Source organism: Pezoporus flaviventris, unplaced genomic scaffold, assembly GCF_033815535.1.
Source record: "Pezoporus flaviventris isolate CSIRO_AGI_PZ_B2104156 unplaced genomic scaffold, CSIRO_AGI_Pfla_v1 ptg000029l, whole genome shotgun sequence".
Lineage (NCBI taxonomy): Eukaryota > Metazoa > Chordata > Aves > Psittaciformes > Psittacidae > Pezoporus > Pezoporus flaviventris.
The window spans coordinates 19282601-19336021 of record NW_026892577.1 but is presented as its reverse complement, the minus strand read 5'-3'; the positions used below and the strand labels follow the sequence as shown (position 1 = coordinate 19336021).

The 53421-nt window shown below is 62.5% G+C and overlaps 3 protein-coding genes across 8 annotated transcripts; 2 read left to right on the top strand and 1 right to left on the bottom strand.

Moving 5' to 3' along the window:
• Positions 1–535: 535 nt before the first annotated feature.
• SPEG (striated muscle enriched protein kinase) lies at positions 536–39319 on the top strand. Of its 5 annotated transcripts, XM_061459469.1 has the most exons (43): positions 8858–9094; positions 12152–12191; positions 13440–13469; positions 13899–13988; positions 14253–14634; positions 15742–17258; positions 18293–18436; positions 19086–19268; positions 20779–20990; positions 21266–21354; positions 21551–21732; positions 23766–24026; positions 25269–25427; positions 25564–25753; positions 25900–26129; positions 26308–26427; positions 26739–26843; positions 26944–27150; positions 27280–27403; positions 27813–27985; positions 28711–28823; positions 29025–29193; positions 29275–29368; positions 29673–29873; positions 30033–30093; positions 30277–30354; positions 30514–30686; positions 30788–30814; positions 31053–31205; positions 31392–31434; positions 31521–31589; positions 31716–33879; positions 33982–34131; positions 34202–34318; positions 34401–34568; positions 34833–34955; positions 35151–35315; positions 35507–36197; positions 36289–36528; positions 36602–36825; positions 37291–37366; positions 37624–37773; positions 38067–39319. In XM_061459469.1, exons 1-43 carry the CDS (start codon positions 9062–9064, stop codon positions 38272–38274), a joined length of 10128 nt encoding a protein of 3375 aa, XP_061315453.1. In that variant the 5' UTR covers positions 8858–9061; the 3' UTR covers positions 38275–39319. The 5 variants fall into 5 exon arrangements, with proteins under 5 accessions (XP_061315451.1, XP_061315450.1, XP_061315453.1 ...); XM_061459468.1 differs by lacking the exon at positions 8858–9094 and having other exon boundaries at positions 11960–12191; XM_061459470.1 differs by lacking the exon at positions 8858–9094 and having other exon boundaries at positions 12086–12191; positions 13435–13469.
• Positions 39320–39908: 589 nt separating this feature from the next.
• GMPPA (GDP-mannose pyrophosphorylase A) lies at positions 39909–44592 on the top strand. 2 transcript variants are annotated; one of them, XM_061459465.1, is made up of 12 exons: positions 39909–39964; positions 40033–40130; positions 40207–40310; positions 40695–40887; positions 41042–41101; positions 41228–41358; positions 42123–42257; positions 42435–42532; positions 42657–42703; positions 42801–42893; positions 42986–43154; positions 43227–44592. In XM_061459465.1, exons 1-12 carry the CDS (start codon positions 39922–39924, stop codon positions 43325–43327), a joined length of 1272 nt encoding a protein of 423 aa, XP_061315449.1. In that variant the 5' UTR covers positions 39909–39921; the 3' UTR covers positions 43328–44592. The 2 variants fall into 2 exon arrangements, with proteins under 2 accessions (XP_061315449.1, XP_061315448.1); XM_061459464.1 differs by having other exon boundaries at positions 42108–42257.
• Positions 44593–45417: 825 nt separating this feature from the next.
• Positions 45418–49956, bottom strand: LOC133272406 (rac GTPase-activating protein 1-like). Its single transcript, XM_061459569.1, has 16 exons — positions 49828–49956; positions 49502–49704; positions 49281–49417; positions 48992–49070; positions 48724–48780; positions 48042–48119; positions 47654–47765; positions 47224–47384; positions 46878–47039; positions 46650–46745; positions 46376–46577; positions 46198–46303; positions 45946–46078; positions 45768–45870; positions 45548–45665; positions 45418–45466 (listed from the first exon to the last, which is right to left on the bottom strand). Exons 1-16 carry the CDS (start codon positions 49922–49924, stop codon positions 45418–45420), a joined length of 1893 nt encoding a protein of 630 aa, XP_061315553.1. The 5' UTR covers positions 49925–49956.
• Positions 49957–53421: the final 3465 nt, after the last annotated feature.

Here is a 53421-nt window from a genome sequence, read left to right as displayed (position 1 = left end):
CTGGTCACTCACTGCCTGGAACATAGCATTGTGGGAGCTCTCATGGGGCACCCCAAACCCAAACAGCAGTGCTCGTGCTCTAAGCAGAGCTTGCATGAGGAGGCAGGGCAGGACAGGACTCACACTGCCCAGGGCAGTGAGGCAGGGTCTCAGTGAGAGAAATGGGGTTTTGCTGTGTTTGCATCCTTCCAGCAGGGTGGTTTTGGGGTGAGGATGGATGCAAGGATCCACTCCTCCGCTGCCTGCTGGGGATGGGGCAAAGGGGCCCCTCTGGGCTGGCTCTTGCCCAGGGTCTCGTTGCAGGAAGCATGATGGTGTCCTTTCCCTCCACATGCCACCAGGGTCTCTCTGTCCTGATCCGATGACACGGCTGGAGAAGAAGAAGGGGGGGAGGAAGGCTGGGTCCCCCTCAGCCTCACTGCTAATATGGAAAGGCGCTGGCCCCTTTCTATCTTTGCAAGAGGAGCTAGGCTGCAAGGCCGGGACGGCGGGTGCGGAGAGGGGGAGCCCGGCCAAGGAATGTGACATATCAGAGGCAGCTGCCACTTCGAAGAGGGGGCAGAGGGAGAGCAGCTCGCCGAGGGCCGTGCAGGACGGGACAGGACGGGTGAGGAGGGGGGACGCCAGGGCCCCAGTGCTGGGACGGCTCATCGAGCAGCCGACACCCGTGGGACTCGCACTCAGGCCGGTAGAGAAGCAGGTGCCGAGGGGCCGGGCAAGCTGGGGGTCGCAGCGGAGCATGGGGTGTGGGTGCCACACAGCACCGGGCACTTGGTGAGCTGCGGCTCAGCCACCAGCAACCCGAGCCCCCACCTAAAAATAGCCCCTCGCTTGCCCACGGAGTTGCGACCTTCGGGGCTGCAACTGGTGGGGTGGAGGCAGTGAACCGGACAGCACCTGCACTGGGGGGCTGCTTGTGCCCAGGCACCCCTGGCACGCACCCAGCACCCCTGGGCTGCAGGCAGGGCAAGAAAAGGGGCACGGTGCTGCCGGCTCAGGGCAGCAGGGGTGGCAGGTGAGGGCAGGGGAGCTGCAGATCATGCACCGAGCACAGGGACGTGGTGGCACCAGTAGGGCCAGTGGGGATCCCCGGGCGGCCCCGCCGAGCCCCGGCATCCCCCCGAAGCGCGCCAAGGTCACGACAGAGGTGGGGGCAGCTGAGGAGGGCCCGACTCGCTTGGCGGCACCATATTTTGTGCGGAAGCTGAAGAATGCTGCGATTGGCACTGGCTGCGACATCCGGCTGCGGGTGGTGGTGGTGGGCAACCCCCGGCCCAGCCTCCGCTGGTACCGGAACGAGGAGATTTTGGCCCCAAGCGAGGAGGAGTATGGAACCCTTTGGATCCGGGACAGCAAGAAGGAGGATGCCGGAGTGTACACCTGCATTGCCAAGAATGAGCGGGGAGAGGCCATGACCAGTGCTGTGCTTGCCATCATTGACATGGAAGGTAAGGGCAGCATGGATGCTGGCATAGTTGTGCTGGCACAGCCACGGGCTCGGATTTGCTGAAGGTGGCAGCGGTGCTTTGCAAGCTCCCACTGTAGTGCATGGCCATGGACAGCCAGAGCTGGGTTTTGCTGTGCCAACCCTGCTGCAGGCTGGCGTGCCCAGTGCTGGCAGCACTGTAGTGTCTCTCTGGCCTGCAGCGAGCATGTGGCTGCAGTACCTGCTGCCAGGCCAGGCGGGGTGCCAAGGCTGAGCACGGAGGTGTTGGGAGCATGTGATGCCAAGCCTGCTCAGGGCAGGAGGAGAGAGAGAGAGATGAGGGTGCATGGCACTGGAGCTGCAACCCTCTGCAGCCACCAACATGGTCCCTTGGACACCACGGTGCCCCTGCACAAGCTACCCCATGCACCAGCCGCGGGCAGAGCTGCCCATGGCATTCCACCGCAGTGTACCGGGCCCTGGGGCTGTACTGGGAGAACTGGGAGGCTGCAGCATGGGGCCGGGGGAGGAGCCTGACACTGCAGGAGGCGGGGCCTGGTGGTTAATGAGCTGGGGTGGAAGCCGAAGGCAGCCACTCTGCTCTCCCCCCTGGGTGCAGCAGCGTCCTCGTGCTCCTCTGGCACACAGGGTGGGCGTGGAACTGCTGTGGGCCCTTGCATGGGTGGGTCTCATCCTACATGGGGGCCAGGCAAACTTGGGGCTCAGCCCCCTCTGCTCCAGGGTGGATGCCACCTCCCTTGGGCTTTACAGACCTGGGTGTCAGGAAGCATATGGTACTGGGTGGTGGCACCCCTTTGACATACTGGGCTGACTGCATGGGAATAGCGAGGGCAGGGAGCAAGGTAGGCGGTGCTGAGGCCTGAGGCTCTGGGGAAGCAGCTGCACCCAGGCCTTGGCAGCACAGAAGGAGTGCTGGAGATGCTGGGCCTTGTGGAGGGGACTCGGTGTCTGTGGGGGAGGAGAAGGAGCCTTTGCAGTGCTGAAAGGGAGCAATGGAGGAAGAGGAGGAGTTGCTGTGTGTGAGCAGGGAGGCTGGAGGAGCCATCCTTTGGAGGATGGAGGAAGGTGTATGTGCTGCTCATGGGCCTGCTGGGGGGATGGGAAGCAGAGATGTGCATGACGGATCCTGCCCTGCAGTGGATCTGTGCAGGGTCACTGCGCGTCACGCCTTTGAGGGCAGTGGCACTGCACCTGGACACGTGGCGCTGTGTGTGCAAAGTGGGAGACCGGCACTGTCCCATGGGGCGGCAGCAGGCTGTTCTGGGAGCAGTATAAGGAGCAATCAGGCTATTCCCACACTCCAGTGTGCAGCTGCACCTCTCCATGGCACCACCTGATTTCCCCAGCTGCCCATTCCTGTTGTGCTGATGCACTTGTCCCTGCTCCCTATTCCCAGACGTCAGCCCTCACTGCCACCTTTCTGGAGCAGCTGAGGGAGGGATGGAGCAGCCAGGATTGCCTAATCATGGGGTGAATGTCACCCTACCCTGGGCACTCCACCTGGCAACGGGCACTTGGCTGTGGGTGCACCGCCGTCAAGCAAACAGCCACCCAAAACAACAGCTCCAGGGCAGAGGTGCCTCTGGAGCCATGCTGGTTCCAGGACACTGGGCTGGCAAGGACCGCGGCAGCCCATGGTGTGGCTTTGCCCTTGCCCTCAGGCAAAACAGTCTCTGTGATGTGCCACAGCAGTGCCCAGGGAGCGCCATGTCCTGCTAGGTTCTGGAGTAGGATGCTGCTGTGGAGGCAATGGGATGTGGTGGGGGTCCAGCTTTATCACCAGATCCCTCTGCAGGGTGCTGGCACTCAGCGTGTTGATCTCCAGAGGCCCTTTTCTCCATGCTGGCAGCCAAGCAGTGAGACAGGTCATTGTGTGAAATGGAGGAGCTGTGCCACCGCTCTGCACCCGCCTGCCTTGACACCGCACCAGGATGTGTGCCATGGCTCACTGGCCTCCAGCATGCAGGCCCCAGCTGCTTGGAGGCTTCTCACACTCCCTGCCAAGATCTAGCTCTCTGGGGACTGTGGACGTCCCACTGGTGGATGTGCCATCCCTGTGCTGGACAAGGATGCCCCATCCTTGTTCACTGGGAGCCCTGTGAGCCAGGTCATCAGCCAGTTATAGAGCAAGGGGGAGGTGTTCAAGGTCCCCAAGTGTTTACCTAGGGCTCGGGGTCCATATCTAAAGGTATTGAGATGCCCTTGCTCAGTTCGCCTCTACCGTGTTGCAGCTCCTGGTGGGCACAGGTGGGCTTCTCTCCCAGCGTGCAAGCCAGGCTGCAGCTCATCGCAGGGCCAGCATCAGCTCTCCCCAAGGTGGCTCAGGTCACTGGTAGTGGGCTGGGAGCCTCTCTGCTGCCCAGCTCTGTGCTCAGCCCCAGCAGATCCTGCTGTACCAGCTCAGCATTCCCCCTTGCTTGCACAAGCCCAATTTAGCTCCTCTAATCCCTTGCCCTGAATCTGTCGCTCCACCCCACTAATGATTTTCTCCTGCTCTTCTCCCAGGTGCCCTGAGTGCGTCAGTGCCTGTGTGGGGATCAGGGAGCGCATGTGTGGGGCTGCTGGGTGCAGGGGCTGCCGGGGGCACACTGTCTGTGCCGTGTCCCACCACACTGTCTGTGCCTGCTGTAGGTTCTCCCTCACACCCCAGCTCCATGGGTGCAGGTGGGATGCATTTGCCCTTCTCACACCAGCACCAGGCTGGTCTGGGGGCTTCCCAGGTCCATCCAGGGACCCTCTGGACCCTTCCAGCCAGCTCTGGTCTCCATTGCAAATACACTGCCCCCAGGCTCGCTAAAGCCTTTATCACCTCTCAGGTGCATCTCCTGATTTTTTTTTTTTCCTGGAAACTGGATTAAATCACCTCTTAAGAACCTGAGCTAATCTGATTTTAGGGCACAGCTCTCCCTCGCTGTGCCAGCGCTGCCTGATCCTCCTCCCTGCAGGGGCTGCCTCTTGTTTCAAGGTTGGATGTGTCTGTCTTGGGCTCCCAGTATAGGGTCTTGCTCTGCTTGCCTCCACCTGCACTCAGCAATCAAACCGCCTTGGAACCTTTCCTCTGCCCAGGGAACAGCCTGCACCTGCCTGGATTTGGGGGCAGGGAAGGGGCAGGAGCTGCCTGTGTGCAGAGGCCTTGCATGGACCCTTCCCATCCAGCCCAGGGTTACACTGGGGGCATGATTTTGCAGTGGGTGGTGCACAGCAATGGCAATAGCAGCCTGACGGAGATGGCTGCGCTGACAGTGTCCCTGGTGGCTAAGCACCTCTCGCCATTTATCTCAGTACCTAATTTTAGTTCCTTACTTTGCAGCAACGTGCCCATGTTTATTGCCAACTGCCCCTTCCCTCTGGAGCCCCTGCCAGCCCTCCTCAGGGACTGAACAGGACCTAACACGTCCTGTTGCCATCTCCTCCCTCCTGTGGGACTCTTGGGGCTGCCTCAGTTTCCCCTTGCTGTCCCTGAAGCTCTAGGGCACATCAGCATCTCGGAGGAGCCCAGGATGCAGCAAGGCTGCAGCCCAGGATGCTATGCCCCTCTGTGGAGTGTGCACCATGACATTGTGGGGGCTGCCTCTGGGGAGCTGCTTGGCCAGTGCCACCCCAGGTGCTGGTCTTGGCTGGCACAGGGACAGGTCTCTGTGGGCAGGGTGCTGGTGCGGTGGCCACGTGTGCTGGGTCCCCATCACGGGGTGCTGAGGACCAGGAGGCTGCTCCCTGCAAGCGGAGCAGCGGGTGCAGCTGTCCAGTCAGTCACCTCCACCCCTGCCCTCCTGCCTGCTGCCGGTGGGTTATTTTTGCTAAGGAATGTGCCGTCCCCTCAGATTCTGGCGGGCTGCGGGGCTTGTGTTACAGGCAAGAGGCCGAGACCTGGGCCTGTGGTCGGGTAAATATAGCACCACCGCTCAGGGCTGCGTGTTGGGTGACAGCCTCTTCCTCCTCCCAGCGCTTGCTGTGGCCCTCTGACCAGGTTGCTGGCACAATAGCACTGGGAAGGGGCTAGCGGGTTCTAAACTGCCCTGCCCTCTGCATGCAGCCCTTCAGCCTGAGACAGCAGGGATGCTGGGAGTGGGTCTGGCAGAGCAGGGACAGAATGGCTCCTGCCATCCCGCTTTGTGCCCTAGCACTCGGGGCCAAGGTCACATTGCTGTCCTGTGTCATCTGCCTGCAGCAGGCACCGTGAGCTGGGGCATCTTTCTAGTGGCAGCAAGGGGAGGTGGTGCTGGGGAGGGCACCTGGGGTGTCCCCAGCCCTCAGGAGAGGGGTCAGAGCAGACCATCGCTCTTCCCCAGGGCCAGAAGGCTGATGTGGTGCTGCTCTGTCCTATGAGGAGGGCCATCCACTGCAGTTATTTCTCCCTGGGGACAGGCCTGGGGATTGTCCTCATCTCCCCAGGCTCCAATCACATCACTACCTCCAGCAGTTCCAGGAGGCATAGACAAATGAAAGATTCATGCCCAGACCTCCTCCTACCCGAGATGACTGCATGCACCCACCGCCATCAATTATTCGAGCACTGAGACAAGGGGGCTGATGCAGTGGTGCAGGGGTAGGATACAGGCAGAGCTGCTGGGGGGCCCAGCAAGGCATGGGGAGCCATGGCTCTCTGAGCAGTGTAATTAATGCTGTGTTTTCAGCAAGAGTGCGCTATATGCTCTGCTTGGGGCCTGTGTGAGTCAGGCAGGAGAGACTGGATCTGGGTGACAATGGGGCTGCTTGCTCCAGCTCTGCCCAGGGTCCATGCCTCCATTGTGCTGACCCCTGTCACCTGCCCTGTGTCCCCATCCTGCAGAGGAGCAGGGCAGTGCCAGAGCTGCCCCCCAGACTCGGGCAGGGCAGAGGGACTGCCCTGGTGACCAGGCTGCTGTCACCTCCCACCAGCAACTCCTTCTGGGACTCCAGCTTTGCCCTTGCAGGGAATCAGCAGGTACTGCTGCCTCTGGAAAGGACTTTTGAATCCTGCAGCAAGCACAGTTCCTTGGAGGTGACCCAGATTCTCCCAGGGTGCAGCACCTCTGGGACAGCCCAGAGCCACCCCTGGACTTTTGCTGAGGCTGGCTGAGTAGCAGAGGCTCAGTCGCAGGGAAGGACTGTGTGCCCAGCTAGCGGGAGCTGTGGCTGTTGTGGCAGCAGATGTGACAGCAGGAGTATACCCAGATGTCTGTGTTTTGGCCAGATCACAGAATCACAGAATCACAGAATCCTAAGGGTTGGAAGGGACCTCAAAAGATCATCTAGTCCAACCCTCCTGCAAGAGCAGGGTAACCTAGAGTACATCACACTGGAACTTGTCCAGGCGGGCCTTGAATATCTCCAACGTAGGAGACTCCACAACCCCCCTGGGCAGCCTGTTCCAGTGATCTGTCACTCTCACAGTAAAGAAATTTTTCCTGATGTTCACATGGAACCTCCTATGCTCCAGTTTACACCCATTGCCCCAGGGCTGTCCCTGCAGGTGCTGTGGTGGCAGCATCCTTACCCCTGCAGCACTGTGTGGATCTCAAGCATTGGGCTCCTTCCTGGCATCCCTGACCAGGCTTTTATTCCATTTGAGTGGTGCCCAGGTCTGTGGCAAGATAACAGGCATGCACAGCCTGGATGACAGCACCTGACAGGGAGACGATGGGTGCAGGGATCCTGGCAAACATGAACCCCACAGCCCACCTCTGGGTACCCTCAGGGGTACCCATCTCTGTCCTCACTCAGGGATGGGAAGCCTCTGACTCTGACAGGAGATTCCTTTAGTGCCAGCTCTGGCATTTGTGTGACTCGCCTGACGTACGGGGTCTCCACGGAAACCCCGCAGCATCACTCGGATTGTAGGACTGTCAGAGATGTTGTATAAACAGCTCCTTTTGTACTGGGTAATTTGCAAGTTATTATGGAGCCACAAAAAGCCTCACGTTGGGAGTCATGGCTGGGAGGAGAAGTGGAGAAAAGCTGCTGGAGCTGCCAAGCATCATGGGGAGCATGATGTGTGCAGCCCTGCATGGGGTGGCTGGCTCCCCAGGGGATAGGTGAACAGCATGAGGACAAGCACTGGGTGGGCAGGCCTCGAGCTGCATCCCTACAGATGCTTTGCAGTGGGAAGTGGCAGTGGGACCAGGTGGGGCTGGGACCTTGGCTCTCCAGGAGCCTGGGAAGGGACCTAATGTGTGCTGTGGGGCTCTATGGCTTGGTGAGTTTGTGATGCAAGGCATTGAGAGCTGTGGGGCACCAAGAGCTATGGGGGGGCATGGCAGGCAGGAAAGGCCTTGATGAGGCTGTGGGGCTGGGTCTGCCCCTCCAGCTTTTTTACAGCATCACCCAGAGAACAGGTACAGGCTCGTGGAGCTGGGGATGTTTGGCTGGGAAAGGCATGCTTGGGTTCTGCCAGTGCCCCAGGAACACTGAGAGGTCTTAATGGTCCTGACCAGCACCACCGGGAACCCACACCCTGGGAGGCCCATTGCAGTTCAGTCCTGGGCACTCAGTCCTGCCCTGAGCTGTGCTATGGGTCATCACCGCAGCACGGGGGGAGGTCTCATGTGTGTCATGCAAGATAGGCAGGGACAATGGCCAACCTTTCTCAGGTCATGCTTGCATCCCCACCAGCCAAAAGCAGTGATGAGCAGTCCAACCCTGCCATCCCATGTGGGCTGGGTGCAAGGTCTGGCCTAGGGCACTGGGTGCCTGTGGCTGGAGGCTGTGTGGTTTGCAAAGGGTCATGCCATGGCATGGGCAGTGCTGGGCCAGGGGCATTGTGTGAAGAACTGTTCCGATATTAGCTCCCATTCATGTGCCCATGGGCCAGTAGTACTGGGGCCCACACCCATGTCTTGGCAAAGGGACCTTTCTGCGTCACCAGTGGCTGAAGGATGTGAGGTGCTGAGCAGAGGCTGGAAGAGTGCTGGTGAGCCTGGATCATGGCTGGGCAGTGCCATGGCACACTGTGGCTATGTGCAGGGTTGTGGCAGCAGTGCCAGTAGAGCTGCCTGGCTTAGGGGGACTTTGGGGACAGTGTGTGGAGGACAGTTGTGTGTAGTGCTGGCGTGGTGTGTTGTGTTAGCCTTGTCTCCATTGTATGCGTGTGGGACCCCCGGAGGTGGCTGTGCCCTGCGGTGCTGAGTACGGCAGAGAAGAGCATCCCCCACTCCGGGTGGTGTGGCAGGACCGACCGATGCCAGGATACAGTGGTACAGCTGCATTGCTGGGCAGGGGGCTCGGACCCCTGGGTGCCGTGCAGCCAAAGCCAGCTGGGGGCAGGACGTGTGCCCACCCCAGCCGTGTCCCCCCACAGCGGCTGCCCTCGCCCCCCGGCACCGGTGCCCTGCCCGTCCCCCGCCGCTGTCACTGCCTGCCAGGGCTGGCGGGGAGGCGGAGGCGGAGGCAGGCGGGGGAAGGATGGAGGGAGGAGCACTCCAGTGATGCTTCATGCTCACAGCTCCAGCCCTCCCAAGAGCCCAACCTGGCGAGCCCCTTTCTCTCCCTCCGCCGTCCCCGGCTGCTAGCGGTGGAGGATGCTCGGAGCATCGCTTGCCCCCGCGGCGTGCTGACAGCGGGGACCCTGCCGGGAGAGGGCTGGCTTCCTGCCGGGCCTGAGCCGGTGTGACCGGGCCACCGGGACTCTGCAGAAGCATGAAGAAAATCTGGGTGAAGAAGCGTTTCCAGGTAAGAGCTCTGGGCTGCCGGGAGGAAGGGGGAGTGCTGGGAGCGGGAGCGCATCGGGATGGGGATGGGGATGGGGGTGTCTCTCCAGCCCTGCCGCTGCCGCCCGAGGCTCCCCAGGGCTTTGCCCATCAAAGGCATCATCCCCGCTTGCAGAGCTGCCTGCCTGTCCTCGCCAGTTCAGTCAAGAGGGGCAGAGAGCAGGTGCTCAGCACCGCCTGAACCAGCACCGGGCTGGGACCCCCTTCGGGGGCTCCCCCGCATGCCACCCTCTCCCCTCTCTGCTCCCTGGAGCCAGGGCAGCAAATGGAGGCCTCTTCATGGCTCCCTCCAGCCATGGATCCCGGCTGCCGGTGGTCACGGATCTGGAGACGAGGCTTTGCATGCGTCATCCCCTCCGCGTCAGGAGTATGCCTGGCACAGGCGAGGCTCCTCCGCGGCCCCGCTGCATGCTCCCTGCCGAGCAAGGCACAAGGACGTCACTTGGGCTCGGGGGGGGGGGGGGGGGGGAGGATGGGAGGCATCCTTCCAGGAAACACCCCCGGGGCCCACAAGCTCGTCCCACTGCTCCCCACAGCATGGGCACATAGCATCCCCACTGTCACCCTGACTGGTGGCCCAGCAGGGACCTGGGAGGGGCTGTCACCTGCAGCCCCTTCCCATGGTTTGGGATGTGCCAGGGGGCACAGGTCCACAGGGATGCTGGGGGTTCCCTATGGAGCAGGGTGCATTGCACTGCCTGGCTGCCCCATCAGGCCTTGGAGGCAGCAAACCTGCATGGTGGGGAGGGTCCTGCATTGCTGGCTCTGCACAGGGGGTATCAGGGCACCCACAGTGACTGTTCCTCCATACCAGGCGACCCACCAGTTGCCCCCCCCCCCCCCCATCACTCTGTCTCTGCTTCCTGTCTCACTTGCCTTACACGAATGGCACCAGTGCTGGGCTCCACACGGTAGGCAGCGGCAGGCTGCCCCATGATCCCAGGAGCCCCTTTTCCCCTGACTCCCCTTGGCTCCATGGCCATGGTGAAGAATGCCCTATGCCAGGGTCAGGTCAGGACCCCCAGCCCAGGCAGGATGAATCTGTGTGTGGCGCAGAGGAAGGAGGCAGAAGCTGGTCTCACCTGCCTGCGCTGTGGGCAGAGGTGAAGCTGGGTGCTGATGTCCCCATCCCATATTTTCTCCCCACCCCAGGCTGGGTGGGCACAGAGTGGGGTCCTGGGGCTCCCTCATCCCATTTCCCAGAGTGCAAATGAAATCCCAGACAGGGATTCACACCTCCCATTCTTTTGCTGACCCCTTTGCCCAGACCCCAGCCCTGAGCTGCTCCTGCCCCATTTTGACCTCCTGGCTCACGGGTGACCCTGCATCACACAGCACTTGCTCCCTGACAAGCTGTGGGTGGGTGCTGTGACCGAAGCGGGTGCAGGCTGTGGGGTGCCCTGATCCCACAGGAAAGTGTTACAGAGTGTGGGGATTGGGGCTCAGCCACCCCACAGCTCTGGACAGTGGAGCCCAGCCAAGGCCCAGTGGGTGCACTCACCATATTGGATGGAGAGCTGATGGCGCCAGTCCCTGGGGAAGCCACGAGAGCACCCGATAATGGCATTCAATTGCATTTTCATTTTTTAATGGGGGAATTATCCGCCGATGGTGCAGTTAATCACTCATCTAGCTTTCCCTGGCCTGGAAGATGGGCTGCGAGCCAGAAGCAGCACAGTCAGCAGAGGAGGGGAGGTGAAGCCTCGTTCAGCCTGCTGAATACAAATGTGTCTCGTGCAGCCACTGCCCTCTGGCCAGCACTGCATGCAGGTGGGGGGCTGGTGGGAGCTCCCAAATGCTGCCCATGATCAGGGGCTGCCACTGCAGTGGCAAGAGCTTTTGGACATGCAAAATGAGCCTGCTGCCCTTCCAAGGGCAACTGACGGCTGGCTATGCTTGGCAGGCCGTTCCTTGGTGCTGTCTGTCTGTGACCCTACTTGGTTGCTGGGGGGAGGCAGGAGGGGTGGAAGAGCAAAGGGATTCAAGAAAGTTGGATGTCCAGGCCTGGGCTGCATGCTGGGGAGACAGGGCATGGGGTGTCAGTGTCCTGGGGAGACCCTGTCACCCAGACTGTCTGGGAAGGATGCTCAGTCCTGGCAGCACAACCCTGCCTGTCTGCACACTGCATCCCCACTGCTGCCTGCCTTGGAGATCACACCATCCCTCTGCTTTCGTCGGTGCACACCGGGCCTGGCAGCCAGGTTGCCTTCAGCGGGTCCCTCCCTTGGCAAGTGGGTGCTGGGCCCTGGACTGCATCTCAGAGGGCAGCCAAGCTGGCAGGGAGCTCCGTGTGCCTCTGCCCCGGGCTCTGCTCAGGTCCTGTCTGCCCAGACGTCGCGGGCAAGAGTGGCCCCACGCTGCCAGCCCCGCACAGGTGGGCCAGTCCCATGCACTTGTGCCAGGCATCCTCTCTTGCAGCTGGCACGGCCTCTGCCGGGGATGGGGATGCTGTCCCCATGCTGGGCAGATGCCCAAGGCAGTGTCTGGGCCAGTGCCTGGAAGACACTTTGCTGGCCCTGTCCCCACACTGGCGCGGGAGGTGACTTCGAAGGGGCTGCAGAGCATTTGGGCACCCACCCAAGCAAAGACCTTGCTGCAGGCGGTGCGGGGGTAGCTGAGCTGCCCAGGGCTGCTGCTTCCTGGGCACTGGCTGCCAGCACAGGGCTGGAGTGCACACTGTCACTCTCCAGCATGGACAGTGGTGCAGGGCCAGGGTGCACAGCACCGTTACCGAGGGGAGTGTGTGTGTGTGCATAGGTGTGTGTGTGCATGGCTGCACGTGTCCACCTACACCCATCCATGTCTCCATGCATGGGGGTGTGCGCCTGTAGGTACCTGTGGGTGTGCAGCCGGGGGATGTGTGTGTGCGTGTGAGCGGTACCACGTGTGCTCTGCTTGTGTGTGAGCGACAGTGGGTGTAAGCGGTGCTGCATGTGCAGTGATGGGGTGTGTGTGTGCGTGTGTGAGCAGTGCCTGGTGCTGTGCCCTGGGTAACCCTCTCTTCTCTTTTTGTTTGCAGAAGACCGGCCACACGCGGCGCTTTGGGCGCTTCACGCATGGTGCGTTGAGTTACCCCCTGCCACCCGGGAAGGGGTCCAGCCCCACTGCTGTGATGCGGGGGGACAGCAAGCAGAGGCTGGGCAGGGCTGGGCTGCATTTTGCCAGCCCCAAAATGGGGTCTTGGTCAGCTAGGGGCTCTGGGTGTGCCTCACGAGGCTGGGCTGTTCCTGGTTCTGCAGCTCTGGTTGCTCAGGGGCTGCCAGGCTGTCATAGCTGGGCTGGGGATGATGCTGTCTGTGGCAGCGCACAGTACAGCCTGCAGTGTGCTGGGATGCAGAGGGGTGCCTTGGGGTGGGGGTCACCAGTGTGCCCCCTCATCCGCAATAGCAGTGCAGGGAGGAGGAGTGTTGATGGAGCAGGGAACACATCCCTCACTACAGGGTCTATCGCAGCACCTTGCGAGGGCTCCAGCAGTGGCAGGGGGGGAAGTCTGGCCCTCCCTGCCTGCACAGCGTTGACTTTCCTGGGACAGGACATTAGGGTGGCTGCATCCTGCCTGTGGGAAAGATCTCACGGATGCCTTGCCCTGAGCATCCCTGCTTTATTAGCCAGGGCCATGCTGTGAGACAGGGCCATATCACGCAACATTTGCCACCGATGGGGTAGAGGATGCATGTTTAAGTGCCAGAGGGCACATGTCTGTGCACCCCAGCATCCCCAGGAGCACCCAGCTGGGGCATAGGCTGGGTGGTCCAGCCCCAGGCTGCGGTGCTCTGTGGAGCATGTGGATGTGTGGGTGCTACAGTGGCTACAGTCCAGCCCATAGAGCAGCTTCGGGGACAGGAGGTGGCTGCCCTGCCTGGCAGGATGTGGCCATGGCACCTGGAGGGGATGGCGCCAGACACTGCACAGGTGGGATGGTGTGTGTCAAGGGGGGTCAGTGTGCAGCACTGGAGCTGTGTGCAGTGAACATGGGTGCAGAATGGAGGCGTGGTGGGGAAGTTGGGGGTGCCAGACCTGTTTCCGCACCCTCTGGGCACCAGGCCCCTGCCACGGGGCCAGCCAGGGCGTAGGGTGCTAATGGCCAGTCCTGGCCCCATCCTGGACCAGAAGCCCAGCACAGGGTGCCATGCTTTCTGAGCTGGCATCATCCACCCAGGAGCTGCCCTGGCAGGTCCCTGCCCCACGGAAGCATGGGGAGATACTGGGGACAGGGTCCCTCCCTGCTGCCCTCGCGTCTCCGCAGGCCGGGCCGATAACCTGGTGTTGATGTCTCTCTCTCTCTTGCTGCCCCTATGGAAGCGAAGTTTTCCGCTCCTGCAGGAAACAAAGCTACGGTAGGAAGACCCCTGCCCAATGCCAGCCTCATCTGCAGAGCAGGCCCCATGTCCCAGCCTGCCTCCCTGCCCCATCACTGCCATCATCCCCTTGCCCTGCCTCCGCGTTCCCACACTGCTTCCACCAACAGCATTCCCATGGCCAGCATCATCTCCCTTCCTCCCATCACCTAACGCTGCTCCTGCCTGCTTTGCGTGCCCTTGCCCTTCTGGACTTTCCCACCCTGGGTCCTGCCTTTCCCTGCTGGCAGCTCATCCCTGCAGGTCACAGTTGTGCCGGATGCCCCAGCACTACCTCCTCCGGGAGTTGCCTGGGCAGTGCTCTGCTGCCGCTGGAGCCGGTGGGTCTGCAAGGGTCAGCACCAGCCTGGCCTTCTGTCCCTGTGTCCCCTCACCCCCTAATGCCCCTTCCTCCCCCGTTTCCCCCAGACTCGGAGACAGGCGAGGATGAGCCCAGTGACCCCCAGGTGACGCAGCGCAGTGAGCTCCAGGATGAGACGGCCTTCAGCACCCCCACGGGTGAGCAGGGGGCACTCTTCTGGTACTGAGCCCTGGCACCAGCTGTGGTGCATAGCCCCCGACCAGGACTCTGCTGTCTCAGCTCTGTGGGTCTCCAGGGACGGGGGGAGCTGTGACCAACCCATGCAAAGGGGAGAAAGCCTGGGGCAGCAGGGTGCTGCTTGGGACACCCTAGGATGCTCTGTGGTGGCTCAGTCCTCCCTGAGCAGGGTGCTGGGCTCATCCCCATGGGCACTCAGTGTTAGCCCAGCTCTCTCCTTCCAGGTGGGTCTGACACCCTTGTGGACGCCTCCATGAACACAACTCCGACCTCTGTGCTGGCCCTGTCACAGGCAGAGGAGCGCTCAAGCTGGTCGGGCAGCCAGCAGACGGTGCTAGAGAAGGAGACGGAAGCCAGCCTCTCTGCACGGGGACCCTATCTCCGCCCCGCTGCCTGGCCACAGCCGCAGGGAACCCCAAGGCAAGCAAACGCGCCGGCCCCATGCAGCGCCGAGGTCCGGCACCTGGGCGTGGAGCCGCTGGTGCGGGCATCACGGGCTAATCTTTTGGGCACGAGCTGGGGGTCGGAGGATAGCCTTTCGGTGGCCAGCGACCCCTACGGCAGCGCCTTCAGCCTGTACCGAGGACGGGCGCTCTCGCTCCACGTGTAAGTAGCGCGGGGAAGCGTGTGAGGGAACATCACGCTGGGGCCATCTCCGTCCAGCCTCCTCAGCCATCTCCTCCCCTCTGCCTGGGCTTTCTTTGCCTTCACCATGCCTGAATGAGGAATGGGGGCTCTGAGCAGTAGGCAGCCTGCGCCTGGTGAGGACGTGGGACCAACCAGGGAGGGAGGGTAACAGCATGGGGTTTGCATGGGGGGCAGATGATGTGGAGTGGCATCTCTTTCTGCTGTGGCCAGGTTGGAGCTGGGGATAACCCCTGGGCTGCTGTGTGAGCTGCAGCATCCCACACACAGGCTCTGGAGTTGGTGTCCCCCTATCCTGCCCAGCCCTGGGCCCTCTGTGCAGTGAAGGGCGAGGGGACCTAGGGACGCATGGCAGCCTGGGACACCCACTGATGCCTGACACCCAGAGTCCCTACTGCCCAGGGGTGGCAGCAGGGGCCAGTGACTTGCTGCTTCCCCATGACCTGCTGATGTGCTCAGAGCCCTTGTCCCTCCTCCCACCTTCAGTCCCCATTCCTGCAGGCCCTCCTTCGACCTCCATCCTGTCCCTTTTTTTTTGTTTGAGGCTGCTTGTTCCACCAGAACGTCATCTCCACCTTATGATTTCTGCACTGTGATTGCCAAGCCTACCTGGGGGCAGCGGGTGGGGGGATGCAACTGCAGCAGCATGTGCACAGAGAGGGTTTCTAGCCTTGGGGACCCTCTCCATGTTGCAGAAGAGCTGGCCTGTGCCACACTGTCTCAGCACTCCAGGACACCCCAGCAAACTAGGGCACCCCGTACCCCTGGGTCCTGTCAGCGTGACAGCCCTGGGGAGAGGACTTGCTGGGTATCCCAGCATCACCTGCCTGTCCTGCATGGGTACCCCTGGGTAAGGGGGTGTCACAGCAGCCCAAGACCATCACCCAACCCAGCCAACTGGTGGTCTTGGAGTGGTCAGGTGTCCTCGCTGGGGCTACTCAAGGCTTCCTGGTCCTGGGGCTGCCTTGCCATGCCCCACTGGGCACCATGCTGCAGGCTGGGAGCTGGGCTGCAGCCAAGTGGTGAGGGTGGGCTCTGAACCGCACTCCTCTGTGTCTCCCTTTGCAGCAGCATCCCCCAGGGAGGCTATCGAAGAGATGATCCCCACAGCGGCTCTGTCTCTCCAAAGCCCGGTGCCGAGGCCCCAAGGTCCCCCGCTGCCCTGCCGCTGATTGCCAAGCCACCCATCATCCGCTCGCCATCTCCCCACGGTGGTCTGTGCCTGCCATCACCCACTGGTGCCACGTCCCAGCCTGCTGCTCGTGGCCCTGGCGTCCCTTCCTCCACACCCGTCACCCCCCGCAAGAAGTCCTTGGTGCCGGCTGACTACCAGGACACTGTCCCTGAGGAGTATGAAGAGAAGATCAAGAAGCCCAAGTCCTCGGGGTACTCACAGGGCAGCACGCAAGAGTCCCGTCCCCAGACACCCATGAGCGACACCTCTGGACGCATCTCCATCCGGGCATCCCCCAAGCTGGTGCGTGCCGGCTCCAAGATTTTCGAGAGGCTGCAGTACTTTGAGGAGCGGCAGAGGAGCCTGGAGCGGTCGGACAGCCCCTGCCCCATGCCCTTGCGCAAGACACGTTCCTTCGACCAGCCAGGCACCAGCTTGCGCCGTCCCAGCACGCTCGGTGGCTCGCGGGAGGATGTGCAGGAAGGCAGCCACTGGGAGCCAGGCAGCACGGCAGCATGTCGGCGTTTGGCCTTCCGGCAGAAAGCCGCATCCTTTGACGAGCGCGGCAAGTTTGCCAGCCGTGTCTACGCCATTGAGCACAAGTTTGCGGAGGAGTTGACCCGCATCAAGCGGACGGTCTCCAAGCAGCAGCTGCGGCGCTCCCAGGAACTGTGCAAAGCCGGGCTGCCCCCAGCACCCTCACCCCCAGCGGCCAGCGAGCCTGCTGCCCCCCGCGTGCCCCGCACCCCCTCCTCACAGGGCGGCGGTGGGCGCAAGGCACTGCCAACAAAGACCTCGCCATCGGAGAGCACACATGTCATCCAACACCTGGCACTTTCCAGTGTGGCACTGGTGGGACCTGATGGGGAGCCAGACCCGGGAGGGCAGCGTGGGAGGAAAGCCCCAGCACGGGGTGGTCCAGTGACCGGTCAGCCTGCTGAGGTGGAGGATGCAGGCACCAGAAAGGGTCTGCAGCAAGAAGGCACTGGGGAAGTGAAGAAGAAGGAGCAGTGGCTGTTAGCACAAGCCACCCCACGGGTACGGGCGCCCCTGTCACAGGCGGGTCCCGCTGAAGGCAGCCCGTGTCTGGACGGGAGCCCTGCCAGTGGAGCCCGTGCCCATGGGGCAGTGAGTGAAGCCCTGGCTGCCCGGCTGGCTGTGCCCCACGGACTGTACCGGCGGCCAGAGGCACCCATGGAGGTGCGGTTCCTGCCCTGGGCGAAGCCGGGAATGGAACAGGAGGCTCACCTGGAGAGGAGCTGGACAGGGCAGCACAGCACGGGCAGGGAGGTGGAGAGAAGGCAGATGAAAGTGTCAGAGAAGAAAGAGAGTGGCCGGATGGCTCAAGAAGGCAGGAGCACACGGAGCAAGGGGAAGGGGCGCCGAGCCAGGCCCACCTCTCCAGAGCTAGGTAGGGGCATGCCTTTAAGCCCTCCTTTGGGCACAGAGCTGGCCTGACCAGCCCCAGAGCAGGGTGGAGGGCCCTCAGACTACCCTGGGGAGGTGTGGGGAGCACAGGCTGTGCCAGAGAGCACAGCAGTGGGGCAGGAGGGCATGGCTCTGGAGGTTGGGGATGTTGGCATCAAACAGCACCATAAAACAGACCACCTTGGGTACCTTTTTTGGTACCCAGTTTGCTGGGCCTTGAGGTCATGATGCTTGCTGAAGTCTCTGTCCCTCCTGTCATGGCATAGGAAGCATGCAGGGTGCTGACCTCTGGCACCCAGCCCTGGGCTCGTCTGGCCATCCCAGGGCACAGGGCACCCATTGTAGCTTGTCCTGGCTGGACTGTGCTTGGTACTTCAGGCAGGCGTGCAGCCTAAGTGTCCCCAGGGGATGCTGCGGTGGTGTGGCTGAGGGAGAGGAGCTCTGCCCATCCCAGCACGCAGGGGTGAGACCAGACTGCATGCGGGCTGGGAGCTCATTCCAGACTCTGCTCTGGCTGGAGCAGTGCCAGGCCCACGTGCATGAGGCTCCTGGCACAGTCCCAGGACCTTTGCCCATGTGCTGGGGCCATGGAAAGGGAGGGAGCTGGGAGGCTGGTGCTGATATGGTGGAGCAGCACAGCCAGCACCCTGAGGAGGGTTAGGGGGAGCTTGGAGTGGGGGCTGTGGTGGGCTGTACAACCCTCCTCCTTCCACACCCTATTGTCCCCTCATCCCTTATGCTACGTGGGCATGTAAAGCAGGCTGTACGCTCCCTGCCCTGTGGTTCCCTGCTGTGTCCTGCTGCAGGTATTGTACCATGATGGCCTCTGATGTGGCACTTTCCTCCATTGCATGGCCAGGGACTTGCTAATGCCCCAGTGAAGGTGTGAGGCACATGGTGGCAGCAATGGGCAGAGGGGCTGTGAGGACCCTGCTCTGCCTGCATGCCGCTCATGGCAACACAGGACCACTCACTCCATCCTGCTGACAGCCGTGGGGCCTGTTTCTCCCTGTGCAGAGTCCTCTGATGACTCCTATGTTTCTGCGGGTGAAGACCCCCTGGAAGCCCCCATCTTTGAGATCCCCATCCAGGACATGGCGGTGACTGTGGGGGCAGAGGTGCTACTCAAGTGCATTGTTACTGCCAATCCCCAGCCAGAAGGTGAGTGACTGCAGCGCTGGGGATGTTGGAGGTGTGAGTGTGGTGGAGGGGCTCTCTGCATGTCCACATCCCACTCTCTGATCCATCCCCTGGGGCCACATGAGCTGCACGAGGTACGACATGCAGTCCTGAGCTGGATGTTACAGGGCTGTGATGCGCTCGGCCCGGGAGCACCATTTTTGCCCTGTCTACCCCTAAGCAGGAGTGAAGTGCTTGGGCACTGCCTGCCAGGGCAGGGTGCAGGCCGGGTGCCTGTGGTTCTCCTGTGCTGTGCTGGGTCATTGGGAGAGCAGGAGTAGGGCTGCTGAGGATCGCATGAGCAGGATGGGCGATGCTCTGAGCTACTGTTGTGCCAGCTCAGGTGGTTTCCCTGAGGTAGTGCCCAAATGCCCTGCTCAGGGCTAATGGGCTTCGGGCATGGCGTAGCCTGGATGTAGGCTGAGCAGACAGAACCGGTACCATCCGACAGAGCTGGGCAGAAGCGAAGCGGCTTTGCTTCCCTCCTCCAGCCTCCACTGGAGGGCAGGAGGACGCCAGGAATCAGACGGGCCAGCCCCGCTTTCCGTCAGGGGCAGTGGGAACCCGGGGCTGCTTCCCAAGGCAAAGGGGTGCCCCGGTGCCCGCGAGTGACCCTCTCCTCTGCCGGCAGTGTCCTGGAGGAAGGACGGGGTCCCGCTGCGGAGCACCACGACGCGACCCATCAAGGCAGAGGGCGAGCGCCATACCCTGCTCGTCCGAAGCGCCCGGGTAGCCGACGCTGGCCTCTACACCGTCAGCGCGTCCAACGAGGTGGGAGCGACCTGCTGCAGTGCCATTCTCAGCGTGCGGCCAGGTGAGTGCCGGTACCAGGAGGGCGGCCGGTGGCGGGAGGGACGGTGGCAGGAGGGCCGGCAGCGCTGCAGGCTGCCTGCCAGCACGGCCGCTGCTGTCACTGGGAAGAAACCGGCTTCCTTACCCTACAAGGCTCTGTCTGAACCAAAGCAGCTGACGTGCTCCGGGCAAGCACAGAGAGGTCCTGCCGGGGCGGAGGGAGAGTGGGTCAGGCTATAAGCATCCCCCTGAGTAGTCCGGGCTCCCACACATCTGTGCCATGCCCCACTAGCCATGGGGGTACCTCAGCCTGCTCTCCAGTCTGTGCACTGGGAATACCCCTGCCTCCAACCTGCTACCTTGGGGATACCACTGTCTCACAAGCTGTGAGCTGTGGGAATACCCTGCCTGCCCACCAAGCCGCTAGCCGGGGGGGTAGCCTGTCTGCCCTCTGCCGTGGGGGTACTCAGCCCGCCTCAGCCCCAAGGCGCTCCCATCCCCACAGTGTTCCTAGGGAGCGTGCAGAAGCTTAGAGCTGCCCTGGAAGGTGGAAGCACCCAAAATCCCACACACTCTGTGGTGCAGCGCGGCTGTACACCCAGGGGCAACAGCTGCCGTGCCCGGCACAGCGCGGGGGGCCGGGCAGGGGCCCCCAGCCCCGCGGTGGGCCCTCCCCCGGGCCTCTGGCCCAGCCCCGAGGGCCGGGCGGCGCTGGGGCGGGCTCAGTGGGCCGGGAGGGCTGGAGGCGCGCCTGGCCCCGCAGCACCGGCCTCGGCCTCGGCGGCGGCGGCGGCAGCGGCGGCCCGGCTGTGCGGCCCGGCCCGGCTCGGGGCGGGGCCCTGCGGTGAGTGGGGTGGGTACGGGCTGGCGGGCGGGGGGAGCCGGGATGGTATCCACAGCTCTCTGGGCTGGGGCTGTCCTTGGGGGGCCCGGCGAGCCACAGCCCTCGCCCTGCACCGGGTAACTCGCCCGCCTGCCCCCGGGCAGGGCGGGGGGGTGAGTGCTCTCGGTAGCCGGGCAGGCGCGGGGCCGGCACCCCTAGCAAGGCAGCCGCGCTCTGCCAGCGCCCCACGCCGCTCTCTGCTCCCCTCTTCGCACCCCCATCGAGGCCCCGGGTGGGCTCCCCACGCCGGCGGGCCTGGAGCTTGCGCCGCAGCATGCGGCCGGCGGGCTGCTGGGGCAGCGCAGCTGCCAATGTCACCTTCAGCCCTCGCCGGTCGGAGCCGGGGCAGCCATCCCGGGAATCCGGGCGGCTTAAGGATGGGAGCGCGGGCTGCTGCGTAAGAGCCACTTGAGCCCTGCTGTCGCCTTGCGGGATATCGCGTCCCCTTATCGTCCCGTGGAGTGCTGCTCATGCTCACACCCTCCCCCTGCGCGGCGCCTTCACCCCTTCGCTGCTGGCTGCTGCCGATGTGCCGTGGGATGGGGCTCCTCGGGCAGCCCTGGAGTGCAGGGTGGTGGGGAGGGGTGCCTTGACCTGCCTGCCCGGCTCTGGCTGCTGACAGCTCCTTATCCAGGCTCTCCTGTTCTAGCCCCCGCCGTGGAGCGGCATGGGAACTTGCCTTCGCCCCTCGGCCAGGCCAGCCCCATCACCTCTGATGAGGAGTACCTGAGCCCCCTGGAAGAGTTCCCTGAGTCCGGCACCCCTCAGCACCGACCAGCCATGAAGCTGCAGCCTAGAGCAGAGCATGGGGCTGCCCATGGCTCCCCACAGAGCACTTTCAAGGCTGCACCCACCTTTGAGGTGAGCTGACAACTGCCTGGGATATGGCAAGAGGGGAAGCAGTGCCCTGTGACCACAGCCTGTGGTCCACAGTGCCAGGGGCTGCTGGGTGAGGCCTTCCTACCCCCTGATGTGGAAGGCTCCTGGCACTTGGGCAGCCTCCAATCCTACTAGCTCCCCTAGTACTCCAGGGCTGCTGTTGTGACACGGGACCCATAGCTCTGGGTGCAGTAGTGGGGATGCATGGCCCTAGGTGTAGGTGGGTGCTCGCTGCTTTCTGACACCTGCTTCCCCAGGTGTCCCTGTCGGACCAGTCAGTGCTGGAGGGGCAGGATGTCAGCATGAGCGTCCGCGTCCGTGGGGAGCCCAAGCCCATCATTTACTGGTGAGTCCCGCTGCTCACTGGGTCACGGGCAGGGAAGGAGGGGATGGGCACGGTGATCTTCCCATTTGGGGATGACCAGCTCAGACCACTGATCCTGAGCAGCATATGGGGTGGGGGAGAGGGGTCTTCTGGGGACAGCCAGCCTGGGTGTGCAAGGCCAGATGTGACCGTGCCACTCTACCCGTGTCCCGAGCAGGCTGAGGAACCGGCAGCCAGTGAAGTACGGCCGTCGACACCATGCGGAGGAAGCGGAGGGGGTGCGGGGCCTCTTCACACTGCACATCCTGGCGGCAGAGCACAGTGACACCGGTTTCTACACCTGCAAGGCCGTCAATGAGTATGGCACCAAGCAGTGTGAGGCTAAGCTGGAAGTCAGAGGTAAAGCTCCCCAGGAGTGTCCCTCCAGCCCTGAGGGGCCAGCTGGATCCATTGCCCTGCATGAGCTGTGTGGGGAAGGGGCCACTGCAGACCCCTCCTTGGCAGTACTGGAAGAAGGGGATGAGCCAGCCTGCCCTTCCCTGCTTCAGCGCAGGCAGGTGCAAGAGGGGAGCAGTGAAGTGGAGCTGTGTGCCTGGGGGCTGCCTGCAGGGGCTGGCCCTGCAGCAGAAGGCAGATGTGCAACCCCATGGCCCTGGGTCCCACCACCCAGCTGTGCCAGAGCCTCTGCCAGCCTGACCCAGAGCCCACTGCTCCCTGCAGTCCGGCTTCATCCCACGGCCCCACATGTACCCACCATGCTGGGGCTGGGTGCTGCTCCTGGCTGCACAGGGAGGGCTTTTGCCCTTGGTAGCCCTGCAGGGGACATGTCCCCCCACCCTGCTGTGCTGACAGCTCCCTCCCTGCCCCAGGCAGCTGCAAGCTGTGTGCCAGGCACAGGGCAGCTTGGAGACATCCCCCCTTGCCTGTTTCCAGCAATAGCCCCATATATGTGGGACTGTGCTGTCCAGCCCCTTTCCCTTGCCGTGTCCTCCCCAGCCTTGCTGTGGTCCTCTTAGGACCCCAATATATACGTGCAAATGGGGCGGGGGAGATGGATTTGAGTCTGATAGCCAGGCTCTACCTGACATCTGCAGTCAGGGAAGGAGTCTGCGGGGATGAGTGATGCTACTACCTCCCTCCTCTTGCCTTTTGCTGTGTGTACCCTGCGCCCCTAGCCTTCCCTGCTGATGGCTGCTTGAGCCCATTCTGCCCTGGCCTTGGCTGCACTGCTTGTACCCTGCCAGGACGCCGCTGCCAGCCCTCGGCAAAGTGCGGCGGCACAGGGGTGGGAGCGGGAGCCAGCCCCCTGCCCCACGGCCGGCAGGAGAGGGGCCGCAGGGGCCATGACCCAAGCCCTGGCCTCTCTGCGGATGGCTCCCTGCCTTGATGTGCACTCGCACCCCTCGTGCCGGCGCTGGCATGTGCGTGCGTGCCGGCCCCGTCGCTGCTGCACTAACCCTAATGCTTGCTGACTGCGGTTTTTGTCTGTACGCAGGGGGAGTACGATAAGGGGGTGCATCTCTCAGAGCCGCGGCCGCGGGGCTCTTAGTTGGACACCTCTTAGGCAGTGGACCTCACCTTGTGTTATTACCTTCTGCTCCATCCGCCGCCTCGTCCTGGACGCACCGCGGGGACTCGCGGGCCCTCGACTGCGGGCAGGGGCTCACCGGATGGCCCGGGCAGGCGTAACCGAGGCGGGGTGGGGGGAGCGGCGGGGGAGCGCCAGGCACGCCCCCAGCCGGGCCAGGGCGGCCGTACGATGCTGTCTTGTCTCTTGCTCCATCCGTTTGTCCCTGTCTGCGTGTCCTGCTGCTCCTTGGTGCCCAGGGAAGGGGAGCAGGGAGCTGAACCCTCGCGGCTGTAGGGGAGGGGTTGCGGCAGCTCAGTGGCAGCTCTGCAGTGGTCACCTTGGAGTATGGGGACAGGAGAGCCCAGGGACCCCCGCGGGGGAGCACCCTGCGCCGACCGCAGTGGGGGGGGAGAGCATTGGCCCCTTCGGCTTTGTGGCGGCCACCCAGGCACCGCCCCGGCCACCGTGAGACATCCCTCGCAGCCGCAGGGCTCGGGGTGCATGCGGAGCAGCCCGGGCTCCGGGGCCTGGCGGGGGGCGGGCTGCGAGGCCGTGACCCTTTTTTTTTTTTTTTTTGTAGCTCTAATAAACTCTGTTTGGTAAAGCGCTGTGTGGTGTGTTCCTGGCACGGACACCTCCCTCGCCCCGGCCCCCTCCCCAGCTCAGCTCTGCTTTACACATCTCCCCCCCTCTCCCAACCTTCCCTGCTGCACTCCCTGCCCACTGCACCGGGCCCCCTCCCCGCATGTCCCCCCCCTACCCCGCACGTTGTCCCCCTCCATCCCCGCCACCTCTCATGGTTGCTCTTCAGTTGCTGAGACGCGTCTCTCTTTCTTTCTCTCTCTCCCCCCTCCCTGGGCAGCTCGCCCCGAGTGCCAGTCCCTGGCCATCGTGGTTCCCCTGCAGGACTTGGTGGTCGGGGCGGGGGAGCTGGCACTCTTTGAGTGCATGGTGGCTGGCCCGCCAGACATGGACGTGGACTGGCTGTCGCGGGGCCGGCTGCTCCAGCCCGCCCTGCTCAAATGCAAGATGCATTTTGACGGGCGCAAGTGCAAGCTGCTGCTCACCTCCGTGCACGAGGACGACAGCGGGATCTACACCTGCAAGCTCAGCACTGCCAAAGGTAAGCGGAGGTCACGCAGCTCCCGAGGGGTTGTTGCTCGGGGCTTGGCCTTAAGGGGGTGCTGGAGGTGGGCAGTCCACTCCGCTCCTGGGTTCGGGGCTCTGGTCCCCCTGGGATGTAGCTGTGATTGCTGGTCGTGGGGGCCAAGGGGTGCAGGAATTGCTGCCCTAGGAGCTGGGGAGCTCTCAGCTCTGGGAAACCTGGTCTGTATCAGTCCTTCTGCAGCATCCTGAGTCCTGCCCCATCTGGCTCCTCTGCCACCATGCATGCAACTTCCAGAAACATGGGGAGATGAGTTTGCACTAAGGCTGCAGTGGCTGGATGGAGCCCTGGAGCCCAGCTGTCTCTGTCCCCTGTCTCCAGAGCCCCCGGGCACACAGCTCCAGTACCAGCCTGTCTCTGCTGGCCTGGGAAGTGGCAGGGGCAATGGGTTCAGGGCTGCCCACCCTTTCCCAGCAAGCCATCACTGGTGGCCGCTGAGGAAGAGCAGCAGGACCTGGCCTCTGGCTCCAAGACCCCCTGTGCCTATGCATGCTGCCGACAGCATCTGTCCCCTGCAGCAGGGCAGGGACAAGGGCCCCTTTCCTATTCCTCAGCTGGCCTGGGCAGCCTCTCGGCAGTGACCCAGGCTGCAGTGGGTGCATTCTCAGCACCCTGCAGCTGGCGCCAGCGCATTCCTCCATGGAGAAGGCAGTATGCCTGCAGGGATTTGAGGGCAGCAGCAGTTTTGGGTGCAGGGAGGTGAGGCTGTGCTTGAACATGGTATCACCCCTGCCCAAGCTGGGCAACAACACCATCATTTCAAAGCAGTCCGTGCTGCAAACCCCCTCACCTGGAACATCCAGTCTGTGCCCATCCCTGCATTGCCCCTGGGTGCTGCATGTGCTGGCACTGCCTGCTTCAGCATCACCCCGCTGTCCCCACTGGGCTAGGCCAGCTGTGACCTCCTGCCTTATGGGGAGCAGAGGGCATCCTCCCACCCCACCTTGCTGCTGGCATCTGCACTCCTGTGTGGGTGGGAAAGAGGCATCCTGCTGCCAGCAGAGCCCCAGCCCTGCACACGGGGACTTTGCAAACACTTGTACCGCCTCTGCCCCGTGTGGGGACAGAGCCTGCTACCCAGCACACCTGTGATCAGCCCCCACGCTGGCTGCTGGGGCTGCAGCAGGGGGGTCTCAGCTGCCTCCTGCCCTGCACACAAGCATGCTGTGTGGGGCTCACCCCTGCCCACTCTCCTTGTAGATGAGCTGACCTGCAGCGCCCGGCTGACGGTACAGCCCTCTGTGCAGCCACTCTTCACCCGCAAGCTGGAGGATGTAGACGTGGTAGAAGGGCGGACAGCACGGTTTGACTGCATGATCAGTGGGACTCCCACCCCGACAGTCACCTGGACTCATTTTGGTAACTGCCAAGTCCAGAGAGCTTGGCTAGTGCCCTGCAGCGAGACCTCTCTGCTCTCCTTGGGGACTGCACCCAAGGGCTGGGGCTGGGAGAGCTGCTGGTGCTGATGCTGATGCTGGTGTGTGTCTCCATGCAGGCCAGCCAGTGCAGGAAGGGGAGAATGTGCGGATTCAGCGGGATGGAGGGCTGCATTCGCTGGTCATCGTGCATGTGGGCAGTGAGGATGAAGGGCAGTATGTGGTAACTGCCACGAATGCCCATGGCCATGTGGAGTGTTCTGCTGAGCTCTACGTGGAGGAGCCACGGCCATCTGCTGCCTCCCAGATGTAAGAGTTAGAGGTGTCTGGAATCTGGATCCCCTCTGCTTGCTCACCCCTGGGATTTGGGAAACAACTGGCATGTGCAAAGCCTGGGGTCAGGGCTGGGCTGAGGACACTGTGCTCCTGCCACTAGCGTTTGTCGGCTCTTGCAGCTCCAAGTTGGAGAAGATGCCATCAATCCCAGAGGAGCCAGAGCAGGTGGAGATGGAGACGGAGTGCTTCACCATGCCTGATTTTCTGAAGCCGCTGCACAACTTAGATGTGGTGGAGTCCAAAGAGGCTGTACTGGAGTGCCAGGTGGCTGGGCTGCCTTACCCCTCCATCACCTGGTTCCACAATGGCTCCCGCATCGACAGCACTGATGACCGCAAGATGATGCAGTGTAAGGCTCCTTACTGCGCTTCCCACCTCCTTGGGATACCTCCAACCAGAGTGGAAGAAGGGGAACACCCTGAGAGAAGGCATCACTCCCCCCAGACCTTCATGCCACGTGAGGCAGGGAGGGGAGCTCCACACTGCTTGGCTGTCAGAGTCTTACCAGCATCTCCTGTCCCCCCCAGATAAGGATATCCATCGCCTGGTGTTCACATCCGTCAGCCACGCGCATGCAGGTGTCTATAAAAGCGTCATTGCCAACAAAGTGGGGAAGGCCACATGCTACGCGCACCTCTATGTCACCGGTGAGCAGCAGCGGCACCACCAGAGATGTGCGGCCACCCACTGCCACCCTGCCAGGCTGTGCCCCAGGGCTGGGGTCAGTGGCCCTGTAGCGAGGTCTTAGGGTGGTAGGATCACAGGACCTTGCAGGGTCAGGATCCATCCCTGGTCCCATGTGGGACTTGCTGGCATCACTGGCCCCACAGGGGCTGCAAGGCTGAGCCCCTCCTGGGGAACCAGTGCAGATTGCTGGCCCCATCCGTCCCCTCCAGCCCTCTCCCTGAGGAGCTGTGGCAGTGGCCATACTCATATCCCTGCCTGTCCCCCGCCACAGATGTGGTGCCAACCCCTCCGGATGGTCCCCCCAATGTGGCCTTGGTGACCGGCAGAGCCATCACGCTGACCTGGAACAAGCCCAAGTGGCTGGACACTGCCATAGGTAAGGGGGCTGGGAACAGGCAAGGGGTGGGCAGTGCCATGGTGGGCTGCATGGGCCAGCCCAATGCTGGGGCCTCTGCAATGACCCTCTTCCCCTGCAGACCCCAAGTCAGTGACCTACACAGTGCAAATGCAAGTGCTGGGCACGACACAGTGGCTGGTGCTGGTGGCCAGTGTGCAAGGCACCACCTACACGGTGCATGGGCTGACCAAGGGTGCCCAGTACCTCTTCCGTGTCATCACTGCCACCCCCAAGACCAACAGCAAGCCGTCCCCACCTGTAGGGCCTGTGCAGCTCCTGGACCGGGGTGAGAGGGGCAGGGGGGGAGGGAATGGGTGGCTGGGGTGGAGGGTTCTCTGTCCACAGTGGGGTGGTGAGCTTGCCCTGGGCTGGGTGATGTGGGGTCCAGAGGAGGTGGTGATGATGTGTGTGGCAGGTCCCTACCTGGAGGAAGCCCCCGTCATCCTGGACAAGCCAGATGTGGTGTACGTGGTGGAGGGCCAGACAGCCTCCATCACCATCACCATCAACCACGTGGAGGCCACTGTCACCTGGAAGAGGTAGGACATGGCACTGCACATGTTGTCTGCCCCATGCCCAGCATCACCCCATGGAATGCACAGAGGGGTTCCTGCATCAGCTTCCTGTGCAGCCTGTGATGGGTGGGGGTCATTCCCTGGGGCTGGGCTGGACCTGCACCCAAGGGTGATGTCCAGAGCTAAGCAGAACTGCATGGGGGGGAGGATGGGGTGTCGGGGGGGTGCTGTCTGTGTGGTGCTAAGGGTCAAGAGCCATTCAAGGGGCAGAGTCAGCAATGGGAGCTAAGCTGTTCATGGGGCTGCAGGGTGGGAGCAGGGGCTGTCTGTGGATCAGAAGGTGGCCATGGGGCTGTGGGGTGTGATCTATGGATGGGGCAGGGGGTCTGGGACTGCCTGTGGGGCTGTAATGGGGCAGCTGCTGTGCCCGCAGGGGTGGGCAGGTGCTGGGGGAGCTGGAGGGCATGTGCGAGGTGACGATGCCAGACGACGACCAGCACTGCCTGCGGCTGCTGTGTGTGGGCCAAGGGGCTGCAGGGCCACTGACCTGCGAGGTGAGCAACCGCCATGGCACTGCCCGCTGCACCCTACGCCTCTGCCTCGCAGGTAGGTGCCCTGCACCACGGGCGGCATTGCCTTTTGGTGCTCCACAAGGTCGAGGGTGATGCTGCCCTATGGTGCCCCATGCCCATGTGCCATGTTCATAGCATGGTGCTGCTCCTCAGTGCTCCATATTCGTATGCCGTGGAGTATGCTGCTCTGTAGGGTCGCAATGGGGCTGAAAACCCATGAACCATGCATGCATTCATACTGCTGGCTGGTATCCTGTACCCATATCTGACTTGGGTAGAAGTGTCCCATGTGACCCATGACTGTATGCATGAGGTGGCACTTCTGCAGGGTGTCCCATACCTGTGTATAATGGGGTAGCAATGCCACCTGGTGCCCTACAGCCAAGAGCCTAAGGGGATACCTCCACAGTGCCCCACAGAGGTGTCATGGGTGGCACTGCCCCACCTGTACCCCACACCCATATATAATGAGAGATGCAGTACCACAAGTGTCCCCTGCCAATGTGCCATGAGTGGCACTACCCCATGGTGCCTCACACCAATGGGGGAGCTGCTCCATGGTGCTGCAGGCGCATGCCATTGCTGGCCTGCCCCATAGTGTTCCACTCCCATGTGCTTTGGGGTGGCATTGCCCCACAGAGTTCCATGCCACTATAGGCTGCTACTTCCTTACAGTGCCCCTTGCAGTGCCTTATGCCCCCTGCCAGCGGCAGGGGGGTGGCACTGCACTGTGGTGCCACATGCCCCATCTTTTGGCAGAGGCACCCCGCTTTGAGTCCATCATGGAGGACATCGATGCCCAGGAAGGGGAGACACCGCGCTTTGCCGTGGTGGTGGAGGGGAAACCACTGCCAGACATCATGTGGTACAAGGTGGGCTGGAACTCCCCCCATGCCCTTCCTGACCTACAGACCACCCAGACTGACACCCTCCGCTGCCTCACCTTGGGCTACTGTGTCGGGGTTTGGGGTTGTGTTCATCCCACGTGACGCAGGATGCGGCCCATGTCCCATCCATGGGGAAAGGGTGGTGGGGAAGCGACAGGACCCTCCTGATGCCCCTGCCACTCCCAGGATGGGGAGCTGCTGGAGGAGAGCAGCCACCTGAGCTTCGTGTACGAGGACAACGAGTGCTCCCTGGTGGTGCTGGGCGCTGCCGAGCCTGACAGCGGCGTCTACACCTGCACAGCCAAGAACCTGGCTGGGGAGGTGTCTTGCAAGGCGGAGCTGGTGGTGCGGGCAGGTACGGCTGGCCGGCCCCCACCCAGGGTTGGAAAGCCTGGCTGCCCGGCTTGCTCCCCACCAGCGCCTTTCTTTCCTGCAGCCCAGCCCGCTGCAGATGCCAGCATGGAGGACGAGGCGCTGCACAAGGCCCGACGCCTGACTGACTACTATGATGTGCATGAGGAGATCGGGAGGTACAGGGCCGCTGGCACAGTGGGCACAGGGCAGTGCAGGGACCGGGGTGCTGGAGCCAAGCTGGCCCTGGGGTCTGAGCTCCATGGTACATCAAATCCTGCTATACTGGGGCAGCTCTTCATGTCAATGGGTGCTCTGGTACCAGCTACCGGTGGGAAGTCAGTGTGGCTGGAGCAAAACCAGGCCTGGATAGTCCTGGAGAGCTGCTGGAGCTGTAGGCAGCTCCCTTCAGAGCAGGCACCTGCAGAAAGGGAAAGAGGGGTCTTCTGCTTATCTGCCCTTGCCCCCATCACTGCATTTTAGGGGGGCCTTCTCCTACCTGCGAAGGGTGACAGAGAAGAGCAGCCATCTGGACTTTGCCGCCAAGTTTGTCCCTGGGAGGACCAAGGCCAAGCAGTCAGCACGGCGGGAGCTGCACATCCTCTCACAGCTGGATCACGAGCGCATCGTCTTCTTTCATGATGCCTTCGAGAAGAAGAGCGCTGTCATCATGGTCATGGAGCTGTATCCTCTGGGTGCTGCTCTGGGAACATGTGGCACAGGGGATGAGGGGAGGCTTTTGGTGGAAGCTGGTGGGCAAAGCCAGTGCAGAGGAGCTGGGTGCTGGGAGGGTGCAGGGCACAGCAGGGCAATGAGTTTCTGTGCTCCTTGACTGAGGGCCAGTTGTGCTGAGGAGGAGCTGCTGGACAGGATGGTGAGGAAGCCCTCAGTGTGTGAGTCTGAGGTGGGTGAACCCTCTGGGGCCAAAGTGATAGGACAAGGAGGGAGCCTGGGGATACTGGGGCTTGTCCCAACCGAGGGACATGGAATGCTCATTATATCAGGCTGCAAAGGGGGCTGCACAAGGCCAGTGTGGGGCTGACCCACGCTCAGAGGGTGGACACCCTCTCCATTCCTTCTCTTGCAGGTCCGGTCCTACATGCGGCAGATCCTGGAGGGGCTCTGCTACCTGCACCAGCACATGGTCCTGCACCTGGACATCAAAGTGAGTGCAGGGCTCTCCAGCCCCCTCCAGCCCTGTGCCCTCAGGGACTGGCTCCTGCTGCGCTGCAAGGGGCTCAGGCCTGCTGATGGAGAATATCCCTTCCCTGGGGGGACCCCCTGCCTCCTGCCAAGGTCCTCTCTGCCCTGCACTGTCCTATAGCCAGAAAACCTCCTGATGGCGGATTCGAGCAGCGAGCAGGTCCGGATCTGTGACTTTGGCAATGCGCAGGAGCTAACACCCAAGGAGCCACAGTACTGCAAATACGGCACCCCCGAGTTCGTGGGCCCTGAGATCGTCAACCAGAGCCCTGTCTCCAGTGTCACTGATGTCTGGTAAGGGTGGCACCAGGGTGGACAACAGGCTCCCCACTGCGCTGAAACCAAATGCCCCGGAGGGTTTGTGCTGTGCTGTAACCATGCTCTTCTCTCCGCAGGCCCGTGGGGGTCATCGCCTACCTCTGGTAAGTGCCTGGTGGGCCACCATGGGAGAGATACCTTTCCACCCCCTTGCTGGTTGCACTGCTGGGGCTGCAGCCATGCACACTGCTCCTTGCAGACTCTGCCTCCTATCCCTTGCTCCTGCCTCTGCCCTCCGCATGGCACCAGGGCTGGGGTTCACGTTCCATCCTCAGTCCTCCATACTTGCCATGCTGTTCCCTGTGTCCTCATGGCCTAAAGACAGTGTCCTCTCCTTGGCAGCCTAACGGGGATCTCCCCCTTCGTGGGGGAGAATGATAAGACAACACTGATGAACATCCGCAACTACAACGTGGCCTTTGAGGAGAGGATGTTTCAGGGGCTCACCCGGGAAGCAAAGGGATTTGTCATCAAAGTGCTGGTCAATGACAGGCTGTGAGTAATGCAGGGTCCCAGGGCCTGGCCCCTCTAGGACCCCTGTGCATCAGGGGACCTGAGGGCAGGCTGGCTGCACAGCCCTTGATGGCATGCAGCCTGGGCAGCCAGACCCTGCTGCTCTTCCCCTGGCTGGCCAAAGCCCTCCATCAAGGTGAGTCCTCACCCAGTGGTGTCGGTCCACAGGAGGCCCAATGCGGAGCAGACCCTGGAGCATCCCTGGTTCAAGGTGAGCCTGGGCAGGCAGGGACCCAGCGAGGTTCCCCAGGGCCTGCTGCAGGCTCTGTGGGACACCGCTGTCCCTTCGCCCCACAGACGCTGGCCAAGGGGAAGGTCATCAGCACCGATCACCTGAAGCTCTTCCTCTCACGCAGGAAATGGCAGGTGAAGGAGGAGCAAGGGAGGGAGGGGTCAGGCAGGGCTGTGTGCTGGGCAGGAAGGGGTGATGTGCACTGGGTAAGATGATGCCATGCCACCTGCCTGGGCCTGATCCAGCTCTCTCCACTGAAGCGCTCGCAGATCAGCTACAAGTGCAACATGGTGCTGCGGCCTATCCCGGAGCTGCTGGAGGACACGTCCAACCACCTCTCCATCGCTGTGCCCCGGCACCTCAAAGAGTCACCAGCACTGTCATCCTCCTCAGACTCGGATGACCTGGATGAGCTGCCCTTCATCCCCATGCCACACCAGGTGGAGTTCTCTGGCTCCCGCATGTCGCTCAATGAGATCCCCACGGACGATGAGGCCATCGGGACATCTGAGGGGACATGGCAGGAGGGGGTCGTGCCGGGGGACATCTCTGCAATGGAGTGGCAGAGCCAGGGCACGGGGAAGCCTGCAGTGGGCCTGGGGAAGCGACCAAGGGGCACTGTGCCACGGCGGCCAAGCGCAGAAGCGGAGGCACCTGGCTCCTCTGACGAAGAAGCCCCCGAAGCCCAGAAGCGGCCAGAGTACCCCCGCAAAGCCATGAGGAAGGGCTCCAGCCTGGAGTCCCCGGGGAGCACCCGGCGGGGAGAGCTGAAGAGGGGCGGCTCGGCTGACAGCGCCCTGCTGCCGGGGACCACGGAGAGGGCCGAGGCAGGCCGGGAGCCGCGCCGGCCCCTGGCCAAGGCGGCCTCCATGGAGCTGCCGCGGCGAAAGGGGACCTTTGGGGAGGACGATCATGCCCAGCGCCTGGAGCTGATGCGCCAGCGGCTGCTGCGGAGCGGCCCCGGGGACGGCAAGGTCAGCGGCCTGCGGGGCCCCCTCCTGGAGAGCCTGGGGGTCGGCCCTGGCAAGAAGGTCCCGAGGCCGACCCGGTTGGAGCCGCCGGCACCAGCGGTGCCACGGCTGGTGCGGGCAGCGTCCAGCGAGGCCACCTCGCCGCGCCTCCTCCTCACTGAGCGCCGGCTGCAGAAGAGCAGCTCCTTCAGCCACGGGGATGCCGAGCCTGTCGTCCGGCACCGCCGCTCCGGCGCACCCCTGGAGATCCCGGTGGCACACCTGGAGGCCCAGCGGCTCAAGGAGTCCCCCTCGCTCTCAGCTCTCTCTGATGCCCGGCCCTCAGTGCCACTGGATGCCCCTGGCCCACCAACACCTGCTGCAGTAGAGGTGGCCGTCCCCCAGGCCCCCACTGCCAAGGCTGCCTTGGGGAGGAGGCAGATCCCTGAGGAGCGCAGCCAGCCCGGGACCAGTGCCACTGCCACCACCACAGGGAAGAAGCCTATGGCTAGGGGTCAAGAGCAGAAGACACCCACCAAGGGTGCTGGAGCCAGCGGGGAGGGAGCTGCCAGGACAGGAACACCCTCTCCATCACTGCCCGCGGCCCCAGGCACCCAAGGCCCCCAAACATCTTCCTACGCCAAGGTCATGCAAGCTATGGGAGCCACACAAGGTAGGGAGCCAGCCACAGAGCAAGCCTCCCAGCCCCCTCTGGCCACCCCTACTGAACACTCCGTGCCAACACCAGCACCAGCACCAGAATCAGGGAGGGAGGTGAAGCCTTCTGGCTCCTCCAGCTCCCTGCTCATCCAGGACATCGACTCGGAGGAGGTCTTTGAGGCCAAGTTCAAGCGGGGCCGGGAGTCATCGCTCAGCAGGGGGCTGAAGCTCCTCACCCGCTCCCGGTCTGAGGACCGGCACCTGGCTGGCCCCCCAGATGATGGCATCTACCGCCCCATGCCAGCCGGCGTGCCCCTGGAGATGCGCAGGGACCGGCCCTCTGGGCTGGTGGCCAAGTCCAAGTCGGTGCAGGACCTGCACGAGGTGGAGAAGGATAGGGGCTTCATCCGGAGGATGTCTGTCCTCCTCAAGCGGACCCCACCTGCAGAGAGGAAGAAGAGCAGAGGGGAGGATGGAGGCAGCGAGACCCCATTCAGCAGGCGCCGCTTGTCCTGGAACCTGGCCTTGGGCAGCTCCAAGGAGCGGAGGGACTCAGAGAGTGTCAAGTCAGAGCCAGGGGGTGGTGGGGAGAGTGAGTCACCAGTGGTGGCCGTGCGGAGGAAGATCAGTGCCACAGTGGAGCGGGTCTCCGCGCGGCTGCGCAGTGTGTCGGATGAGCGGCAGGAGGGCGAGGGGCCCCCTGAGCTCCGCCGCACAAGCTCTGAGGGGGAAAGCCTGCGGCCGGGCCCTGCCCCAGCACCTGCACCCTCCTCTGAGTCCCTGCGCTCGGAAGGCAGCACCAGCTCTGCCAAAGGTGAGTGGCAAGGAGGATGTCGCAATGGCACCCCATAGCCCAGCCATTCCGGCCACAGCTGCCGCAGTTTGGCCACTCTCTCAGGACCCTGGGTGCTCACAGGTGGGGGTGAGAGCCAGAAGCGGTCCCGCTGGGAGCGCTGGGGCCTCTCACGGAGCAAGGAGAAGGTGTCCTCACAGCCCAGCATCCCCTCCAGCCTGCTGCGGGAGGAGGGACCTGCCGCCGGCCGGCTGCACGTGCCCAGCGACTCTGGTAGGTGCAGCCCCAGGATGGGTGGCAGGTGCGCATTGCTGCCCCGGCCTGACCCCCTTCTGCTTTCCAGATTTCCCACCCATTTTCCACATCAAGCTGAAGGACCAGGTGCTGCTGGAGGGTGAGGCGCTGACCCTCTGCTGCCTGCCAGCAGGCAGCCCTACCCCCAGGATCCTCTGGATGAAAGGTGAGGGGCTGCCTGTGCTGCCTCAGTGGGTGGGTGCCGGTCAGACACTCCAGCATCCCTCTCCTTTGCTTCTCCTCCACAGACAAGAGGTCCTTGCAGCCAGACAACATGCTGAACGTCGTCTCCTGCAAGGATGGCAGGCAGATGCTCACCATCGCCAAAGTCTCCAGGAAGGATGCAGGGCTGTATGAGTGTGCAGCTGCCAACACCCTGGGCACAGCCATCAGTTCCTGCACCCTGGCTGTGGCACGTAAGGAGGAGGGAGGGACCTCTGGAACAGAGGTACTGGCCCATGGGGAGAGGGCATATGCTGAGCGTGCACCCTGGGGGCTGGGGAATGGTCAGAGCAGGTCACGAACTCCGCTCTTCATGTCTGCAAGTGACTGGGACTGTTGAGCTGGGACAGGCTGGTTTTGCGCACCTCTGAGCTCACGTGTTGCGCTGACCTTGCACTGCAGCAGCTCTGCCCTGCCCCTGGCCGGGTACCCAGCCCACCCTGTGTATCCCCTTGCAGGGCTCCCTGGGCGGCCGGGCACCCCGGAGATCCCCCAGAAATACAAGAACACTGTGCTGGTGCTGTGGAAGCCTGCAGAGAGCAAAGCCCCCTGCACCTACACACTGGAGCGCAGGCTGGATGGTACGTGGGGCTGTCTCCCATCCCCTTGGAAGCTGCAGCTGGAAAATGGGCTCACATCAGTACACCAAGCCAGGACAAAAGTGCCCAATGTCCTTTCTGTTCCCTGGGTATTGGTGGGGCCCTGGGGCAGGAGTGGGGGGGGCAGGGGGGCTGCCCCTGGTCTATCCTCAGCTCACCGTGCCCCTGTGCCCACAGGAGAGCACGAGTGGAAGATCATCAGCACTGGCATCATCGACTGCTACTTCAATGTGACAGAGCTGCCCCCCGGGAGAACCGCCAGGTTCCGAGTGGCCTGTGTCAACAAGGCTGGGCAGGGGCCCTACAGCACCCTATCAGCGAAGGTGCACCTTGAGGCAGAAGGTGAGCAAGCCCCTTCCAGCAACTTGTGAGGCTGCCATGGGGGTGGCTGTGGGGCTGCAGCCTCTGAGGTGCTCTGGGGGTCCTTGAGTCCTGGGGGATCTTCCCCCTAGGGCTTTGGGGAACAAGGCACCACTTGCACCCCGCTCCTGGCTTATGCCCAACTGGCTCATTCCTCCCTTTGCTCCCCACAGACGCCCAAGCTGCCCCAGCTAAGGACATTGCTGTCCCCATCCCCGAGAAGGTGGCTTCCAGCAGATCGACCCAGACACCCATGGGGCAGCTGGAGCTGCCAGCTGTGCGGCCCCCTCCCACCACACCGCCCCGCAAGCACAAGGGAGCGGTGCAGAAGGCAGATGGGGCAGAGCAGGAGGGTGCCCCCCCAGTGGTCCTCCAGCCCCCTGCACCCCGTGAAGAGGGGCCACAGCCAGACCCTGAGCTCCCACCCAACATCACTGTCTGTGTGCCCCCTGAGCTGATGTTCACCCCCCCTCGGACTGTCACCTCACCCCACACAGAGACCCCCACCCAGGGCTCCCCCACACCCCCCACGGACACATCCCCAACACCCAAGGCTCCATCTCCTTCAAAGTTATCTCCCACTTCCCCGGTGTCGACCACCCCCAGCTCAGCCCCCACCGTGTCTCCCACCCCCAATGCTGTGCCCACACGGAAGATGCCCCCCTACATGGTCACCTCCTTTGTCTCCATGCCCCCCACATCACCCCCTACGCAGGAGACCACCCCCACCCCCCCATCCTCCAAGGAGCCTCCAGCCTCCAAGGAGCCTCCAGCTGAGGGTGGGGTCCCAGGGGCAAAAGACAGCACTGTGTTGCGGCAGGGTGTCCCCCAGAAGCCATACACGTTCTTGGACGAGAAGGCGAGGTGAGGAGCAGTGGGATGGGATGCTCTGCCAGGGGTGTCCCCCCCACCAGCACCTTTCACCAGGGATGCTGAGTGCCACCCTGTGCCACAGGGGCCGTTTCGGTGTGATCCGGCTGTGCAAGGAGAATGCCACGGGCAAGCTCTTCATGGCCAAGATTGTGCCCTATGAGGCAGAGCGGAAGCAGAGCGTGCTGCAGGAGTACGAGATCCTTAAGGCACTGCACCACGAGCGCATCATGGCCCTGCACGAGGCATACATCACTCCCCGCTACCTTGTGCTCATCTGTGAGAACTGTGCTGGCAAGGAGATCCTCTACAGTATCGTGGACAGGTATGGGTGGGTGCAGGGCCATGGGGGATGGGTGCCAGCACGGGGCTGATGCCACTTGCCATCCCCACCCCAGGTTTCGCTACTCAGAGGATGATGTGGTGAGCTACGTGCTACAGCTGCTGCAGGGCCTCGAGTACCTGCACAGCCGCCGCATCGTGCACCTCGACATCAAGCCAGACAACATCCTCATCTCAGGCATGAATTCGCTCAAAATCATCGATTTTGGCAGTGCCCAGACCTACAACCCCCTCGTGCTACGGCAGCTGGGGCGGCGTGTTGGCACCCTGGAGTACATGTGTGAGTGGGGCACCGGGTGTGGTGCATGGGGAGAGGGATCGGGCAGATATGGGCATGCTGGTGCCCAAGTGTGCCTGTGCACTAGGGTGCTTGGGAATGGGGAGGAGCTGAGGTATCCTTGGGGGAGCATGAGCTTGTTGCGGTGCTGGGGATGTCTGCTGAGGGTTTCTGAGGGTTGCTGGGCTTGGTGGGAGAGTTTGTGTGCTGGGGGTCAGCTGGGGAATCCTTGCAGGTGCTAGGCTCTGTCAGGGTGTTAGGGTGTGAGGGAGGGGTGCAGGGGGGTGCAGTGGTGGGGTGCTGTGGGTGCTGTGGATGCTATGGGTTCTGTGGATACTGGGGATGCTGTGGGTGCTGGAGATACTGTGAGTGCTCTGGGTGCTGAGGATACTGTGGGTTCTGGAGGTGCTGCAGGTGCTGGGGCTGGACCCCTTGGTGCATATGACAGAACTGCTCTTCTACCTGCAGCGCCAGAGGTGGTGAAGGGAGATCCAGTGGGCTCTGCAGCAGATGTCTGGGGCGTTGGTGTCCTCACCTACATCATGTAAGAGAAGGGGCTCGGGGGGGGGGGGGGGGGCGGATGAGTACCCTGAGGTGTCATCAGCCCTGCACAGGGCTCAGTGCCACAGGGAACACCTGGATGATAGTGGGCTGGGGGATGCTATAGCCCTGCAGACCTTTCCCAGCTAGACATGGGGATTGAGATGACCTGGACAGTTGTGGCTGTCCCAAACCAGGGATGGGGGGCAGGTGCCCTCCCACCACTGCCCCCATCTTGTACCATCCCCTCCATCCTGACAGGCTCAGTGGGCGGTCACCGTTCTTTGAATTGGACCCCATTGAGACAGAGAACCGCATCCTGGCGGGGCGCTTTGATGCCTTCAAGCTGTACCCCAACGTCTCACAGAGTGCTGCCCTCTTCATCCGCAAGGTCCTTGCTGTCCACCCCTGGTAAGTGCCTGGCCCAGCCAGGGAGGACTTGGGCCTCTGGATGGTGCCTGCAACTGGGCCAGGTGGGCAGCTCCCTGCTCCCAGATGGAGCATCATCAATGTCCACCTAGGGTTCATCTGTGCTTCTGGGTGAGGGCTGTGGTCTCCTGAGCCCAGGGCCCTGGGATCCACCCCTGCTCCTGGAGAGGGCTGGGACCCCCTGGGTCTTGCAGGGCAGGGTGGTGGCTGGGTTTCGGGGGTGCACTGGCAGCAGGCACCCTGCTACCCGTGACACTGAGCTGCCCCTGCCCCAGGAGCCGTCCCACGGTGAAGGACTGCTTTGTCAACACGTGGCTCCAGGATGCCTACCTGATGAAGCTGCGCCGCCAGACCCTGACCTTCACCACCAACCGTCTCAAGGAGTTCCTGGTGGAGCACCAGCGGCGCCGCAGTGAAGCTGTCACCAAGCACAAGGTCTTACTCCGCTCCTACCAGGGCGGCCAGCCACCGGGGCCACAGTAGCTAGAGCCTCGGCCACGGCCGTGAGGGGCCGAGGAGCCAGAGTAACATTCCAGGGGCCATGGGACAGGGCGGCTGAGGAGGAGCCAGGACGTGCTGGGATGAGCCCATGGACCTCACGCTGCCACCAAGGATGGTGGTGGCCAGCATAATTTTGATGGTGCCGAGTGAAAGGGGAAGTGCTGCCCCAGCCAGCCCGGCAGTGGGGTCTGGCAGAGGGCGGGCGGCGGGAAGCCTTGGTGTGAGGAACAGAGAATGTTGCAGAGGGTTGGAAGAAGGAGATGAGGACAGGAAGGGAAGGAAAGCCCCAGGCAGGAGCAGGAGAGACGCCAGCATGCCAGCCAGCCCTGGCCACACGGGTCCTGCCAGCCGTGTGCCTTAAGCCGCAGTCTGCAGCTGCCCCTGGCCACGGTGTGGGGGTCCCTGTGCTCCCCCCGGTTTGCACGCCAGTGCCCAAGGACTGAGGCTGCTCCAGTGGTTCCTGCAGCGAGGGGCCTGCTCACACCTGCTGCCCTGGATCTCACCAGCCGGCACAGCCCCACTCCTCATGGCTGGGAGCTGGGGCTGCCAGACCCCGCCTTCCACTCCTCCCAGCCCCGGTCCTGGAAGCGGGTTTGTGGCCCCAGGACCGACGCCGGTGCCTTCCCTGGGGCTGTCGGTTGCACCCTGTATTGGGGCAGGGTGTCTGGTTGGCACCCCTCTTTGCAGGGGGACACCACGTGCCATGCACACCCCCTGCGCCTTCTCAGGCCCAGGCTGCTCGTGCTCTGCGTGCCTGGTTCTGGCCCTTGCCCTATGCCCCACCACCAGCCCACCCCCCCAGGCCTCCTCACACATCTCCACCACCAACCCTCACCCCAAACCCCGGTGCCATTGCACAGCCCCGTGCCCCTTCCCCGGCTGGCAGCAGGATGCTCTGGGGTGCCCTGGGCTGGGGACAGGGCAGCGGCTGGGCACCCACCTTCCAGATGCTGCTGTAGCAATAGGGCTTTATTTATTGACTTCCGGGAGAAGGCGCCTGCCCAACCCCATCTCCATCCCCCTCGCCATCGCCATCCCCATCCCTTTCCCTATCCCTATCCCCTTCTCCGGACTTGCCGACGTCTGCGTGGTTTGGAGCAAGCGACGCGCCAGAGCAGCAATAAAGACCGTGAGCAGCCGGTCACGTCTCCGTGCCTCACTTGGGGGGGGGGGCGCGAGCAGAGCACTCTCGGGAGGACCCTATACCAAAATCCAGGGACGTACAGCCAGGAGGTCATCCAAGTGGCGCCCGGCAGAGTGGGAGGCCGCTCATGGAGTGAAAATACCGGGTGCAGGAGCGCACGGCGGCGGCACCGGGGCGGTCTCAGGCCGGGACTCAGCCGGTGCAGGCGAGCGGTACCCGGCTATAAATACACGCTGCCCATATGAGGCCGGGCGGCCGCGGTGGCTGCTCCGGTTACAGACCGGCCGGGTCCCGTATCCCGTGTCCTCCTCCACCGGTCCCCACTTCCGCCTTCGGGGGGCCCGCCCCGGTTCTCTCGCCACTGGAGCGCCCCCTGGCGGCCCGGCTCCGGCAAGCACGGCCCGCGGCGCGGTGACGTAGCGAGGGGGAGAGAGCCCGGCGCGCTGACGTCTGGGCAGCCACGTGTGCGGAAGCGGGCGGGCGTGATGCCGCTGAAGGCGGTGATCCTCATCGGGGGCCCGCAGAAAGGTGAGTGCGCGGGGCCCGCGGGGTCCCCCGCCGCCGCCGGGCTCTGCCGAACCCGCTGTGCTCCGCAGGGACCCGGTTCCGGCCGCTGTCCTTCGAGGTGCCCAAGCCGCTCTTCCCGGTGGCCGGCGTGCCCATGGTGCAGCACCAAATTGAGGCCTGCGCCAAGGTACGGCGGGGATGGGGGCTGAGGGGAATGGGGGACCGGGGGCACCCGTCCCGCCCGTTACCTCTGCCCTCCCCAGGTGCCCGGCATGAAGGAGATCCTGCTGATGGGCTTTTACCAGCCCCACGAGGCCCTCAGCCGCTTTCTGGTGTCGGCACAGCAGGAGTTCAAGATCCCCATCAGGTGGGCAGGAGCCCTTGCACCCCCGGGATACCCGTGGCAGCACACCTGCCTCCCCAGGCTGGCAAATGCCAGCCAGCACCCAGGCACTGGACAGGTGGGCCCTGTCCCCCCACAGATGGGCATAACTACCACTCTGATGTTAGCTCTGCCAAATTTTCTTGCCCTGGCTGGTTCTTGCTGCAAGGATGCCTCCCCAGCCCAGTTCCAAGCCATCTTCCCCTCCTTTGGTCTCCTTCCCCTGTGCCAGCATCCACATGAGCCCCATCACTGCATAGCAAGATTATATCCCTCCAGCCCCTGACAGCCCTTCCCTGTCCTGCTGCTGGTTTGTGCCACCAGACACCCGCTTCCATAAGCCCTTGCTTTTCCCTGCTTGGCTCGCAGGTATCTCCAGGAGTATGCGGCGCTGGGCACGGGTGGTGGCATCTATCACTTCCGAGACCAGATCCTGTCAGGTGGTGCTGAGGCCTTCTTTGTCCTCAACGCAGACGTGTGCTCAGAGTTCCCCTTGCAGGAGATGCTGGAGTTCCGGCAGCAGCATGGGGACGCGCACAGCTTTGTCATTCTGGGTACCACAGTGAGTGGCAGTGCTGGGGAGCAGTGGAGCTTTGCCATTGGCTTGTCTAGGAGCCAGCGGCTCCTGCGGTGGATGGGTGCCTGGGTGAGCTGTGGGTCTCATCTGCTCTGCATGCCTGCTGCTCCGCCACTGCTAACATGTCCTCACTCTGCAGGCCAACAGGACGCAGGCACTGAATTATGGCTGTATCGTGGCAAATGCAGACACTCAGGAGGTACTGGAGAGCCCTGGGCAGCAGGTGCTGCACTGCCTGCATAGGCATGTTCCCAGTGTGCACAGAGGAGTGACACCAGGGACGAGGGCTGCACCCTGGGACTCGCTTCTCTTCCCCCATCTGCAGGTCCAGCACTATGTGGAGAAGCCCAGCACGTTTGTCAGTGAGATCATTAACTGCGGCATCTACCTGTTCACACCTGCCGTCTTCCAGCACATTGGCGAGGTCTTCCAGAGAAACCAGCAAGACCTAGTGCTGTGAGTGCCTCTCTGTGCCCCATGTCCCTCCCACCCCACTGCTTCCCAGGGCTGCAGCAGCACACTCATCCTCCATTCTTTCTCTATCTTCTCTTCTCCTCTGCCATCACTCACTTGTTTCCTGGTCCTGCACCAGCTATCCTTACCGTGGGTAAGTCTCCCTCTGTGTCTGCACCGGCTGCTTTCAGGGCTGGATTGTCCCTGGCAGTACCACATGCTTTCCTCCCTCCTCCAGCCTGCTCTGCAAAGCTGCTTTTGCCTCTGCTCCCCTCCTGGCTAGCTTGAGACTCCCCCTTTCCCTCCCTTGCGTCCCACCCCATCCTCATTCAGCTCTGGACAAGGGGCAGAGCAAGCCTTTCACCTGGGAATGCTCTGCTCCCCCATCCAGCTCCTTGCACCAGCCAGATTGTCACCTGACTTCTCTGCCACCACCCAAGCAACAATCCAGCTGAGCAGGGCTCTGGAGCGGGGGCAGGATCCGTTGCTCAAACACCTGCCTGGGCTGGGTGGGGGCTCTTGCACCATCAACATCTGGCTCAGAGCTTATTTTAGCTGTCAGAGCCTGGTCCCTCTGCTGCTCTAGAGCTCAGTGGGGCTGGACAAGCCTAGCCTGATGGCTGGGGCTGTCCGCACCTCTGGGGAGAAGTACATGGCTAGGTAGGAGGCTAGGATCAGCGAAGCCCTTGAATTTGGGGAGGGTACCTGTTGGGGTCCCTGGCTGAGGCTATGACTGGGTGGGTGTCTAACAGGCCTCTTGCTTGCAGAGAGGAGAGCTCCAATGGCTGGCAGCGTTCAGAAGTGATCCGGCTAGAGCAGGACGTGTTCACAGCACTGGCTGGGAGGGGCAAGCTGTATGTCTACAAAACTGATGGCTTCTGGAGCCAGATCAAGTCAGCTGGGTAAGGGCTGTGGCTAGAGGTGGTGCAGCAGGAGCATCAAGTGATCTGTTTCAGGGATGGGAGAGGAGGGCGACCAGGCAGGGAACTGGGGGTGGGTGCAAGTGCTGAATTTGGACACTCCCCTGTTGTGATTAGTGCTGGAGAGGCAATAACAATCTTATGTTTTCCCTACCCCAGCTCTGCTATTTATGCCAGCCGCCTTTACCTGAACCAGTACAGCAAAAGCCACCCAGAGAGGCTGGCCCAGAACAAACCTGGAGGCCCTATCATCCGAGGTATCTGACATCCTCCGCCACCTTGGGGGCTGCCTGGGGAGGCAGTGGGACCCATGGGCAGGACCTCCCCTGATCTGAGAGGTGGGTAATCCTGCCTCCCTGATGCAGCTGCCTTGTGTTGCAGGGAACGTGTACATCCACCCAACGGCCTCCATCGACAGCACTGCAGTGGTGAGTGCAGGTCTGGGGGGCCCTGTGACAGGGCAATGCTCAGGGATGCTGAGGGCTCCATTGTCCTCAACCTCATTACCTCCCTCTGTCCTCACAGCTGGGCCCCAATGTCTCCATTGGGGAGGGGGTGACAGTGGGAGCTGGTGTGCGCGTGCGAGAATCCATAGTCCTGCATGGTGCCTCACTCCATGTAAGTAGGGATTGCCTGAGGGTGCAGGTGTCAATTCCCCTCCCCTTGCAGGGAGGCAGCAGCACCCTTCATCCTCCTCCCCTGTGACCCAGGACCACACCTGTGTCCTCAATACCATCGTGGGCTGGGACAGCACCATTGGGCGCTGGGCACGGGTTGAAGGAACGCCCAGTGACCCCAACCCAAACGATCCCTATGCCAAGATCGACAGTGAGACCCTTTTCCGGGACGGGCGCCTCACACCATCCATCACCATCCTGGGTATGTCCCACCTGCACCCAGCCCCACACAGTGAGGCTTCCCTCGGGCTAACCCCTCACGCTCTATCTGCAGGCTGCAGTGTCACCATCCCTGCTGAGGTTGTTATTCTTAACTCCATCGTCCTTCCTCACAAGGAGCTGAGCCGCAGCTACAAAAACCAGATTATCCTGTGAGTCAGCGGCTTGCTGGGGGGGGGGGGGGGGGGGGGCAGTGCCAGCCCCCCACCCCCTGTCTCCCCCACAGCAAGAGCCTGTGCTGAGGCTTCACCTCCTGGGAGGTTCCCAGCACCCCCAGCGGGGTAGGTACAGGCCAGGAGACCTACAAGTGCCTGACTCCTACTCCAGTCAGACATTAAAGCTGGTGACCATCAACCTTGCATGCTGCTTCTCTTGCAGCCCAGGGACCAGCAGGGTGAAGGCTTCAGGGACAGCACGTAGCCTACGCACCAGGCTGTGTACCTATGCAGGGAGCCCTGGGCTAAGGCTGGTGAGGAATCGCTGCCTGCAGTGTCTTGGGTCCTAACTTTGGGTGTTTCTCCACCAAAGGGTACTACCAGCACTGTCTTGACACTCCTCATCCTACATCAATTGCTCTCTGCAAGTCCCTGGAAGGACTTTGCCCATCTCTGAGGCTGGGGAGCTTTCAGTCTTCCTGTCCTGTATACGCAGCTCAGCGGGCTGGAGCCAGGTGTAAGGATCCTGATTTCAGCAATGTGATTGCAACAGCCTGAGCTGGGGTCCTGCCTACTTCTGGGAAAACAAGAGCAGCACTAGGCTTGTCCTAAGGGCACTGGCACAGGAGGAGGGCTGGGTTGGCAGGCTGCTGGCCCTGGAGGGAGCTGCAAAAGCACCCCTTCCCCAGCACCACTTCCACCCCCAAGGGCTCAGGATGAGCTGAGAGAGCTGCCAGCCCTGCCCGCTCCCATCAAACTGAGAGGTGTGCAGGTTCAGGGTGATGGTAGCAGGCACCTGCCACCTTGGTGGGCCAACAGTCTCCTCTGCTCCAGTATGGTTACAGCCTGTGGGCCTTGCTGCATGACTCCCCTTGCACCAGCCACAGGGCAGCAGAGCAATCAACTTACATATATGTGCAGAGATCTACTGTCTTGCTGTCTCAACAAACCAGCCTTTCTTGAAGGCACAGTCTGTCAATGGTAACCAGCACTGCCCTTTATACACCTCCCCATCTTTGGCTCTGGTTTTGAAGCTCTGTACTAAAGCCCTTTACTTCACGGAGTGCCCCCATCACACCTCTTGCCTTCAGCAAGGTACTGCAGTAGAGATTCTCATCCATCCCGTACCACCCCAGCTTGACAGATTTGCAGTAAATCCTTGCTCCCAGCTCTGTGCCTTCCTGTGCCAGTTCTCCTGTGGTCCTGGGCGGAGATTAGCTGTTCCCTGGCTTTAAGCACATTAAATTCGTTCAGTTTTGTCTCTGCCTTGAATGTGCTAATTTTCTTGCCCATTGGTGAACAACAGTGGGCTGTAGGAAACTGAGCCAAAGTACTTGCTTTCAGGATTGTACATGAGTTTTCCATATCCTACATCAGGCCTGGCTTTTAGAGCAAAGGTTTGCCCAAGGCAACTCTCAGCCCTGTTGTGTAATGCTCCTTTTGCCCAAGTGCCCCTTGCAGGGGCTGTCCCTTTGTGCAGTTGTCTGGGGAACAAGCCCTACCTGGGCCCTTGCTCTACTACAGCCTCATCCAGCTTCCACCTCTTGGAGGGAGAGAGCTGCATCCGAGCCCTGCCTGAGCTTTGCAGCTCCAGCGGTGGAGGGGAGGAAGGAGTTAAAGGGGCCTCAGCTGAGGTGCCAGGAAGTCTGGAAACACTTTTAAGGTTGGCCTGCCCTGAGCAGCAGCAGCTCTGATTACTTGAGGCTAAGATCTGGGGCCTCCCATATCCTGAGCTCCAGGGCAGGGAGAGGAGGCTCTGCCAGCCCTCCTCACCCAGCAAAAGCAGGGATCGGGGGGAGCACTGCTCCCCTTTGCTGTCAGTACGGCTCTCTGCTGTCCAGCCTGGCTCCATCATGCCAGTGGCCCCCAAAACCCTGGCACCAGCAGGGAGGGGTAAACAGCAACTGGAGCCAGGCTTGTTTTGTTGCAAACATTTAATACAAATCATACCCAAAATTTCCCACCACTACAGGTAGGCAGAGCCAGCCATGTTCTCCCCTTCCCACACAGGGAAGCAGGGGCTGCCTGGTCCCGCAGGCTTCACGCCTCCAGTGCCAGCTCCATGCCCCTGGGAGCCTCTGCTGCAGGAGGCTACACGGGAGAAAAGAACTTGCCCACCTTATCTGGGGCCGGCCGTTGCCTGCGTGGGGAGAAATGAGTCAGTGGTGCACAGCAAGCCCTGCACCCCTGCTCCCCAGACACCCATCCCCATAGCACTCACAAGGGCTGAGCTCCCATGCCCACACAGCTCCGCAGGCTGCTGGGGAAGCAGCCGGAGCCCGGGGGGCTCAGCTGGTCTGGCTTGGGCTCCAGGGAGGTGACGGGGTGGAAGAATGGCGCTGCAGGACAAAAGAAGGGGTGGTTATTGCACCTCAGCCCAGATGCAGGCACCCAGCACCCTTCAGCAGCAGCCACAGGGCAGGGAGGGGGCTGCATCTCACCGTATTCACCCCTTGAAGCTGATGTTGGCACCAAGTTCTCCTGCTCTGTCCCCACAAAGCCTGTCCAGAAGTCGGGTGGCAGCGAGAGGAGCCGGGCCACCACCTGGGTAGAGAGGAATGGAGGATGAGGATAGTGGCAACACCTGGGGTACACCCCACACTTCAGGGCCCCTCTCACCTTGCACTGCCGCGGTGCATCCTCCAGTATGGCAAGTGGTGTGGGGCTGGCCGAGCTGTGTCCCACCAGTGTAGGGCCAAACACCCGGGAAAGATTGAGCACATCCATCTTGCACTCGGGGCTGCGTGACACTCTGTGAGAGGGGACAGAGGTGGGACAGACAGAGCTGCCTGACCAAGGGGCCCCTCAGCCCAGCTTCCCTACTTGAGCGTGGATGCAGGGATAGATCCCATGGCAGGATGAGCCACTCACCTGAGCAGATGCAGCATGAGGAAGGCCAGGGTGTCCCTGTTGGCACGGGGCAGCTTGCTCACCACATGGCGCAGAGCTGTGCTACAGGCAGCATCATCTGGGATGTCTGTGGTAGCACCATGGCGCAGTGTTAGCAGAGGAACAGCTCTTTTCCCCCCATCTCAGGACCCCTGCTTACCTGCAGCCTGCAGGAAGTCAGGGTGGAGGCTGAAGGTGACTAGCGGCTCCTTGAGTCCCCGTAGAAAGTCCTTGAGCACCCCGCACACCACGTGGATGTCAGCCACGCTGCTGAGAGCGGGCAGCATGCCCCCAGCTCGCAGCAGCTTCTGCTTCCACTCCCGCACCAGCTGCTCTGTGCCTGGCACACGGTACAGCCCTGTCTGGGGTGCAGGGAGAGGGGCTCAGCCATGTGGGGACCACAACATCACCCCCGCCACCGTACTGGGCCCTACCTCCATCAGGCCTCGTGTCTCCACCTCGGTCACACACTGTACCACCAGCGCTGGCACCAGGGGCGGCGTGGTGGGGGCAAAATCTGCCACCACACCCTGGAGAGGACAACATTGACCTGCTCTGCATCGGCCACCCAGCAACAGCCAGGACAGGCAGAGCCCCGGTATCAACCACGTGGCAGCCCCACAGGGACAGGGCAGCCCCCAGCACTGCTGTACCCCCCTCACCTCACGGGGCCAAGCATGGTGGCGAGGCCGGGGCACACAAGGGCTGGGGCACTGCTCCTGGCACTTGGGGTGCAGCAGCAGCTGGCACTGGTGGCACTTGATGGCAGCCTTCCCAAAGCGCATGCGGGAGCCGCACACACCGCATGTCTCAGGGCGGATCACCTGGAGAGGGGGATCAGGGTCAGGGCAGATAACCCAGTACCACTCCTTCATCCCCCCAAACCAGCCCCCACTGCCTCCATCCAGCCCATGTGCAGGCAGAGGTGGGGTGGAGGAAAACTGCTCCCACTGCCTGGCTCCTTTCTCCATAGCAGCCAAGAGAAGGGAGGGAGGCTGGGACACACACCATTTTGGAAGTGAACTGGTGCTGGAGGGGTGGAAGGCCTGGTGGAGGTGAGAGGAAGGGGGCTGGTGCTGGCTGCCCTGTGGAGCTGCTCTCTGTGTGGCTCTCCTGCACTGCAGCATGGCAGCCCGGATCCTCACTGGTGCCCCACACCGTGATTGGTTCTGCAGAGAGAGAATGCAGTGGAGGAGACCCTGAAGATCAAACTGCCCCAACTACCAGCTGAGATGTGGGGAGGTGTCCCACCTCCCAAGGAATCCCTGCAGATCACAGCTGCCCTGGGACAGCTGCATTTGGCATGTCCAGAGGACCCCAGTACCCCCATGGTGGGGACAAGCATCCCCCAGCAGATCCCCTCCCTCCCTTGTGACAGCAGCACCCTGAGGCTGGTTCCATACCACCACCAAGTCCCCTCCTCAGCCCTTCCCATGACCTGCACGTATGGAGGCACGATGTCCCTGGCGAGACCGGCGGCGTGGCAGCAGAACTGCAGGTGGGAGGCTGCCAGCAGGGTGTGGGACCTCGGAAGCAGGGGGGACAATCGCCTGCAGAGATGAGGGTCAGTGAGAACATGCCCAGATGCAGCCCACAGTGCTCCAGCATCTCCCCATCAGCTCTGCTCCACCTGCTTCCCATCCCCACAGTCCAGCACAGCCAGGGATGCTGCCCCCACTGCGACCACAGTGAAGGGCACAGGCACCCAGAGGAGACAGCTGAGCACCTGCAGACCTGCAAGACTGAAGGTTGCAGCATTGCTTTCTGGCACCAGGGCAGCCCATATACCCCAGCCCTGCCCAGGTCACACTGGCATCCCTACTCACAGCATTGAGGGGTGCCACAGAAGAACGGCGCCGCTTCACCATCACCACAGGGCCAACCTGAGGGGCCAGGGACACACGCTGGGGACAGAGAAGACTGGGTGAAGGGAAGGCAGGCAATCTGCCCGCCCTCCACCCTCCCAAGCCAATTGGTCTGAGTCCCCAAAAAGGTTCTGATCTTCCCATGTTGCCCAGCATTGCCTGCCGCATACCAGGCACCATGGGGAACTAGGCCTCCTGCCTGGGACAGCACCAGCCCTGGGGCTGGGGGAAGCCAGGCCAGGGCTGCAATGCAGAGGTGTGAGCAGAGTGAGGTGCAGGATGCCTGCACATGAGAATGAATTATTGAGGAGCTCAGCTGGGCCACAGTGGAAGGTAATGGAGTTTCTATTGATTGCGGGAGGTTTGCTGAGAAACCAGCAAATGCTCCCAGCCCAGCATCAATAAATTAAACCCCCTGCCAGGCTCCTTGTAGTCTCCTGTGCTGGGATGGAGAAGTATCTGGGTGCCCTAACCCCATAGGGCCCAGGGCCAGCAACTCAGCCTGGGCCGCATTGGCAGCAGGTCCCACAGGCACAGTGCAAGAGAGCAGAGCAGACCTAGGGGATCCTCACTAATAGAGGGGCACAGTCCCTACCTCAACACCAGTCCCCAGGGCTGCCACATCCTAGCATTTCCCTCCTACCTGCCTCTCCTGGGATTTGCGCTTCAGGGTCCTCACCACTGTTGTCATATCAACATCCTGAAAGGCAGAGGGAAGGCTGGGGCTGGCAGGGCTGCACAGGGCCAGAAAACCATCCAACATCCATCTGTGGCTCCAACAGCCACCTGGGGCAGCCCACCCCTAACCACGGCAATGCAAGGGGGCTGCCCCACTACAGGAGTGGGGCAAATCACCCGCTCACTGCTGGGGAGAAGCTGAACCCCAGGACTTTCAGGGGGTCATTCCTTACCACATCATCCTCAGTACGGTCATAACTGATATCTGAGTGGGACAAGAGGGACTGGCATGATTCATCCACTGCAGATGACCTACGGAGTGAGCTGGTGATCAGCCAGGCCAGGGTAACCCTCACAGTCCCCCAGCAAGCACCTATTCATACAGCCACTCCTGGGAACCCATGGCTGATGCCCCGGCAGAACCCCAGCACCCTAGAGCCCAGCAGACGGGAAGGGGAGAGGAGTACAGCCAAGCCCAGGGATGCCCGAGAGGCTGGGGTAAAGACTACTAGCCCTGCTCACCTCCTGCCCGGTGCCAGGGGGGCCCCGAGGCGCCAGCCAGCCAGGGCACTGAGAACAGAGCACTGCTCCCCGCTCAGCACTTTGTTGCCCCCCGGCTCCCCCATCAGGAACTCGATGACCAGCTGAAGTCTGCGCTCCTGCAAGCAAAAGGGGGCGCTGATGAACAGGCTGGGGTGCCTGCAGCCAGCCCCACGGGGTACCCCTGCGCCCAATCCCCCAACCTGCTTCTCCAGCTCAGCCTCTGCCCGGAACCGCTTCTTCATCTCCACTTCCACCTGGTTGCGGGCGTGCTTGAGCTTCACCTCCAGCGCTGCCCGCTCGGCCTCCACACGAGCCAGCTGCTCGCGGGCCCGACGCCCGTCCTGCTCCAGGCGGCAGCATCTCTGGCGCGTTGCCTCGAAGTGCCGAGCAATCTCGATGTAGTCTAGGGGCAACAAAACGGGTGGCCAGCCGGGATGGGGCGCCAGCCCTCAGCTTTCCCAGCCCTCACTCGCAGCAGAGCCAGAGGTCCCGAAACGTCTAAGGCCGAGAGGCTACACGCACCCACCTTCCTCTACGCTACCGCTGAGCTCCAGCAACGGCAGCACCCTCTCCAGCCGGGCAAGGAGCCGGGCCAAGAGCCACCCGCAACGCTGCAGCAGCATCCCGCCGCCCTGGGACTGGGAGAGAGACCCGCAGCCAGGCAGAACAGCCCCCGCTTCGGGGGGAATCCTCCCAGAGCTCTGACCCCCACACTCGCCGCCGGGATCCGCTGTGTGGTCGCGGGTAAAGCGCAAGCTCCGAGAGTAAGGGGCCCTCCTGGCCTGCCTATGTGGGCCGGGGGCCGGGGGCCGGGGTGGAGCCCGTCCCTGCCCCGCCTCCATCCGCCACTGGGACCCGAACCTCCGCCCCGACGGCTCCCGGTGTAGGGGTGCTTTTGCAGGAGCCCTGGGCGCGATGTGCCCCGGGGTACGGGGTGGCAGTGCTGGCTGCAGGCAAAATGGGGGTGCTGGGTTGGGTCGCTTTTGGGGGTGGGTTGCTCTGGTACCTGGGTAGGGATACCTGAAGAGAGCACTTGAGGGATGCAAGCGCTACGGGTGAGGGGTGCTCTAGGGGTGCAGGGAGCATCGGGCGCGGGACGCGCTGGGGCGGGCAGAGGTGCGGGAGGGGGCTGGCTCCCGGCACCGCTTCACGAGAGCCGGAGGAGCCGGTGTCCTTGTCCTCTGTCCCCCGCCGCTGTGCCCCGCAGACAGAGCGGCTGCGTGTGGCGGTGGGGACCGCCAGTACTGGGGCTCCCGGCCGGACCGTGTCCTGCAGATGGAGCCACCTCCCTGCCTCAACGCCCTGGCCCTGCCCGGCACTGCCAGGGGGCTCCGCACCCCGCCATTCCCGGCCCAGGAGCTCCCAGCGCAGTCCCCAGCTCCTGCTGGCTCCGCGTTCTGGCGGGGGCTCCAGGCGGGGTTGCGGGAGCTCCCCCTCCTTGGTGCCTGCCCCGACCTGCTGCGAATACCGGGAATAGCATCGGGGCTGGCGGCAGGGCAGGGCCTGCAAGCCCCTGCACACACACGCACACGCACACACACACACACACACGCACACTTAAAAACGCTCATAGGCCCCCCTCCTGCCTTCACACCTCCCTGACTGCCTCTGACCTGGAGAAAGGATTTTGCACACCATGGGTCCCCCGCAGCACCCCGGTGCCTCTCTGGTGCACCATGGGTTCAACGGGCTCTTCTCCCCGTGCCAGTACCACACAGGGCCCAAGACAGTGGCAAGTGAGGAGAATGGGGGAGCACCCCCACATCTCAGGGATGCGTCTGAGGCACTTGGTGAGCAAATAGTCTGTGTTCATCCTGGGCTATAGGGTCCAGGCAGCATGGACCCCGCAAGGACTGAACCTCATCAGGGTCGCTGCAGGACACTGTGGGACACTGCCTTGATGGGGTGCTGCTGACCCAGGCAGTCCCAAGGCAGGGTCCCCCTTAGGGACAGTGCCTGGCAGAGAGCTGGGAACTGCTGCCAGCACCCCAGCATGACTGAGCCCCATGCTGTGCCAGGGCATGGAGAGCAAAGGGTTTTTCTCAGAGAAGCTCCTTCCTTCCAAGTTTGAATATGAGTCAGGTTTTGGAGAGACTTTAATTACAGCTGGATCAATAGTCTCAGCATAGCCAAGGAAAATCCAATCACAGCCCTGGGGGCCTGCACACTCAGCCCTTCGCTGCCACTCAGCTCTCTGCTGTCTGCCTCCAGAGAGGCTCCCCATCTGCGGGTGCTCCCCAGCACCTGCCAGCTCCAGGATGTGTGATCCTGTCCTGCACATGGAGCCAGCACTCCACTTGCTCAGCCCTAGCAAGGAATATGCACACCTCAGGGCAGGGCAGCAGGGGGAGATGCCCCAGCTGGGGCTGGGGGACCCCTCACGCCCCTGAGCCCCTTCCTGATGCACAGAGCAGGTCTGTGGTGCCCAGACCCATCCTGCACCCTGGGCACAAGCCCGGGAGTCTCCAGGAGGACAGAGCAGCCCTGGTAGGATGCAGGCAGCCCCTTGCATGCCCAGGGATGTGAGAGGGACACTCACCACCCACCCCATGCCCCCCTCCACCTGCTCCCCCCACCCTGCAAGCCACCCTGGCTTGGCCAAGAGCTGCATAAATAGCTGTTTGTGTCTCTGCTTGGCCCCTGCGTGGGAAATAATATCGGCTGATGGAACATAATGCCCTGCTTCACATGTTCAATTTTATCATTTTCCAAGGCAGGCAATCTTCGTTTAAAGCTGAATGGGCTGGGGAATGTTAATGAAGCACCGGCGCTGCTCTGCACCAAGCTTTATCTCTTCGAGAATAATTTGGGTGAGCTTGGAAATAGAGTTCCCAATCCCAATTCAAGTGGCAGCAGCACCGTGTGCCGATAAAAGTGTAATTCCTGGCCAGCGTATGGCCCTGAATACATGACAGTTTAACCCTTGGATCCCTGCTGGGATGGTGCTGTCCACAGCTCCCTGCCTGCCTGTATCCATCATGGCTGCTCTGTGTGTCCAGCACCAGCCTGGATGCTCAGCCTGGGCAGGATGGGGTCTATCGCTCCTGCTCACCCTGGCCATGGTGCAAGGCATGCAGTCTGGGGAGGAGAGATAAAGAGGGCAGGAGCAGAGCTGGAGGAAATCAGCCTCCCTGGACAGACAGGACCCCACAGGCGGATCTGCAGCACTGCCAGCCCTCAGGCTGTCCAGGGAAGGGGGCTCTGCTGAGAGAGGGATGCCCCAGGTCCAGGAATGTCCAGGCACTGGGGTCAGGAGGGATGGGGAGAGGGAAGGGAGTAGGGGCCGGGCTGGGGGAATCAAGGTGAAGGGAGAGGGCAGGGGAGATGGGTCTGAGGGAGCAGCCCTGTGTGAGCATTCCATTCCAGAGGGACAGGCAGAGCAGGGTGGTCATTCACAGGCTGGAGGCACATGCCTACCCTGATGGTGAGGGGTTCCCCAGGAAAGGACCCTGGGCCCTGGTGCTGACTGAGGGGAACATGGTGAATTTGCAGGAGGCATTTGCTGGTCTGTGGAAGGAGAAATGCAGGTCAGCAGGATCAGGAGACAGCCTTTGGTCATCTGCCTGGTCCTGCTCTGAGCCTGGCCATGCGGCTGGCCCCAGCTCCTGCCAGCTGCCCCCTGGCAGCAGGTCCCCACACAGGGTGACCCTGAGAGCCTGCCCTCCTCATTCTGTGTGCAGCTCCCCTGGGCTTCAGACTCAGTGGATGGGTGTTCCCAGGGCAGCACAGCACTCTCCAAGTAATGGTTCTCTGTGTCCTGGACCCCACCTTGAATATGCTGGGAAGAGGGTGCTTTGGTGCAGCAGGGGGTCAGCAGAGCCCCTCAGGCACCAGCCTGGGCACCTCTGGCAGGGCAACGAGTGGGTACCTGGACAGACCCCTCCCCTGGGAATGAGGAGGGTGGGCAGGTTTCCAGCACCGTTAATCAGGGCTGGGAGAGATGGGATTAATGCACACTCTAAGGCTCTCCAGTCCCAGCTGTGATCCAGCCCTCTGCTCTCAGCCAGAACTGCCTCCATGAGCTGAATTATCAGCCTGAGTAATTAAGTGGAGAGCTTTGTTTTAATGCAGACATCTGATGCCTTCGCACCGAGGAGCACAACAACTGTCGCGGGTGTTT

Excerpts from the sequence above, each read along its gene's own strand:
- SPEG (XM_061459466.1), top strand. The coding sequence starts at position 1,040 with ATGCACCGAGCACAGGGACGTGGTGGCACCAGTAGGGCCAGTGGGGAT. Across the intron at positions 1,449-13,898 it reads TGCCATCATTGACATGGAAG|ACTCGGAGACAGGCGAGGAT; the intron begins GTAAGGGCAGCA and ends CGTTTCCCCCAG. Across the intron at positions 36,198-36,288 it reads TTCTTGGACGAGAAGGCGAG|GGGCCGTTTCGGTGTGATCC; the intron begins GTGAGGAGCAGT and ends CCTGTGCCACAG.
- GMPPA (XM_061459464.1), top strand. The coding sequence starts at position 39,922 with ATGCCGCTGAAGGCGGTGATCCTCATCGGGGGCCCGCAGAAAG. Across the intron at positions 39,965-40,032 it reads CATCGGGGGCCCGCAGAAAG|GGACCCGGTTCCGGCCGCTG; the intron begins GTGAGTGCGCGG and ends TGTGCTCCGCAG. Across the intron at positions 40,888-41,041 it reads TTGTCATTCTGGGTACCACA|GCCAACAGGACGCAGGCACT; the intron begins GTGAGTGGCAGT and ends CTCACTCTGCAG.
- LOC133272406 (XM_061459569.1), bottom strand. The coding sequence starts at position 49,924 with ATGCTGCTGCAGCGTTGCGGGTGGCTCTTGGCCCGGCTCCTTGCCCGG. Across the intron at positions 48,120-48,723 it reads GCAAATCCCAGGAGAGGCAG|CGTGTGTCCCTGGCCCCTCA; the intron begins GTAGGAGGGAAA and ends CTCTGTCCCCAG. Across the intron at positions 46,578-46,649 it reads AGACACGAGGCCTGATGGAG|ACAGGGCTGTACCGTGTGCC; the intron begins GTAGGGCCCAGT and ends CCTGCACCCCAG.